This window comes from Manacus vitellinus, unplaced genomic scaffold, assembly GCF_001715985.3.
Source record: "Manacus vitellinus isolate BGI_N305 unplaced genomic scaffold, ASM171598v3 scaffold_1_pilon, whole genome shotgun sequence".
NCBI lineage: Eukaryota > Metazoa > Chordata > Aves > Passeriformes > Pipridae > Manacus > Manacus vitellinus.
In genome coordinates, this window is record NW_021939396.1 from 12,506,068 (window position 1) to 12,578,156 (window position 72,089).

The window sequence follows — 72,089 nt, forward strand, 5'->3', positions numbered from 1 at the left end:
CGTGAGGGGTCAGCGGGGACCGAGCCCACCGCGCTGTCACACCTGACACCGGGGCACTTTTGAGGGTGGCATCGGGATATTTTCAGTTCGCAGCCCCCAGTGAGTTTCCCCCTCTTCTTCTTCGAGCCAGATGGAAACGCATTTGGTTTTTCTTTTAACCATGTTACTTTTGTGAGGAGAATAAAACGAGCAGGAGGAGCTATTGGCCGCCGCGGCACAAGCAAGCCCAGCTCTGCCAGAGCAAACCACATAAAAGCGCGCGGGTGTGTGTTTGGGGGGAGGGCGCAGCCAGGGGATGATGCCTGGAGCTTCTTGCACTCGGAGCTGCGATTTGTGAGTGAAACATGATGAAATCACCCCCTGGACAAATCACACGAGCCTGTCAACCTCACCAGGTGGGATTACTCGTAGCTAATAGCCCGAACTCCCCGAGCAAACAGAGCTCTGCGCTCACTATAAAAAAAGGCGACGGTGCGGCGTAGGCTTTTCAAGAATTCCCTGGTATGGCTAAGCAGGGCTGCGTCCACTCGCACCAGGTAGGGGAGGAGAGGAGCGTGTTTGCTTTTAGAGGAGGAGTAGCAGCCCGTCTGTCCTGAATAAGTTCCTACAAAAAGGAGCGTTTCAGCTTCAGAAAGAGATGTTTTATTCATAAACGCCTTCTGGTTTGTGTTACTCTCCAACGGTGACGCTGTCAGCTGCTGCTCCAGTGATGGGAACTGCAGTGCTGGGGAGCTCGAATGTACAGAGGACCATCTCTACCCTTTATGCCTAATGCTCTTAGCACAAAAGTCCTGCTTCTTGCACAGTTCTCTTACTTTACTGTTTTACTTTTGCAGGTTATATCCTTGTTTGCTTTTGCCTTTGGAGTAAATGTCTGCATGGGATTTACAACAAATCGATTTAGGAGATCCGAAGAATGGGATGAGGGGCCGGTCTCAGGTACAGTAACGGACTTAAATTGTGCATCGGCATACCCTTATGTTATAGGCTGTGCTTAGAAACCATTCCTACTCCGTAACAGTAGTTTGCTTGTTCCTTTTCCCTCTAGGATATAGAGAAGAATAAATAACTCGCAGAGCCCGAGTCAGTTGACCTTTGGGACTCACCTATAGGTCTCCTATTTACTTAAACTTTTGCTCTGTGTGCATGTGACTATGGAAAATTTAGCTTATTTTAGGACTGAGCACTCTCAGTCTCACAGAGATCGGTCTCATCAGCTCCTCTGAAGCGTTTGGCATGTTTTGTGCTCTGCACAGTTTCCTTCTAGTGCTAAGAGAAACTCCCTGATGGATTTAAGGGTACTGGGTTTATTTTGGTAGCTATTGAAGCGGTTTCTAGAAACTTGATGAATGCTTTCAAGAGGCGCTGGTGAGAAAAGCTTTTGGGATTTCTGTGGCTCCTGAGGTCATGCTGGTTTGTGAACAGTAGACGGCAGACATCTGACGGCGGAGAGGGCCGGGAGAGGAGAGCAGGTGTTCGTGCAGATGCGCTGTCACTGAGTCTTCTGTTTTTCTTGTGTATTTTACTTTTTTCTTTGGAAGACAGTAAGAACTGTCACAAAAAGAACTGTTGTTTGTGTTCTGGGGCAATACAGGATTTTGTGAGCTCAGACATACTCCAAATGGAAAAATGTATAAACCAAAAAACTACTCCTTTTTTTTTTCCTAAAAAAAAAAAAAAGGGGGCAAAAAACCCCAGGCTTGACTTGTGCCTCTGTTCCTTTGGCAGGAGAAACAAAACCTGCGGTCATTGACTTAGAGATGGTTAACGTAATTGAAGTGGAAGGGTTTCATTTGCAGTGCCCGTCTGTAATGATAGCTTGTGAATTTTAATTATGAAATGGTTTACCATGGCCAGAGTTCGTTGCGTTCCTGGTAATGTATCTGTGTCCTTCTGTCCCCCGTCTTTGACAGGAATTGGTGTCTAATCACAGCAACAATCAGGGCAACAATCACTGAGCAGAGGCGTTTTAGGTAATCAAAAAGATAGTGTCTGTTACCTTTGATCTTTATATCAGTTTAAAAAATGTTTGAAAAACGGGTTTGGTTTGGCTTTGCTTTTAATCTTCTAGTATGTTAACTGCAGAGTAGTTGTGTAGTGTGTGTAATAGTAATGCGAAGGATTTGCGTTTCAAGCGTTCAACATCTGACTACCAGCTGCTTTGGTTCGCTAGTGATTGTCTCGGGCAGAGCTGCTCAGAGCTGGTTTTGCTGAAGTTCCAAAGGTCTGATACTGGGGACCCATTGCAGCCGATCGGGTGCCAGCTCGGCTGAGCCAACCAGCACCGTTCAACACCGTCAGGGCTGGGATCAGTAGCTGTGTGTTGTTTCCAGTAGCAGGAGGATTAGATCAGCATTACAGAAAAGTAGGAAGAAATACAGGATCTCTTGCAAAAGGGCAGGAGATGGGGTATTTTTGGAAGTGTATTGAGAATTTGCTTACAGGTGGGATTGGACCTGCACCTGGCATTGAAGTAGTCAAGTCCAGGTTGCAACAATGAGAGACAACAGTAATGGAAGGTTTTGTCCATTCTGTGTTTATGAAGCTTGGTTACTTTCATTGCAGGAAAAAAAAAGTGATAGTAAATAATAAAGTGTTGTAGTTATATCTGGCTAAAGGAGACAGTAAAAATTACTTCCAGTTATACTTCATTAGAAGTCCAGTGCAATGACTTATCCAGAACAAAAGATTGGTATAATTATTTTTCAATTTCACTCTTTCTTGGCTTATTTATTTCCAAGTTTCTTGGTGTTAAGAGTTAATTATTTTAGATTGATAAAACAGTCTTTACTAAACATTACTGTGGAAGACAATTTGTTATTTCTCCAGAGGTATGCCATGATTATAAACAAATTTTAGTTTTCATCTAGCATAGAACTCTGCTATGAACCAAAAACTTGTGTTTTTTTCCTAGTTGCTTATAAATGCATGTCAAAGTATCACATAATACCTACCGCACTTTGTTTTCTTTTTACAGTGTACAGATGTATGTCTTTATACATTTGAGATGTTTAATATTTGTACCCAACAAATTATTTAATTGAAATAATTTTTTTACCTAAAATTTCTAGAAGGCATAAGAGAACCAAGACTCACAACTTTACTTTTGTAAGTTATTTGCTTTTTGCGCTTGTAAGCGCTTTTGGGGAAAATGTCCTTAGTAATCTCTTGAAGCATGTTTCTTGGTCATGATAGGATAACTTACACTTTGGAAGGAGATACACTGAAGTTTTTCTATCCCTTCTCGATGGATTTTTAACATGTCATTAGAAATGGAGTCTTACCTTTCTTGTACTGGAGTTAGGATATATTTTTTTTCTTTCTCTGACTTTTCACTGAAATTTTACTCATTGCAAAAATGAAATGCAAGTTCATAAAATGAATATTATGTGGCAATATTGAAGCTCCAAATGTTTTGCATAATCATTTGGTTGTTCCGTATAGGTTCCATATGGGATCCATAGGATCCAAAATGGCAGATTGTTACCAGGTAGTCTCCTTCCTGTAATGACTGTGTAGGCATGTCTCTATTGTCTTATGTCTTAAATACTACTGAAAATAAATGGATATGATTTTTTTAAAAGATATTGTAATCAGAGTCAAAGGAAGTAATTTGATATGGTACCTTCTAAGATAACACCTTTACAATGAAAATGTAGTAACCCCCATGAACTAAATCACAAAGGCACTATTGCCCTATGTAACTTTGGTCTCTAACCTATGATGTAAAAGACAATTAGATGATTGTTTTGAACTTAGTTGGCCAAAAAAGCATGTATGGAAAAGGATGTGAAAGGCTTTATGTTTTAAATAAGGAGGGGAGAATCTTCATGCTGAGATCCCTCTACCTGCTGCACAGTCTGACTGCAGGAGCTGTGGAGGGATGCAGGAATTTTGAAAAGGACTTTTAAACTGTGTAAGTTTGTTCTGTACAAGGGTTTCTCCTAGTTTGAAAGTGCTCACCACGGATGGAGCTCCTGATATATTTTCAGACTATTTTGCATGCACCAGTACCCCTGCCATGGCATTGTGCACGACCTGAAAAGCATGGTCTGGCTGCAAAGGCAAGGTCAAGCATGATAAACAAAGGAGTGATCTTATATTGAGAGAAATTTAGCAAGTCCTCTTTTGTGCTGTGATATAGAAAGTGTCCTGCATTGACTCAGGAGGTGTGACTTGAATTTGCTAAGTGATTTGGGATTATTTGTCACATTAGTAATGAGATGGTTGTCAAGAGATATGAGAAAATAACAGACAAGGTAGTGGCCAAACCTTTCTTGCATGAAATGGAAACCCTACCTGCAGTTATAGAAGATGGAGCTAGAAGGGACCTTGAACAGCTATGTAGACCTTCATATCCCAAGACATGGTCAGTTATTACTGAAGTGATCCTGACAGATCTTGGCCTAACCTGTTCTTCAAAATCTCCAAGCTCAGAGATTGCACAGCCTCCGTGGGCAATTTGTTCCAGTGGTTTCCTGATAGATGAGCTGCTCTTTACAACAGGTAGACATTCCTTGAGCTGCAGTTAACTGTCTCTTATGTAATCTGCAGTCAGATTTATACCTTCTCTTTCCTAAACACATGTTGACATGTGGATTTTTTTTACCTTCTGATAAGATCTCCTTCTCTGTCCTTTGAAAGGAAGAGGGTAATGCCAGTGTAAGGGTTATATGCTAGTATGTAATACCTTCAAGTTCACAATACCTTTGATTTGAAGCTTATATTATCTGGCTTCCAAAAGAAAAAGTAGTGGAAGAGGTTAAATAACATGAAAATATTTTTTGGTAACAGTTTTTCACAAGCATTTGATAGGAAGCATCTGTCGTTAAAAATAAGGAAGAAGGCTTCATAGCTCTGAAAGTTTGAGTTATTAGCATGCTTTGAAGCAATTCTCATGTGATTAATTTCTAACATAGCTTTGGGACCTACTTACTTGAGCAAAGAAAACACTGGTCTTTGTATTGCCAGCACAGATACACAACATTTAAGTGCTTGGAATTTCAGATGGCCAAAATATTGATGTCTCATTAAGAACATGCTTGCAGGGTAGAGCAAAACTTAACTATGTGTATAATGTTACTCTCACTGAGCATTGCTGACCTGGTTGAGAAAAACAAACCACAAAAGCAGAGAGACACAGTTGTCTGCTACTGTCTTTTCCAGCAGTCCTATGAGTATGCCTTGCCATAATCCATGAGTGCAAACATGGTAGGTTTGGGGTTCTCACCTACGATCTTGGTGTAGGGTTGATTTGCTGACAGGTTTATTCCCTGAAGTGGTTCATGCTGGTGTCCAACCAGTGCCAGTGCCACTCCAAGGGAAGTGGGGGAGCAGTAGTGCTGGGGATGGGTGGTGATGAGACATCAGCTACTACAATGGCACCTCCGAACTCCTCTTTTATAATTTTTCCATCCATTCTCATAGTATTTGGTTAATGCCATCTTATCTGGGAAGAGATTTCGCTTCAGTTTATGTGGTGACTGAACTTTCGTCTATTTAAAAGTGTAAGGGGAAAAATATATAAGAAAATATCAGAGCAGCTGTTTCCCAAAAATGCCGTTGTGTCAGTCCTCTTAAAATCATACTGCTAATCATGGTGAGATTTACCAGACCCGAAACCAAACCATGACCTAAAAGAAAACAAAACCAAGATGATTTCAAATACTTAATTTTAATAGGTCTCTCAAGGAACAAAAGGTATTGTGAAATTTTCCTTGGGACACCTTTGTATTTAAAGGATAACATAACTTAGTTATTTTATTTCATAAAATGCAATTAACCCTAGAGAACAACACACAATTTTCCTGTTTTGTATAAGCTGCTATGTAGGATTCTCTTATAGGAAAAACTCTGAAAATATTTAAAGAGTACAAAACAGTAAGTTTTGAGAAAACAGCAGATATGTGCATATCAGCTTTGACTTTAAGGACCCTTACTAATAGAATATTGAAGTCTAATACATTATTCATGGCTTTCAGATTGGCAGTCCTCCATTTACTTACACATGTAATAATATATTAATTTCTTAAATACTTCTGCATTTCTGGATATTTTATAATTTGGTGCTCTGCAGAATCTCGTCAAAAAGCCTTGCTTTATTTCTCCATTAATTTATAGAGCATCTTAAAGTTTTCTTTCATGCTTCACATTGATTTGACGCCTTCCAGTATAGCAAACCAAGTCCTGCTGTTGCATGTAGATTAATTGGAGTCCTTTCCTATGCAAACTGACCAGCCAGCCATGAAAATGTCACTTGGTTTCTGAAAACAAAGGCCTGCTTCTGTGGAATAACTACAGCTCCTGGAATGGGGCCTTGGAGACTTCAATACGTTTCTGCTAATGATCTCTTGATTGTTACAGAGGTAAAGCCAGGGCTGTTTCTTTGCAGGATGTTATCACAGCATGCTGTTTCCTTTATTTTTTTTCCTCCCCCAAAAGAACAACTCTTTTGGAATTTGTTCTTTTTTTTCCCTTCATTTCTTCAAGCAGTCTTTTTCCTCTCCCTGCTTCCTTCCCTTTCCCAGAGCAAGAATCTGAGGTTTTGCTCCTTTGAGTGGCTTGGGGCTGAGCTGCCTGTCCCGTTGCTGCTGGCCTCACAGATGTTGCCCTGTTTCTTGTTCACACAGTCCTGTCAGATTCCCCCTGGATCAGTACCTCTGGCTCCTGCAAAAACAGGTGCTTTGAACTTCAAGAGGCAGAGCCTCCTGGCTGCCGCTGTGACAACCTGTGCAAGAGCTACAACAGCTGCTGCTTCGACTTTGATGAGCTGTGCTTGAAGACAGGTATGATGGGTCTCCTGTCCTGCACTGCCAGGTGCTGCTGACACCTGGTTCCTGCCAGTGGTCAGGACCTACCTGATAAACCCTCGCTCCCTGCCATAGCCTGCATCTCCTCCTCACCTCGCCTTGCTGGGCAGGCTCAGCTCAGCCCAGAATGCAGCCCGTGTTTCCTTGCAAGGAGCAGTAGGAATGAGCATCTATTGTTCCTTTCGGGAGGGGCAGAAAAAGCAGGGTACTGTTCATATTACAGGAAAAGTAGATCTTCTGGTACTAAATTAAAAGCAATAATCAGTGTTCAGGCACCAGTTTGACCTCTAGGCTACAATTAAAAGCTGTGGTAAAAACTGGAGGTTGGTCATTTTGTGTCAGCCATCCTTTTTTCCCCCAAGTGATAACTCAATATTGGTGCAATTCAGGCTCATTTGTGGCATGAAGGTGCCTTGGAGACTGGGAGCATTGAAGGAGTGTGGGTCTTCTTGGAGCAAGCCTCAAATGACAGCCTGGGCTTACTACCCGTGCCCCAGACTCTGATTTCTCGTTTTCAGGATGCTTATAACGCACTGGTAGAAACATTTGACTTCAGTTTATTGGACCTCTGGGGATGGAAATACAGCAATGGGTTCACTTTCTTCTTTTTTTTTGCCTTTTTTTCCCCCCCCTTGAGTCACAGTCAAGGAAAACGTCGAAGACGGCCGCAAGTTATATTTTACTTCTGAGCATAGTGCATCTAAATTATTAGTTATACCCTTCTTTTTGAGTTTTTGCACAGTGGTCAGAGTTGGCACAGATGCCTTTTACTTTTGCCATTAAACTTTTTCTTGCTTTATCGAAGTATTACACTAAGCAACCAGAAGAGAAGTCTGATGATTAAATATATCATTGCCCATGGTTGTGCCATGTTTAAAAGTCCTGATTTCCTCAACTCTGTTTATGAATATATAATTTTCATAACTCAGTACCAACAAATGGTGAGCTAATCTGGTATGAAAAACAACTTTAGTTCCAGGCCAAAAAACTTCTGATTTTAGACTGATGCTGTTTCACCCCCGGTGTAGATGACTGCAGAATGAGAGGCTCTTTTTGAAGACTTTCAACTTTCAGCAAGATGTCTGCTACCAAAGGGTGGATTTTCACTTTTTCAAGTCTCCTGTCTGCAGCAGACACATGTTCACATTTGTGTATGCGTACCTGCATAGCACTTGGAACTGTTGTGCTAATTCTCATATACTCCCATAGGCATTTATTCAGGCAATTATCACATGTATAATCTGTAAATATTACCTACTTACAGAAAAAAAAGCCCCAAATGAAGGAGAAAATAAGATAAAAGACATTTCTCTGATATGATGTGGTTTTTTTACTGGTGGATGTTGTCTAAACTGATTTTTAAAGTTTCTTTGTTGGGCCTGGATGTGCAAAATCATCCTTAAAACCATAGGCCCTGTTCCAAAATGTAGCAATGTACTACCCTTGAGAGAGCACTCGATTTAGACAGGCCCTTAGATCCTAACTTCATTTGCAAGATGAGAAGAGCTGGAGTGTTTTACTGGAAGAACAGCTCTTGTTTTCTCAAAACTTTTCAATTGGTGCTGAATCTTGCACTGTGAGTGAGCAACTCATGGGAGTAAGGCATCAATTTGCATCGACATAATCTCTTTCCTACTTTCTCTTATTTTCTGTGGGTTGAGCTGGGGACTGTAGTAGTTGTGAGGAAAAGAAACGATCATCCTAGAAATACCATGATTCTTAGTTTGTGCTTCAGGCCCCACCATTTATCCGTCAAGATTCCTTTTTGTCTTTTCTTTACACACTACTTCTGGCATCCAGATTGTACAAAGCCTGAAATACAACACCGGAGGGTAGCAGAAATACACGTGTATTGGGTGGAAGAACTCTCCTGCACTTGCAAATCAAGTGCAAGTCCTTTTTGGTTTTGGTTGACATACTTCAGAGGTCTTGAAATCGCTAAAATGGGGCCATAAGCTTTACACCCAATTTTAACGACTAGAGCGTTGTCATTGTGGCTTGAGTCGCTACTTTGTTTTGCTTACAATCTCTCGTTCTTTCTTACAATGTGAATATTGTAGCTCGGGGCTGGGAGTGTACCAAAGATCGCTGTGGAGAAACCAGGAATGATGACAATGCTTGTCACTGCTCTGAAGACTGCTTAAGTAGAGGAGATTGTTGTACTAATTACCAAGTCGTTTGCAAAGGTACGTCTTTAGTCTTTCTTCCTTTTATCTTTCCAAACCCAATAGAAGGCAGCCCTGTGGGTAAAGGGTTTTCTTCTAAAGGAAGAACGCTCCTTGTTCTGATTTTTTTTTTTTTGGGGTGGGGAGAGTGGGGTGGTGGAGAATGGGGAATTGAATTTGTAATTTTCTGGATACTAGCAGAGAAAAATATGTATAATTTGTTGATCGTAGAAGGACATTATCTCTGCCTGTAGAATTAAAATTATAGAAAGAGAATAGGTGTAGGAGGATGAAGAAGAGTTTAAAGCAAAACTCTAAAGTATTCAGATGCATTTGTCTGCATCACAGGGAGAGTAGGGATATCTGATGGTCTCAGAAGGAATGGAGCATTCCTAGATATGTTATCTCTGTCCCGAAGACATTTCTCCACCCCCACCACAAAAGCTCCTGCTCAAACTATTTGGCCTAACACCTGTAGGCTTTGTTTCTTGTGGGAGAGGAGTTGCCAAAATACAAGGGCTGTTACTCGTGGGTGGGTGACATGGGCTTCAGATGATCATGACACACCATGGCTGTAGAACACCCCACACTGGTTGGCAGGTGGATGGGCTGTGAAAGCTTAACTTTCATCCACTGCCCTGCTCTTTTAGAGCATCTACTGCCTGTGTAGTGTGTCTGCCATTCAGACCAGATCTTCTGATCCTTGGTAATGAGCTTTACAGGTTCTGCTTTTGTATCTCAGCTAGTTCTTAGGGTTTTTTTCGTTCATTAACTTTACTGGGGCAAGGGTTACAGTTTGAAATTGTTTCTTCCACACCATTTTGGACAACTGTGTATGTTCACAGAATGATAGTGTTCCAGATCCATACACTGAAAATGGGCTTTTTTGTTTACTTGGGTTTCACTGTTGGGAATCCAAGTGAAATATATATTTTCCAACAAATCCCTGTAGATTGTTCTTCCCCTTCTCAAAGAAACCCGAGGCTGAGACCACTTAAATACTATTTATGTTTTCAGTTCCTGCCTTTTTTGTGAGCTCCCTCTCACAAGGGTCAAGACAGAGGAATTTACATCTCCAGCTTTAATGTACACAATCTTTGTTTAATTGGCTAATAACAAATTATCTGAACGACCCTGGAACTCTGACAGGAGTAATCCTTATGTGAGAACAGTGTTTCCTCTTTATTCATGCCTTTGCCTTTCTGAGGATAGTGTGTTGGTTGTTTTTTTTTTTTTCTTGGAAATTGTCCCTCCACCTCCTGTCATGGTCAGTTGGAATTGCTTGCAGCACACATTTCCTGTAGTTTTTTTTCTATGATGTTTTTTGTTTTGTTCTTTTCATTGAACTGCAGTTCCTTTAATAGTGCCAGGTTTAGGAAGCAGGCTTGTTAGTTAATAATTTGTTTTTCAACTGACCTGTGAAAGTGCAAGCCATGAGCCACTCTATAGTCAGCATTCAGCAGTGAAAACCTTAAGAAAATAGTTGATTACATGAAGATTTTTAACTAATCTAGCTCTGAAGGAGTATTAATGCTTTTTTTAGCCTGAGTCTCACCTGATCCATGAGCTGATCAGCTCTCTAAACAAGGTGGAAACTATTTAGAGTTGTTTTTCTTCCCTAGAATGAATTTTGTTTTGTGCCTTTAGCCAGCTGAATCAGCTCATGGACACATCAGAGCTGGGGGAAGGAGGGTGAGAATTCACAGCCAGAAGCAGCACTACCTGTTTTTGACACATCAAAAGTAAAAAAAAAAAAAAAAATTAAAATAGATGACCACTGTGACTAAAGCGTTACCGCTGTCTCTTGCGGTCAGAACTGCTTTTAACTCCAGTTTTAAGAGCTACCTGTAGGAGTGCTAGTTTGAATATTTTTATTGAATAGAATATAACCAGATCACTTGTTCAGCCTTGTGAAAAGACATGCTCGTTATTCATGGAAAGTATGACAAGACAGTCTGTTAACTGGAGATAGACTTGATTTTTTTTTCTTTTTAATACATATTTTCTGTGAAACCTATAGCTTTGTCCACAGATTTTTTAATTTTTCATTTTTTGAAACTCCAATGTGACTTTTCTGGCAGGAGAAACCCACTGGGTGGATGATGACTGTGAAGAGATAAAGGCTCCTGAGTGTCCAGCAGGGTAAGTGTTTTGCATCCAACTACAAAGCCAAATGCAGCACAGCCAGTGGTCCCCAGCTCTGCCCACCACACTTCAGCAGTGGCCCTGTGATGCAGGCTGAATGGCTGTGGGTTGGATGCTTTCCTGAGCTTCACCATTTGTACAGTTAAGCTCATAATATCGTAAAACATTTGCCTTCAAGCTGCTGGGTGAGTAGTGTTGCATAAAATATGGGTTTGAACTCTTGGTCTTTGATCACCTACTGCTGAGCTTTCCTGCTTCACTTACATGGGGAAGGTAACCAGACTCATCTGAAGTCAGTAGGAAGGCTTATGTCATTCTGCTTGCAGTAAAATTCATGTTAAGCCACATGTGAACACAGTTCAGACCATTTTTTTTTTAAATTGAATTTATTACTCCTGGTGTTATGCTCCTAAATGAAAGGATTTCTAAATTGCAATGGGATATAGGCTTGACTTAGTGAGGAATTTGAGCACATGAGAAAGTAAGCACTTTTGAAACCAGTTGTCTCTATTATCCCAAAAGGTAAGCATCTGCTCAGATGCTGTATTGGGTTGCAGCTCAACCTGTGCTGTTAGGAGGATAGTTTGGAGGAGCTTCTCTTGGTGACAGTGGCAGCTGCTTACCCCTGCAGCAGTAAACACTAAAAGCCCAGGTGTGCCCGTCCATGACAAATCTTTGCCTGCTTGCAATCAACTCTTAATAGCAAATTAAAAAAAAAAACAAACTAACATGAGATACTATCATCTTTAGTATGTGAGGGTGAGCTATGCCTCACAGAGCTCACTCAAAATGCTACATGGACTTCTGTTTGCAAAGAGAGAAGACCAGCTGTCATGTGACGTGGTTTTTAACTACAGATAGTGTGCTAGGGTGGGTACTCATGAATATTATTTTTTTTCCTTTTACATCTCCTTCTATAAACACTTGCCTTTATGGGCTATATGTTTTTAACTGCTCAGGGAAGATGTTTTTTAGGTTGGATATCAGTCCTTTCACTGACTGTGAGTGAGCACTAAGTGTGAGGATTATCAGCTTCTGCTGGTCTGTTAAGTACGCAAAGGATTATAGACATGTAGTATATACAGTAACTGTACTTCAGATTCTCTGGAGTCCCAATGAGTAAGTGGAAATAAAAAAAAAATATTTTGAAATGCTGGTTTATACTCCTACTGCTTTTGCTTCTAGCTTTGTTCGTCCTCCTTTGATCATCTTCTCTGTTGATGGTTTCCGTGCATCATATATGAAGAAAGGGAACAAGGTCATGCCCAATATTGAAAAACTGAGTAAGTACATCTATTTTTTTACAATGAATGACAGACAGTCTCTTGCAGCCCAGTTGTTTTCTTTGTTCATTGAGCAACGGAATGTCAGCATGGAGCTGAAATGGCAGAAGTCCCCTTTGGTTTAGATGGTATCAACTGGCCACTTGAAAGCAACCTGGTTAATGTACACAGAAGAGTGGGAAGAGCTGCTGGTTTGGGAAATACTGCTCAGAATTGGTGACCTTCATGTGGTTTTGTCAGCAAAGAAGTGCATCTTCAGTACATGATATGTATCATACACTCTTACAAGCCAGTTGGGAGGTGCCCACAAAATTTTCCCCTTGATTCAGAAATGTCAGAGGTTTGGATAAGTGACTGTAGGAGCTGTGGTGGATGCCTGTTAACTGGCTGGGGACATGCCCTGCACTCACCTCTGGGGGAATGGACATCCACCTGGGTTTGTGGAATACTGGATGCACTGCGTATTTAAACCTCTCTCTATAGCATGGTGTTTGTGTGTGTGCCCATATCCTTGAAAGGTGTTGGGTTTTCTTCCCCCCTGTATTTGTGTAGTCATCTATGGTTGGACTCAATGATCTTAAAAGTCTTTTCCAGTCTAAATGATTCTAGTGGGGACTGAGGTCAAAGCACATTGTGAAACTGCAACATTAGTGTATTTATTACTTAAAATAAACCTGTGTTTTCTAACATTGTTTTACGTAACAAAATATTTCCAATGGGTCTGAATAGAGACTAGTTCAGAAAAGAAAACAGTCTATGGGAATGCAGCTGGTTCAATAGTCATCTGACTGCATTATTTCAGTTGTTTACTGTGGAGTACAAAGAGTGCATGAGTAGATTTACCACTGCCCCTACTGCTGACCACTGCTAAGCAGCAGAATGTTCATTTAAATTGGTTAAAATTTAACTAGTTTCTGCATCATTTTGAGTCACAGAAATTGCTTCCTCTGTTTTCTGTGTCTGAGAACTTCGTTTCCTCATATTTGCATTTGGTATTGATTTTTCAGGATCTTGTGGAACGCATTCTCCTTATATGCGACCTGTCTACCCTACAAAAACCTTTCCCAACTTGTACACCCTTGCTACTGTAAGTCCCTGGGAAGGATTTTTTTGATGACAAAATGTTGTACTGAAGTAGAAATGTGGGTTGTGGGAAGCAAGATTAACAAAAAAAAAGTAGAACTGCTTCACTGTCCACCCTTTTTGGTCTTTAGTTATGTGAAGTGTTTTCTTCAGTATTTTGAAGTGCTGAGATGGAGTGTATCTCAGCATTATACGTTGTCACAGTGCTCCTATGCTTTCTTATGCCTGCTTTTGCAGTTATTTGTACTGCTGCATAATTACAGGTCAAAGTTTTCCTAGGGGAAAAAAAAAACCCACCCCTGAAATCCTACCCTGAATACAACCGGCGGTTGTTCCTTCGTTGGAGGAGCTGAAGTCAGTAGGGCTGACTTAGCAGTCAGCGTACAATTTACAGCTGCTGAGTGTGTCTGGGTGCTGTGTTGGCCCTGCAGTAAAATGAGCCATCACATACCCCTGTGGCAGGGCTGGCAGCCAGGCTGTCCCCACACTGTCAGGCACACACCCCGTGTGACACTGACAGGGCTCCCAAAGCTGGTCTAAGGGAGTCTCTACCTGCAGCTGCAATTTTTACTCCTTTTTTTGTGCAGCCACTACACAAATATTAAATGGATGAGAAAGGAGGGGATGGACAAAGAAAAGGTAGGGATGAGAGAGGACCAAAAGAAAGGAAGAAGAGCAGTAACTTAAATTGCTTTTACTGCAGAGCAAATTGTGATATAAAGCCATGGCTTTGGGTGGCCCCCTTCAGTTATTTTCTGTGAAAATAACTTATCTCACAGAGACTCTCATGAAGATAAAACATTACAAAATGGAAATACTAAGTTTTACTCTTGCAACCAGAGAATGAATTACTATGTCCAGAAAGGGTATTCATGGAGAGGAACTGAAAGTACAAATCAATCTTCTCTTCATACATTTTTGCCTTTTCCTTGATGGCCTCGAACTAACTTTTAATCAGTGTGGAAAAACTTCAAAGTATTAAGTAACAGGAGTTTTTAATGTTTTTAGCACGATTCAATCATCTACTGCTTTCATTACTATAGCCAGTTTTAAATGTGCTTATCTGAGACTAAAAACCTTTTCTGATGTGTAGTTACAAAGATACTTATTTTAAAACAATTTAGTGGTATTTGCAGATAGCTATGAAGAACTGTATTTGTGTGTACTAGGGTTTTACTAATTAATCTACTTGTGCACAAAGGGACTCTATCCTGAATCACATGGGATTGTTGGCAATTCGATGTATGACCCAGTGTTTGATGCCAGCTTCAGTCTTCGAGGGCGAGAGAAATTCAATCACAGATGGTGGGGAGGTCAACCAGTAAGTTTCAGACGCCCTCTTCCTCCTTTCCTCCTCCCTCTCCTCCCCTCCCCCTGTGCTGTGGAACATAGCCAATAATAATAATTAGAAAAATACATATGTGAACAATTTGTACCTAATCCCCACTCCCCCCAACCCCAATTGGTCCTCTGTCTTTCAGTTTAATGTAATGTTTTGAGTTGGTTTTTGCTTTTCAGAATAATAAATCCATTGACTATGGAAAGGTACTTGCATTGATAAGTATAAATTAGATGTGGCTAGGAGAAAAAGCTCATTTGAGGCAGCAGTATAACACTATGTTTTTGTTACTATGGCATTATGTTTCCTTTTCATTATGGGTTTCTCAGGGTTTTGTCCTAGCAAAAGGTTTTGTTCTTGAGCAGTTTTAGTATAAATGTTCTGTCAGCATAGCATGGCAAAATTTTATAATTGTTAAGTCCACAAGCGATCACTGTTCCGTGACTTACTGCAGAGACTGTGGAAGCTTGGGAATTAGTTTCTGCCTTAAGCACAGCAGCAGAGGCTGAACTAGCTCCCCTCTCTTAATTTGGTGTTGGACTTGACTTCTCTAGCTCTGAATCCTTATTCTAGGCAAGGAAATGGACTCCTTCAAAGTATTCTGTGTTACTACAGCTAAGACAGTCGCCTTGTTTCTGCTGCACTTTCCCCTATTACTGTGTGCTGTGGTGTGCTCAACAAAAGTGTGTTTAACTGAAAATAGTAAGTTTTAAGTGCAAGCAGCCAAGGTGCACGCACATTTCATTGCACTGATTGCTTGACCAGTTAATCTCACAAAGAGTGGGATGATAGAAGTGAGGAAATTGGAAGACATTTGGGAACACCATAATCTGTCATTTCTGTTTGCTAAATTGATCGATATCATCCCCCAAATCTCTTAAGACAGGAATATCCCAAGAAACTAAAGGAAGTTACTCAGATGGTTTTAGACTTAGCAAGTGTGTGTGTTATTTGTCTGCACGTGGTTTTAGTCTGCAACAAATGTGAGACATGAAAATTTAGAGCTGCAGGCAGGCGTGTGACAGGCAGATGTCTGGCTGTAGCTGAGCCAGAATGAGGTATTTGTGCTTTTGTAAAATCTGTCGGTGAGCATAGTCACTCCCTTGCCTATCTAAGACCTGAGTTTGGCATGGGTTGTGTGGAGAGGAGAGGGTGAGTCAAGCTCATAGACAATCCTATGGCTCAGCTGCTGTGTGTCAACTTGTTAGGCAGCTGTAATTTAATTATGCACTTTTAATTTTGCATCTTACATTAATTATTATTATTAGGTAGGAGTTCGTGAAGAATTAACTGCTGGGGCTTGTACAAATCTCTCTTTTTAAAATATGATATTTTAAAAGTATAATATAAGTCCGTGAATACTTCATCACCTTCTGTGTTGTGTGGGGAACATTGTTAATTCCCATACCCAATTGTTAGCAACACTTATGCTATTTCAGAGAAAAAAAGATTTTTCTGGATTGTAAACAAGAATCATGAAAAATATCATCTGAGAAGAGTTCAAGAAAATTACACAACAATGGATGACTGTATGCTGAATGAGATCCTCAGAGAATGAGGGGAGTATTGCAGACCCAAGTAGGGATGATAAAATAAACCAGCAGATCTGAAGAGTTTTTGAAAAGGGGAAACACACAAATAATGTGATAAACTGGAAATGTTTTTGGAATACTGGAAGCAAATGCATAAAGATAGGGCTGGCTATAATTCAAACCCCATACACTTAATATGAGGGAAATCCATAAGTTTGGCAAACCTGACAGATAGGGCATAATAGCCAGGTAAGGAGGTGGTAGATCTCTTGCAGAAATATGATATAAATGATACTCTCTCTGCATGTTGAAGAATTGCACATTTGATTGCAGACTTTTATAAGAGAAGTTATCTCCATATATACATATAGATTAGATACAGTTAGTTTCTAACTCCTTTTTATAATTTTCTTTAAATATGACATTGTCATAGAGTGTCAAAAATAGCTGGGTATTGAAGGACAAGACATTACAATTAAGGGGGTAGGAAAGGAAATCAGGTCTTGTCTGTCATATCACATATTCAGCTGGTTCTTTTTATATCTTGAGTCTCAAACTGAAGTACAGTAAAAAACTGCAGAGTGGTGTGTGGTTTGCACAGGATTTGGAATTATTATTTTTTTGTCCAAGAAGGTAAGAAGAGTGTCAGAGACCCTCAGCCTTGTATTATGATCACAACTGCCTAGAACAGAATGTTATTTAACAGTGATAATTTCTGAAATACTTTCTTGCTCCTGAAGACCAGCTTATCATATATGGCTTTATTAAAATGTGGAGGGTGTGGTCATCTTTCTTTCATTGTTCTAATACTCAGCCTTTTGCTGGGGAACATCCAGATTACCATGGACATCAGTGTGATTTGGCAGATGAGTATCCGAATGGTTCTACTCCAGGAATTATGAGAAAATTAATAGCATTAGGAAAAGGAGAAGGGGGAGAAAGTAGTTTGGAAGTGTTTCAGGGTACTGTAGCTGGTTGTGGGACTTTCTGAAATCCAGTCTTCTCATTTAGTATACAACCTTGATTTATTATATAAGCTTAAAACCACCATGTTTTCAAAACAAAAGCGTTTCATAGGAAACTGCTCCAAAACCACTCCTCATATTGCCACAGCATCTCACAGAAATGGTGAGCATCAGGGCCCATGGGGGAAACTAAGTTTACTGCTCATTTTTCATGACACTGACATTCTGTTTTCATCCCAAGTAACTTTAAGCACTAAAATTAGGCCCCAGCTGCCTTTGGCTTCTGTTAAGCAGTAGTTTTCCGTGTCTTGTTTTGATGTAGTAAGTTTAAGCTTGCACTGCTGACAATACACTACTTTTTTTAGTGGTCTCTCATGATCCTTAGAAATAAGCCAAGGTCAGCAGATGAAAGGTATAAAACTGCTGGTCTGTGGTTAGTGGGGACCGAGAGGCTCCTTCAGAGGGTAGACCAGCTCGGATTCGAATTTGGGTCCAGAAGACGTCTTGCTCTTCAGAAATATCATAATTATAAAAGTATTGATGGTTGTTTAGGGTGCATTGTATGTAGCTTTATTTCCACTGTCAACCTTTTAAGGACCACAACCTTCAAAAAGGGCCCAGTTTGAGATGATGAGATAATCCTTAAACGGGGCCAGTAAGTGACAGCAGGTTGTGAAGGTGTCCTTAAAGTCTGCAAAGGTATGCCTGCAGACACTAGCCATCAACACCATGCATCTGAACTTGATATTCCTGATTTTATCCAAATTTATACATCAGTAGTTAGAATAAAACCATTATTGGAATTTTGTTGATTTTGCCTGTCTAACTATTACAGAAGGAGCTTCAAAAAGCTGTCATCCATGTGCCCTTCCATCCTGAACACATTTTGCAGCCACTTGGTTGATCCGTGGGGGAAGCAGAAAGAGAGATGTTTGTAGTTCTGTTTTATAAGTATTTCTTTTTATACAGCTTGAGCCATGAACAAGCAACAGGGCTCTTTGAGTCTGTCTATTTAATTAATAGGCTCCATGTACAAAAATCTTCTCCTGAGCAAGAAGGCAATGCTTAGTTGCCAAATCTGTGAGAAGCTTTATGTCCTGATAGAGAGTAAGAAGTGTGGAAGGGGCTACTCCACGTTTTACTTTGTTGACAGAAAAAATTGCAAATGGTGCAGGAGTGGTATTAATTTTGCGTTCTTGCACCAGTCTTGTGCATGTTTCTTTACTGGGAAATGCTGTGATTTCCCCTTTCCCACCTTTGCCTGGTTGTGGAAAGGATTTTCTGTTCTTGCATTACCAACTCTCCACTGCAGTGAGTGTATGCACTTCCTCTGCTCCTGACAGGAATCTCCTTCCCTACTTGGCAAATGGGAGCGTGTTTGCATGACCTGGCCCAAGGGCTGGACTTCAGAGCCGTCCCTCCCATCAGCCCTGACCCAAGATATGGTCCTTTCATAGTGTGACAAATACAGGGCAACCTCTGCAAAGTTATGGGCTTTGTTTACCCATGGGAGATTAAAACTAGGGAGGTGTCCCACTTTCTGTGCACCTTTTTAAAAGAAAATTCTGCAGCTGCCTTTAATAACTCCTTTTGAAATATCTGTGTGCAAATGTGTCTAGCAGTCAGAAGAAGGGAGAAATTTGGACTTTCATGTTCCATATGGCATTGACACCTAAATTATTGCTTAGCCTTGTATTCTTTCATCCATAAATAAAGGAGGACAATTGTAGTCATTCAACACAGAGGATATAAAAATAAAAGTAATTCCACTTATAGGATACGTTTAATTTATATTTATAAAAACATGTATATTATTTATTTGGACATTTGCCAGTGTACTAGGGTTGAATGTCATTGCATAATTTAGCAGGTCTTTCTGCACTGGAAAAGCTAGATGATTTCCTGTGGCGTGGCATGGCATGAAGACAAAGTGGTTAATCTCTGATTCTTATTTTTTTAAATATTTATTCCTCTCCTCTCTGCTTAAGCAAATTAATTTAGAAATACGGCCTTTATACTGCTTGCAATACAATAAGGCTTGTCACATATGCAAGCCAGGAGTGGACATCTACCACTGTTAAACATCTGACTGTAAAATTCTAATACGTTAACAGTTAAAGTCAATGTATTTACATATGGCAAATAACATAAGCTCACAAAGGGTACAGACCTGGTGTCACCTAACACAGTAAACGTTATAAGTCACCTAAACTGATGTGACCAACCACAGAGTGTATATAACACATTGCATTTACATGCTGAGTACTGGAACATCTAGAATGAATTAAATTCAGGTCTGTGACTCTAAGCAACAGGGAGGAAATGGAACAATAACCCTTATTTGCGTCTTAATTTCAATTGTTCTGAATGGATAAAGTTGAGAGGGCATCTGCTAACTTTTTTCTTCTATCCTACCCTCTCCTATGACTTGTAGTCTGCCTTGAAAGACGATGGGTTTAATTTAAAGACAGTGAGAGACGTTCACTGGTGATTAGGCAGCAGTAAGCGTTTGCTGCTAACTCTTCTCTGGAGTTACTACCCTGTGGCTGAGGGTGCTTGTGTGCTCCTAAGAGCTGATACAGTCTGTTGTCTAATTTTACCTATCCATTAATACATCTGGGCAACCAAGGGCACTTCTGGTAGAGATAGCTACCACTAGGTTAATCAACACTAACTGTCACAACTCTAAAACCCTGGATATTTGATTTAAACCTTGTTCAATGCAAATAGAAATTCTCCCACCTGGGTGACTGCTGCTTCTCTGTGTGCTTAAAGATGCCTCTACAAATGTATTGTTACGAGTAGCAGCTTTTAGGTATGATGGTAAATAGTGTTGAATTTTCTTAGTTTGAGTTTAAATAAACCAAAGGCTTCCACCCACCCCCACCTTAAAAAACAAAGGAGGACAGAGATCCAGTAGTGTTTTGTTGTAACTTTGAGTTGAATCAGGCTCTGCCTGGCAAAGTCAGAATGGAGTCATTCAGATGTTGTGGACAGATATGGGCCTTTTGATTTGCTGATTTTTGACTTAACAGATCCTTGTCTTAGCTACTGAGCTTATTTCAAGTGCAGCAGACAGGTGTACTCATCCAAACAGTTAATGCCAATGTAAATGGCTGCATTCCTGAGGTGAAATACCTGGGAGCAGGACAGGTGCAGCTTTTCCCTCTCTGAAGCCAGTCTGAGTGCCCTTAGTGCTCTTAGAAGTGTATTGCTCCTAGTTCAGAAAGCGTGAATGCTGTTTTCGTGTGACATTCATGGAGCACACTCTATGCTCAACATGAATAAAAAGTAGCTACCACTTTCTCGCAGGTGTGCTGGTTACTTTGGCGATGTACGAAGGATCCAATTATTCATTTGCCAGAGGGACGATGTCTTTTGGCACAACTTGAAAATCATTGGCTAAAATTCACAGTGTCGTGGGTAAATTCAGAGTGCTAACAGCCAGGAGCAGTGCAGGACGTCTTCAGCTGCTGAGGGTGGAACTTGGCTGGTCTCATTTAGCCAGACAGGCAGACTGGACTGTTTGGACCTGTGTAGGCCAAAGGACTAAAAAGTCAAAGCAGAGTTAGCAGATGGTGAAATCCAAGCACTGAATTCCCTGGACTTAGTTTGTTGGTACCTTACCAAAGATATCTGCAAAATTATTTAAACTTGCAGGAACACATGCTTTCAAAGAAAAATAAATCTCTTCCAGCTCTGTAGGGTCAATGGTTTTCCAAGCAGAGCAAGACCAAAGAGCATAACAGCAGTTGAGCTGACATACCTTGTGCCGAATTTGTATTTGACATCCTTTCTCTGCCATAACTGGGTTCTCCTCCAGGAATAAATCTGCAATGCAAAGAAAAATGTAATTACTTTAAGTGTGGGTCCTTTTTCACCTAGGAATACCAGGAAACAGAAAGAATATGTAACAAATAACTGCCTTAGTTAGACACAGGGGCCAGGCTGAAGTTATAGACCCTGTGCTGATTTATATGGCACAAACATCCTTGTATTGCAATTGCACCTCTGACTGCAGTGTGTGGACATGGTTACTGGATTGTAGGCACATGTCCTCATCTCTCCTGTTCACTTGCATCCTTCTGTCTCATACTTTTGGGGTGAGTATCCTGTGAGATTTTGAAAACAATATCCCTGTTATTCAACCACAAACCCCAAATTCCTATACAAATTCAAAGCCATTTTTCCCCTTTTTTGGCAGCTACTTTGGAGACACATTGTCTTGTTATCCTTGTCACCGTGCAAACCATAGTGCTGGTGGAAGGCTTGTGCTGGAGGGGCTGGGGGAGATGTTTGGGGGACTCATTGTTTGGTGACAGCTTGAATGAATGTTAATATGAACAAAGCCTGAAATCAGATTTTTGAGGAGAAGCACCTGAAAACAGAGAAGAGTGGGCTGCAAATCTGTGACCATTCTGCCCCTGCTGCATTATTTAGGAAAATATCTTTTCTATAGAGCTACTCTAGATGTATTATTCTTCCCCGGAAAAGAGGATTCATTACTAAAAATTTAGAATAAAATGAAAACAAATGACCCTTTATAGCTGTGATTTTAATTTAACTGGACTGAGTCCGGTACGATTTGGTGGAGGAGATGAGAGGTAAGGGGTCTGTCCAGGGCACTGGAAAGGCAAACAAGACCAATTTTCTCATAAATAACATTACAATATCCAAATTTAATAGCTGTTAACTATAGCCTCATTGTGCAGATGATCTTTCATCAGACCGTGCTGAATTTATTTCAGTTAAGACTGATGTGTGAATAATTCAGGCATGACATGAATAATGCATGTCCAGATAACAGTTTACAAGTGCCTGTTTAAACAAGGTAGAGTGACTTAGAATGCACTTTCAAAGAATGGATTTAAAGTCAACTAAAGATTTTGCAATTATTAAGTAAGGGAAGTCCACTTTGTCTTAACCCCTCATGAAGCAGATACATTGCAGTATGCATAAATAACAGAAAGAAATAATCTAGCTTTATAGACAGTGCTGGCCTTTAAGCCATTGTCACTTTAGAAATGAGTTTTGAGATAACTTGGATAGTTCCTTGCAAGAGGGAGATTTAGTTCTGTAGGGCTACAAACTCATATTATTTGCTTTCCCTTGTGGACTTTTCTGATGTATGGACATTCTCATTCCCCTGCTTTGTGCAGAGTCATAGGATAGAAAAGAGAAAGAGGGTGAAGTGAGGCAGTAAGAGAAGGATGATGAGGATAACCAGGGGTATGATATGGCTTTCGTAACAGAAAGATCAAACAAACCAGGACTAGTCATGTTTGAAAAGGAATAAATAGAGGGGAATATCATGAATGTTGCACAGAAATGGGAAGAGAAAGATTAGTAACCTGTTTTCAAAGTATGAGAACAGTACCCTAACCCCAGAGAAACTGGCAGGCTTTAAACCAAACAAAATTAGAAATTCGCTCTTACAGTTTGTGACTACATTGTGGAACTTTCTGGTACAAACTGATTTATAGCCAGAAAAATTTATGAGCATTGAAAAATTGAAAAAAGGGTTAAAAAATTCATGGAGATTTTTTCTGTCATTTCCATCAATCACCATGTGGGGTGAGCTCAAAAAATTCTTAAACATCTGTGGAGGAAGGTGTGTCTCTCTGCTTTCTTAACACCTGCTGACTTGTCTTCTCCCTTTTTTGTGTGCTCTTTTCTAACACATTTTCTGTTGATGGCTACTGATGGTAGAATATGGGAGAAGAGGGACATTTGTGCAGACACTGATTAGTGTTTAAGGTATGTTCCTTTCTAACTGAGTATCCTCCAAAACCTGAACAGCTGAACATTAAAAGGGTCAGATTAGTAATGACTGGGTTTTGAAAATTAAGTTATATACTGGAGGAATTCCTGGTCGTGAATCTTAGTACTTTCAATTAAAAGCAACATAAAGATATAGGGGTGAAAGTCTGCAGCACAGCAGCTGACCCACTGCAGCAGAGTTTGCACAGTCTAGTCAATCCACATTTTCAAATTAGGACCGCAGACTGAAAACTGCAATTTCCACTTCTAGGCTCAGGGTAGAAGAATGTGTCTTGAAAACATTTTCTTTTGATTTCAGAGATTCATTAAAGATCTGAGTGCACTCTAATCCTCTTATATTTTCCTCATTAGATTTGGATTACTGCAGCCAAACAAGGGGTGAAAGCTGGCACGTTCTTCTGGTCTATGTAAGTTCCTCTGTTTTCTGGAGATTTTTAACTAATAACTCGGAATTAATTTGATGTAAGTGTTTATTAAGTTGTTTTCCTTTCTCTAAGCATTTGGTAGCTTAGAGACTGTACCTGTAACCCTCTGTAGTTTCATTTGTTCGATGTTTCTGATGACTAAAGCTGATGCTGCAGTTTGCTGCTTTAGATTCATGCACTGATCTTTAGCAGTTGTCTGAAGAAAAAATGTGTAATTTTGTGAAAAATTATTTTCATTTCACAGTGTGGTTTTTTGCCTCCTTAGTATTGCTAGCAATGTTTCCAAGTCCTCTGAGAGTGGAAGACTCTTACTGTCCTCTTTGTTAGCTGACATCACCGGCCTATTTGACTCAAAGGCCTGACTCATTCATTTTACAACACAGTCTGACCTTTGAGTAAGATATCCAATTTCTCTTTCTTAAAAGACAACCCTGAGGATCTTTGTTGTTTGTTCTTTTGTTTAATGATTCCAACCTATTTTTCCTCATCCCAACTAAAGCTACAACCAAAAATGAATGCATTTTGATAATTTTTGAGTTCTGAGGAATTCATATGGATCAGTCTCTCCACTACGTTTTAGTGGCAGGTTCGCAGGAGCAAAGGTTTAAAGTGCATGATTGAAACAATAAGGGGATTTGCCTTATATAATTTGCCTTTGCATAATACTCTTTACTACTCTAAATATCATATCATATGGACAGAATATAAAACTAGGTTTGCAAGATGATTTTCTGACAGAGCTTCACTCTGGTGCTCTACAAACCAAAGAGATCAATGTGATTCCTAAGCTCTATAGCTACATAATCTCCATAAACACCCTGGCCAATGCATGCTTGGGGATATAGAATGTTACAGAAGGTAACCAAGGATATGCCATATGAATGGCAATAGTAAAGGAGTGAGACAGCCACTTCATGTATGAAAGAAATATATATGCCTTAAATATATATGCGTAGGTATTATTTAGTTTGGAACATAGAATGTTTTTGGGGAGAATTTTCAAGCGAATTCTTTTAGAAAAACAGAATTGTTAAAAAAGATTTTAGTCAGAAATTAGTTAATTGCAATGATGGATTTTTTTTTCATATTGCAAAATTAATAAAAACATAAAAATTGAGCAGTACCCAAGATTATGATTGCACTTTAAAATATTGCCTTGTTTGCAAATTTTAGCATAAATTCTCATTTTTATAGTTGTTTTTACAACTCAAAGTTCTCCATGTTGTTGGAGACTGAGGCCACTGTTTTTTTAAAAGGCATTAAAAATTAATGTATTTCCAAATGGCTGTTGACATCTCTGTTTCTCTGTCATATGTTTCCAAAGAATGCTGAATTCAATTCAGCGTGGTTGCTCTGATGGTTGTCTTTGATTCCTGTCTTGGGATTCTGTTATTGATCTAATGGAATCTGGACTGACTATGCTATTGTATTAAAATAACTGTGCTCACTGACCTGCATAGTTTTTCTAAGATGACCAAGATATTTGGAGTTTTAACAGCTGTTTATATGGTTAGTCATATTCATAGCATGAGCTTGGCCTCAGCAGCCAAGTGAGAATGGCTATCACTATACAAACAGTAAACAGGATGTGTTTGTTCTGCAGAGTGAGAAGTTGTCATAGTTATGCAAATCATCGTGCTGATGGCCTGATGTTTCAGATTACTGATTCTGATTTACACCAGCCTAGCCCTCAGTTTGGTTACTGTTAAGTCTGTGAGAACTTGTCCAGTGTCTGCAAGACTACCAGAGCAGGATGGTCATTTAAACCTATACCGATGTGAGTAATGTAATGGTTTTTACTCATGTTGGCTATCCAATGGCTGCACGATTGTGCGCAAGAAAAGGTTCATCTGGGTTAAAGCTACCAGAATGGATCTTTGTTCACTTTTATGTTAGATTTACTGCCTTGAGTTCTGAGTGCAGTTACAAAATTCTATTCATCTTTCTTTTGGAGTATGTGGACATTCAGGAGATCTGATCTGATTCTGTCTGCAAATTAAGAATCGGTATTAAGCAACAAAGAAGATACATCATGCTAAAATCAAATTACACTATTATGTTTTATTTTATTTGTTAGAATCAGTTCATAACAAAGTTTTGTTGATGCTTTCTGTATCCTATGATAACAAGGTATATTTCTGTATTTTGTGGTCTAGTGTCATCCCCCATGAGCGCAGAATATTAACAATACTGCAGTGGCTAACCCTTCCAGACAATGAAAGGTAATTCACTTATTGTCATCCGCTGTTGGATAACTGCTAGTTTGTCTTCTCCTTAGAGGTAGTTGGAAGAACAAGGAGAAATTTAATTCCAAAAATAATTTTTGTCTGCTACAGGCTATCACTGATTTAAGGATTTGTTTGAGTTTTGTGTTTAGTGGAAGATTTTGGGTATTTAGGGGTTTTTTTGTTTGTTTTGGTGTTTTTTTTGTTGTTTTGTTTTCCAATATTAGCTCTTCCCCATCGTCAGTTTTATTCTTCCAAATAAATGTATGGTATGAATTTATTTCTTATCAAAAAACATGTAGTTGCATGGATTAGCTTGGATTGTTCTTATCCTACTGAGCCTAATATAGTTTAACAACCTTACAGACAATGGCATTTGCAGAACTGGACACTGAGCACTAGGAAAATGTTAAGATTTTAATTATGAGTGGGGTTTAGTGCACAACTTCCCACACGCTGCTGGCTGCAAAGCTCAGGCGAGCTGCTGTTGTGATTTCTCCTACAAGACTTAGAATGAGTGTGTGTCCTCAGATGGTACCCCATGTGCCTCCCTCTGTGTGTTCTTGGATTTAATAAAGCTGCAAAACAAGTAGGTGCTTAATTATACCATGGAAACAAAGGACTGCTAAATGATTCTGTGATTGTATGACTGAAAAACAGTTCTTTTTCCATAAAGATAAGTCTCTTTGGAAAGTTGGCTTGACTTGACTTGACCTAGGAGGCCCATGTTTTTGTGTTGTTGAAGGAAAGCTAACCTGACCAAGACCTTTCTTCCTTTCAGGCCTTATGTTTATGCTTTCTACTCTGAGCAACCAGATGCTGCTGGCCACAGATATGGTCCTTTCAATTCAGAGGTTAGTACAGATTTTTTTCTGCAGAAAAAGCAGGTCTCTCAAATTCTTGGTTTTTGAATAATTAATGCTGCTCAGGAGTAGCATTTTTAGCAACTTTTTTCCCACCTGTTTCTGCAGCATGAATCCCCTCTGCAAGAGAAAACAAAGTTATTGTTTAAAGGATTTATCATGTGAGATTCACTTCTGGGAGAAGGAACTGCCCATGTGTGATATGATTATGCAAAAGAAAAGATTTGGCAAAGACAGGAGTATGTTTGTGTGCAACAGCATAATTTGACTTTTCTCTAACAATTTGTCCTTCTTAAAAGCAATTAAAATATAATGCAGAAAATATTGAGGAAAATTGCAGAGCAGAAAAAAAACTTTCTTTAAGCTGATAGCCTGCAGTAGACAAAGTAATAATTCCAGTCTGTCAGGAACTGTAAAAAGCTGCTAGTTCCAGTTTCATATAGGCCCTACAGGGTTTCAGAAAGCTTTGCCAATACTGTTCCCTCAGGACCATACTGTTGAGTTTGAAGAAAGTTTTGAATCACCATAAAGCGTTTTGATGAAAAATTATCTGCAACATGCTGCAATAGTTTAACTCCTTGTTTGACTTCAGAGAGCTGACTGTGACTGATGGGTACTGTTTCCCTGCCAGCACTGTCCAGCTGACAAGAACTTAAAAATGATGCATTTGCCTGGGATTTGTGAGGAGGGGAAAGTAAATTCTGTACTCAGATATCCCACTTCGTGTGACTGGGATCTGGCATTTCCAATAATCTCTGACATCTGGCAAAGGTCCCCTAGTTTCAGTGCAAATGTATGTCTGCAGATTCCCATCACAAGACTTTAGGAGTGTTTATATAAGCTTTTCAAAGGGCAAACAAATGTTTGCAAATCTTTGAAAAGTGAGAAGTGTATCAGGAGTGTACATCTTGGGAGGCAATACAAATTTCCTTGAGCAGCCAGGGACCCAGCAGTAGTTTCGTATTTGTTTGTATACATCTGGTAGCTGTTTCTTGACTGGAGAAGAGAGCGAAGGGAAGCAACATTAGTATTTTTTAATATGCTTGAGTTATTTGGGCTGTTGAAATAGTTTGCAGCAGTTATGAAGTTGCAGTTGGTAACATCCCTGTTGGAGCAGTTTGAGCCGAGAACAGCGGGTGTGAGGAATTATTGCAAACCAGTGCTGAAACACCATAGTGGATGGAGGGAAGCGGTCCTTTTTCTGGATAAGGGGTGGTTAAGACCTACCAACACTCCTGTTAAATTGACAGGCAGGATATGTGTCCATGTTGTCATTTGGCTCAAAACAAGAGCTATGTCTGATTCAATTAGGCAAGGTATCAGTAATGAGAGCTCTCTGATTCAGTGATATATTTCTCAATAATGCTTTATAATTCCTCTTATTGAAGTGTTACAATTACTATATGCAGCTTATGACTGAAAACTCTAATTTTATTTATCTGGAGACAACCACCTCCTTCTGAACAGGGTTGCAGAGCTTTTTCCATGGACCTCAAGGAGAATATTAAGATGATGACATTAAAATTGTTCTTTAAATTGTAGTGTTTAACAAACCAGTTTAACATCCAATATGGCAATCTAGTTTCAGGTTAATTGTAAAAGTCTAAAAAGTGAAGTTAGGAAAGTGTTCATTGTAGGAAAAGTCACTATAAAAAGAAAAAGCCTCCAAAGATTCTTACTGTTTGGGGGCTCTTCTCTACAGTTATCTGAAGGTTGATCTCTAATTGCAAGGCAAAGCTTAGCCTCTTAATAAGTGTGAATTAATAGCTTATGAAACTTTTGCAAAAAAACTAGTTTTATGTCATTTGCATTAAACACAAGAAGACTGTGAAATTGATTTTTAGCAAATTGAGAACAGATGAGTTGGCAGAACTTAGATGGGTTTGCAGTTCAAACAGTGGAGCTAACTTTGTGAATGGAAATTTAAGTAAGTGAATACAGCTGTGTAAGTATACAGATGCTGAGGTTTGGGAGGGGCCTGGTTTCAGGATTGAAAAGCTAGGAAGTATTTTATATTGTTTCTCTTGACACTGCTTTCAGTGTAACTTTTAGGAGCTATGAAATTTACATACACCAGCTGGAAGAAAGTCCTCCAAGGGATCCCTTTTGGCTACTTCCTTGATATACTGAAAGTGTGACCTCCCTGTGAAATCATTCTTTTCTTCTATGATACTGGCAGCACTTAGACAGCTGGACTAGTACTGATCATTTTAATTCGTGCAAACGCAGATCAGCCAAACAATAACATTTGAAAACAAGCTCATAAGGACTCTGTTATATGTTAAATGGGCTTCTTATTTCTTCTTTTGAAGAGTGAATATTTTATGCTGAATTTTTCTGGCTGTAGTAGTTTGAGAAATAGTTTTATATCTTGAAAACCTCCAAATCTTACAAGTTTCCTTTAGAATAAAGTGAATTAGAGTTTATTATACCAAACAACGTTCTAAATATATTTTAAATATATAATCTTAAAGGTCTAATGGCATCCATTACTGATAGTTTTCAGCTTCCAGGCTTCAGCAGATGGCACTCAGAGCTTCCCAGGACATACACAACATCATATTTGCAGAGTGTCTTAAAAACTAGAAGTAAAGGGACTTAGAGACACATAAACCTTTGGTGAATTGCCAAGGTTTTTTAGGTAAATGGAATTGATATTATGGCTAGTGTACACAAGTGTAACTATGCATGTACTGTAACATGAAGTTCAGTGTAAATGACTTGGTTGTCTAGGTTTGGTTGGGGTTTTTTTGTCTTGTGGTGGGTTTGTTTGGTTTTGGTTTTTTGTTTGTTTGTTCGTTTGGTGTTTTGTTTTTTGTTTTATTTTTAGTATTTCAGTGGATTCCATTATGTTTCCAGGAGCAGTTATGGGACATATAAAATATATGCTTGCTTTTGATTTACTTCTGCTTTTTTTTCTTTCCCTCTGTGCTTCTGCAGTTGAACTCTGGTAGGTTGGTCCATCCGGGTCAAGAAGCAGAGCTTTGGCTGGCTAGTTACCCTTGTGATGTTACAGTTTCCTTCTGTAAGCAGGGAAGGATTTGTTTCCCTCCTCCATAACTCTGTTATGACTCTTCTCAAGCAAGACTAAGATTTGGCTGGTTAATAAGAACTTGGCTTTTTTTTTTTTTCCTCCTAGCTAACTTTTTTTTTTTACATAAAATATTCCAGAAATATACTACCATAAGAGCTCTAAAATACATCGAAATCTGGCACTGCTAAGCCATTTCTGCTGCTCCTCTAACATGCTGTCTTGAGACAGTCATTTCAGTGTTCAGACCTCGCGTTTTCTGGCATTGTGGAGCTCTGTCTGGGCCGATTCAGAGACAGTAAAATGAGAATCCTTCCTTTCCCTGCCGCTCCTCTCATCAGGACTGCACAAAGCTTGAAGCATTTTAAAAACAGAAAACTCTGGTGCTGCTTTATTAAAATGCCTTTCTGGAGAAAGACGAATGAGACTGGACTAGAATCTCCTTTCCAGCTGCTTGCGTTGGAAGCAATGAAACAGCATGGCAGATGGTAACATCCCCTTCCTCCCCTTCCCTGTTTATGTAGCTCTGTAACTGAACAACTGTGAGAAGCTACCTAAGTACATAGAAGTTAAATAACATCGTAAATCTCCAACTCCTCTCAAGCCCATTCAGCATACTCTGTCACACACAGCATATTGCAGTTTATCTCCTGGTAGGCATCACCTGTCAGCACTTCACACACCATCTGAGCAGTGCCAGGAGCCTGTGACTTGTGTTAAAGTCAGAGCAGGAGAGTTTAAAATTACAAGCAAGCTGATTAATGGGACAATAGTTTATTCTAGCTATATCTCCTTTTTTTTAACTTTTATAATTTTTTTTTCCTTCCTTAAGTCTGTCCCAGGTAGTTGTGCGTTATGAACAATAACAATACCCAATGAGATGCCACACTGAAAGTGCTAAGAAATTAAATTCTCGAAATTGCCATGGAGCTGGTAATGAGGCAGGTAGCAGGGCAGACTTCTCATGCGCTGCCACTAATGTGCCCTGCCTGGCTGATTTGAAGGATACGAGCTGCATTCTAACTGTCTCACCTTTGTAGCTCTGATCTGCAGACCCCAAAGAGTAGGTTCTGGTGATTTCGGTGGGTTACAAGGTCTGGCACACGATAGTGGCACCTGCTAATGGCACGGATGAAGGTACTTGGTGTCACTGATTCAGCCAAAAAGTGGGTGTGGGAAACCTTGCAGAAGTCATTTAGACTGAACAGGCTCTAATACTCATACCTAAGCCATCATTCAAGTGAAATGTTGCATTTCCATCAGCACTCTATCCCCAGACACTTATTAAATGGTGTGCAATGAATTTTGCTTTAATTGAAATTGTTTACCTAATTTTTTATAATATTAATGGATTAATATCTTATAACTAACACCCCCCATATAACTATATATTTTCAAAGCCAGAAGCCCCACATATCTTCTGAAACACCAATTTAATTTGCTTTTATGCTGTCTGCTCTTGTAACTGCTCTGCTTTCAGTACAATTTGGTGGATTCCTCCTTAAAGAGGGACAGATCCTAAATTGTCCACAAGCCTAAATTTTTGAAAAGGCTAGAGCATTTATGCTTCAGAATTATCTGGCACACATAGCTTTACTATCTGATGTGAGTTGAGACAGGCTTTTTTTCTGAGTCCAGACATCTCTCCCTGCCAGTACAGGAGAGTAGTTATGGCTCCCCTCTTACTCCGCCTAAGAGACCTAAGAGAAAGCTTCCTCCTAAGAGGAGACAGGAAAGACCAGTTGCAGCTCCAAAGAAAAGAAGAAAAGTACATAGAGTGGATCAATATTCTACGGAAACTCGTCGGAAGAAAGTAAGTTCCAAAAATTTATGATGGAGGTGCCACTTTTTAGGCACTGCGTTGTCTTTATTTTTTTCAACATGGGAGTTCATTCCATGCTTCAGGTTGGGATTTTGCAGCCAAAACTTTTCTAAATGTACTGAAGGACCCAAAGGAAAGCAGCCAAACCAGACCAAGCCTTCTGGGAGCTATGTTTTTCTTATTTCAGACTGTTTGCATTAGGGAGAGTTGTCTTTATAATCCCTTAATATTTTTAAATCCAGCCATCAGCTGGAGGCAATGTCAGATAAATCCCCAGGAAGACAATTCCACTGTTGCTAACCCTTCTGAACTATTACAAGTTCTGCGATAGGCTGTAGACTCCTTAACTCCCACCTCATAGGAGCATAGTGATTATTCAAGATTTTATGTCTAATCATGATGGTTGTGGAAAATGTGACTCGTAAAATCTAAAAGGAAAAGAACATTTGTTTTAAAAATGTACATTTTAAAGACATTTTGTGACTTTGGAGGGTAAGGGATTCTTGATTACATGATTTCTGAATGCTGTATTTGCAATAGAGATGGTGCACTACTCTGTTTTCACAAGGAAAACATCAAATAGAAATTGCTTTATTAAGAAATGCAAGTGGATGAAAAGGGTATTCCTTAGTGTACGATCTTTCTTCACCTCGCACTAACTAACACACTAGGAGGGGTTATAGACTACTTCAGTATTATTTTCATTTCAGAAATTTAACTAAATAATTAAAAAACTCTTAAATAAACAACCTACATATTTCTCCTTTAAGCTTGAAACAAAAACCTTGACACTCCACAGTATTCTACAAGAAGCTTTAAGCGTTCTTCTCAGTATCTTTTTTTGTGGCAATGTTTTCACAATGCTACCAACTCTTTATTGTAGCATCATCTTAGAGATCCATACATCTTGAAAGCTAAAATATTTCTGTACAGTCTTCCAAAGCCTTGATATTAACATATCAACTGAAGAAGGATCCAAGAGTTCTATTTGTTTGCCAGTAACTTTTTGAAAGCTACATCTGCAAAAGAATGTGAGCTGTAAGAGGAGATCAAGTTGTTGAAGAGAGTAGCTAAAAAAAATTACCTTCACTTGAAATCTCTGTAATTATTGTTGCTCTGGTTTTTTTATCATTATTATTTCTAAAAGAAGCCTCAAGCCTGCTGACAAAAGTAAACATTAATGGAAAATCCATCTGGTACCGATCTCTTCACTCTTGTGACAGGACTCGAGGAAATGGCATGGGGCTGAGTCAGGGGAGGTTTAGGTTGGATGTTAGGGAAAGGGTCTTCACCCAGAGAGTGGTTGAGCACAGGAAGAGACTCCCCAGGGAAGTGGTCACTGCACCAAGCCTGACAGAGTTCAGGGAGCATTTGGACAATGCTTTTGGGCACATAGTGGGATTCTTGGGGTGTCCTGTGCAGGGCCAGGAGGTGGACTCAGTGATCCTGATAGGTGCCTTCCAGCTCAGTATATTTGATGATTCTATGGATTTCCAGCTTTCTTGAATAAGCTTTGAATTCTGAGTAAACGTTTTATTTTCTTACATGATTGACATTGTATAAATAGTTTCATAAAAATGAAATTCCCATTTGTTGAAGAAGTTTTTTTATTTGAGAGTGGAAGAATGTTGAAATAGACAATTTTCTTTTTTTCTGAACTTGAATGTTCCAAAGTTTTTACTAAAGTGACTACTTAGGCCTTCCTCAATTAAAATATTTCAAAATGTCACCCTTTGACTGAACTGCTTCCATATGTTGCAGAAACTGTTCCTTCTGTTCCCCACTGTGACTCCTTCTCTCATAAGTCACTTCTCTGTGTATTTATAGTGCCACATTGGAGTTGATATTTCCTATCTCATCTTATAACCTATCAGACTCGTCTAAAATGTATCTCTTAATGACTCAGGCAGAGGGAGAATTTCTGAACCATATCTTTCTGGGTCACACTAACATGGTGTTTATTTTGGAAAATTCTGCCAAAATCTATGTTTTTTCTCATCCACAATTTGTTATAATTCTTTTTGTCACTAGGAGGACTTTTTATTGTGGATACTTGGATCAGCCAAATCAAACAGACAAATGAGGAAGAAGTTGCCATATTGTGACAACAAATGTTTTCTTCTCAAAATCAAAACAAAATCTGAGTCTTCTGCCTAAAAATCTGACTTTTCCCTCCTCTGTGCCATCTGGTAAAAAATATTTGATTTTCTTAAAGCTGAAAACACAGTCCCGTATCCTGCTGTTTTCTGGGTTTTTTCTTAATGAAAAAGAAACTTAAATGAAGAAATCACAGTATTGTATCTGTGTCCTCTGGGGCCTGCTGCTGATTTGGCCAGAACTGTCATTTGAGCTGTTGGAAACTCTTGGCTTTGAAGCTGAAGAACGTTCCCTCTGAGCCCCATGTGCTGCTCAAGTGACGTGCATGTTGTCGTCTAAGTATCAGATGTCCTTTGAAGTGAATTTCATTAAGTGACTTGGCATGTGAATCCCAAGTCCAAAGTTTCATTTCATGTTTGTGCTTTGACTAAACCATTCACATAAAATAACCTTTTAAAAATACTGTTCTTTATTTATAAGAAGCGAACTGAACCCCAAAGTCATGTGTGCTTTCCTACTCTCTATACGTGGTTTTACCAACTGTACACATGTTCACTGGACGCCCAGGATCAGCCATAAAGATCTTTTGCTGTCTTGTGTCATCACCTCAACAGGGCTTTCTCATGATGAAATCGTGCTGCAGATATACAAAAGGAAATGGTATGATAGTTGTGGGTGTAACAGCTCAGCCAAGGCTTTCCCTCTTGACCTGGATGGTTACTCCTACCAGAGTTTTACCAAAGGACCACCATTGTAGTAGTAGGAACATGGCAATGACAGAATTAACTCTTTTTTTCTTTCTGCATATTTATACAGATGATGGTGAATCCTCTGAGAGAGATTGACAAGACAGTAGGACAACTAATGGATGGTCTGAAACAGCTGAAACTACATCGATGTGTCAATGTCATATTTGTTGGAGATCATGGTAAATTTTAAACTATAATATTTATCAGTTAATAAATGCTTAAGCAATGTAACTGTAGATATAATAAGTGAAATGAAAGTTTTGTTTAAAATATTTTTGTGCTGGGTTTTTTTCTGGTAGTTTAACACACCCAAATGAGGCAGTTGGTGTGGACTGGCCACTCAGCTCACCTGTTAATTGTCATTGGAGGACTTTTATAACAGTGATCTGGGTATTTACATCTTCACTTAAAGCTTTTTAAATCTTGGCATTTCTGATATCACTTCCAAGCACAGCTCTTCTTGCATGTTTTGGAAGGCTATAATGTGCCTAGAGTAATCTTTCTGTCAGTTTTTATGGAAGGAAAATATTTAAAAGCCCTGTTCTCCTGTACATGAGGAGAGAAGTAGGACTTTAGATTAAGGAATTTCCATGGCAATTAGGGGGTCAAATTATCCAACCAGGAGAAAGACTGGAATATCTTTAGGAGACCGTGTTCAACTTGGATGGAAAAGTTATCAAAATAATGGAGAAAGGAAGTAAAAAGATATTTCATGGTCAGATGGAGAGCCACCTAAAAGAGGAGATATTATTTGGTAGGTCTCATTCTTTCAGACATCAGAAGAAACTTTACAATATAAGAAGTAGTAAGTATAAACAAAGGCAAAAAGAAAAAGAATTTTATTATAGAAAAACACAACCATATTTGAGAGAAACCTGATTTTATACAACTTTTTTAGCGATGCCACCAAAGGTCCTGTTCTGTTCGTGAGAATCTCACAAGAACCACTAATATCAGCAATAAAATGGCATATGCCTCCTTTCTGGCTGTGGGGAGAGAAGGGTAAGGGGTGGGAAGGATTTCCAGAGATGGCAGTTTTGTGCTGAGAACCTTCTGTGTCTGGCAACACATTCCTCCCCGCCACAAATGGCGGCAGGAAAAAATTGTTTATCTGCAGCTGCCTTAGAACAGACCACCAACAGACAATACCTTTTGTGTATTTCTCTTAAAATCGTTTGTTTAAAAAGAAATAATCCCCAAACTAGTACACTAAACTAGAAACAGACTTTGATTTTTCCATGAGCTTAATTTGGAGTTGTGTTAGTGCACACATGGTATATGTGGTGACTGTTTCTACGACTCTGAGACTGGTATTTCTCTTTTTTAAGCAAGTGCTAAGATCACTCCCAGTTTGACTCCTACCAGTGTATTATGTTGGAATTAGATGGCTGTAAAGAACAAGATTAGTCATCCAAAATAATATATAGGGTGTTTGGGGTCTTTTTTTTTTTTTTTTCTGTTCTGGAAAATATGGTTTTTTTCAGGCTGGATAAATTTTGCATTTTCCTTCTGCAGGAATGGAAGACACTACTTGTGAAAGAACTGAATTTTTAAGCAACTATCTGACTAATGTGGATGACATCATTTTGTTGCCTGGATCTTTAGGGCGAATTCGCCCTAGGCCTAGCAATAACGTAAAGTGTAAGTTAATTTAATAATTTCTCTTATATCCTGAAAACTAGACTTCATTCCTTCCTTGGATTGATATTATCCAAAGGGTGTAAATTTGTAGTGTGTTGGCAGGAATTTTAGAGGGAATCCCACTGCTCACCAGCTGCTTCCTCCCTTCCCAGTCTGTAGTTCACAGACACCACAGTGGTACAGCTACCAAGTGGATGGCTGAAATGTTCTGGGTTAAACCCCACTCTTTTATATCAAGGAGGAGTGGGAACTCCAAGCCAGCTTCACGTGCCAGCTTATGTGTCCCTGTGAGTTTATTCATGCACTTTTCCCCTCTGTCAACAGAAAATGGACTTAGAAGATCTGAGCACTGCACAGATTGGATATAAAAAAAAGCATCTCATACATTTTGAGCTAATAGAAAAAAAAGTCAATTGTTAATTTTGAATTCAGTAGTTTTATCAAACTTTTGGCATAGATGAGAAGCAGTGTGGGTTGCTGAACAGCAACAGACTGGAGATGTTGAGGGATATAAGGAAGATTTAGAGTATGCATTCAGGGCCAATGTTGACAGTAAAACTTGTGTTCTAGAAACATGCTTTTAGAAATTCACCCTGACTTAGTCTTTGAGATTAATTGATCTTTGATTAGTTCACTCAAGGCTCAGGCAGGAATCCTCTGGTTAAGCTAACTCATTACAGACCCAGCTTCCCTCTGCTGCTCCTGAGGAATGCCACCTCCAGGGCAACAGTACTAGGACAGGGCTTGTGCCAGCACCATGGCTCTGTGGCTCAATGTACCAGGGCAAAACTGGCTTTGCCAGCAGTTTAAGCTACCGTGCAAACTCATAAACTAACCATAAGTACCTGTCTTTTGCAGCATAGCTACAAGAGTGGCAACTTTTGATAGAGGGGAAGATCAGATAGTTGGGACAGCCACCTGTCCCTTCAAAACACTTCAGATATGCTTTGGTTGAGGACAAATTTCACAGAAAAGTTGATCTTTGAAGATTAAATACCTTTAGAATAGTAGCAGAAATCATAAGAATGTGGTAAAACTTTCTTAGATAGTGATTTCTGTATGCATTTATTTTACTGTAAACTTATTTACCTGAGTATTTATGCTCGAGGAATACATGATGAATGTGGAAAGACCTGTTGAAAATAGTGCACATGTTGTTCAAACTTACCATAAAGACTGAATTCCTACACTTCATAGTCTACTGAAAACAAATTACAGTTCTGATAAGTCTTATAAAAATCTTTCAATCTTGAATTCCTAAACTGCTGAGAAAAATAAGTTATCCTTGGAGGGTGAATGACAATATCTTTCAGAAAGATCAGCTTGTCTCACTGACCTCTGAGTCACACCACTGGTTTTCCCGCAATAGCATTTTCCTCTTTTGGCCTCTGTCCACAGCTTCCTAGTTTGAATATTCGCAATTGCTTATAAATCAGCTGTTTGAACATAGAACAAAGAAGCTTGTTTCTTAGCTTTAGAACTGGGGTTTATCCCCTTAAATAGCAAACTGCTGACTTTTTTATTCCTCCTACATTTTCCTGATCCATAATACTGTCTCAGTACTGCAAACACACCTTTGTTCTTAAAAAACCTGTAGCTTGTGTTTTGAGGTTCAGTAGAGCCCATTCCAAGCTCGGCAAGATCATGCCTTAAGCAATCACAACATTAGTAGTTAGACAAGAGTTTTGCACTTCCTAAGATTTTCTTTTAGTCTTTTTTTTTTTTTTTCTCTAAGGACCGAAAAATACTTTCTCCCACTCCCCAGAAGAAAACAGTATGTACTGTTGCCAGTTTTGGGCTTTCTGTGTCTTTCATGTCCCTTTAATTAGTCCGAAGACTTATCCAGAATATTTTACTTTGACTTTTCACTTACTTAGCAGTAGCCTATGAAATTGGTCAAATGTTAAAAGTGACCAAAAAATGCAACACATTTATCTTACTGCTTCTAACAGAGTGCATTGTTGCATTCAAATGTACTTTGAAAATTTTTCAAGGAAAGTAATTGTGTTTGAGGATAATTTTTTATTTTAAAGAATAACAGAAGTCTTGAAAGTATGTGTTTTCAGAAAATAGAATAAGTATTAAGCTAAGGTCCAGTCTTAAAGCAGTGAGAACACTACTAAGCAACTACATATCACTGAACCATCAGCCTGCTTAGTGGATGAGGGAAAGGCTGTGGATGTTTTCTAACTGGACTTTAGTAAACCTTTGATACTGCCTCCCACATCATTCTCTTGAGAAACTGGAAGCCCATGGCTTGGACAGATGCACCTTCAGTGGGTTAAAAACTGGCTAGATGGCTGGGCCCAGAGTGTTCCCCAGGGCTCAGTATTTGGGCCAGTTCTGTTTAATACCTTTATTGATGATCTGGATGAGGGGGATCAAGGGAACTCTCAATCAGTTTGCAGACGACATCAGTCTGGGTGGGAGTGTTGATCTGCCAGAGGATAGGAGGGCCCTACAGAGAGATCAGGACAGGCTGGATCAATGGGCTGAGGCCAACGGTGTGAGGTTCAACAAGGACAAGTGCCAGGTCCTGCAGTCTGGTCACAACAACCTGAGGCAGTGCTATAGGCTTGGGGAACAGTAGCTGGAAAGTGGTCCAGTGGGAAAGGACCTGTGGGCGTTGGTCAACAGCAGCTGAACATGAACCAGGTGCCCAGGTGGCCAAGCAGTCCAATGGCATTCTGGCCTGTATCAGAAACAGTGTGACCAACAGGACCTGGGCAGTGATTGTGCCCCTGTACTCGGCACCGGTGAGGCTGCACCTCAAATCCTGTGTTCAGGTTTGGACTCCTCACTACAAGAAAGACATTGAGGAGTTGGAGCACGTCCAGAGAAGGGCAACGAAGCTCATGAAGGGTCTGGAGCAAAAGCCTTAAGAGGAGTAGCTGAGGGAGCTGGGGGTGTTCAGCCTGGACAAGAGGAGATCAGGAGAAATCATATCGCTCTCTATAACTATCTGAAAGGAGGTTGTAGCCAGGTGGAGATCGGTCTCTTCTCCCAGGTAACAAGTGACAGGACAAGAGGAAATAGCCTCAAGTTGCACCAGGGAAGGTTTAGATTGTATATTAGGAAAACTTTCTTTACAGAAAGGGTTATCAAGCATTGGAACTGGCTGCCCAGAGATGTGGTGGAGTCACCATCCCTGGAGGTATTTAAAAGACATGTAGATGTTGCACTTAAGAACACAGGTTAGTGGTGGACTTGGCAGTGCAGAGTTAATGGTTGGACTTGATCTTAAAGGTCTTTTCCAACCTAAACAATTCGATGATATATACAGAATAGTTTTAGTAAAGATCAGTGAACTATTAGGAAGTATGCTTATGTAAATCTTGTGTTTTCTTCTGTGAGTTTTTAATCTTTTATATTTTTTTTCCTTTCCTTAACAGATGACCCTAAAGTGATTGTTGCCAATCTTACAGTAAGTACTTAGGACTGGGAGGTATCTGTCTGTATTGCCCTGTTCACATCTTGATTTGTGGCATTATTCAGCTTTCTCTGTTCATTCTTTAGGCAGGAAAACAAATGATTCTCATGAATAAGAATGTTAAATGGTTCCCTTCATGAGTACACATTAATGTTTGTCATACATTCCACTGTTTGCTGCTACAATAGCTTCTTTAGCCTTTTTGGGCAGCACAGACACAGAATCTCCTGGAGCATCTTTACTCCCTGAATTGGGTCTGTTTACCTATTGCTTCAGAAATGGAAAGTAACCTTTTAGAGTAAATATTTTACTAGCACTTTGAAGATGCTGAAAAAGTGCATTTGATAGTCTTCAACTTCACTAGCTTTTAATTAAAGTGTTTAAAATAAAAATAAAAATAAAACAAACCCAAATTTTGTAACCAGATGGCTTTAAATATATCTCATGCAGATAAGGTATATTTTTGAGCATTCAGATTTCCTCTGAAACTTAAGCTTTGATCCAGTTAGAATAAAATTCTTCATCTGTGAGCTTCATCTGTGATGTTTTGGATGATGCTTCCAATAAGAGTGTCACAGGAATGAAGATTTTCAAATATATCTTTGAATGACTCCCAGGTCCTTGGATGTAAGTAAATCCTGCACAGAAATGACTGGCCTACATACTCTAGATGTACACTTTGTTTTCAAGACACCACCAGTGATGACCTTAACAACTTGATTTCTGTAGCTGAAGGTTTTATGTATGCCTTAAGCTACTGATGGTGTGTCATTTGTAACCATTTATATTTCAGTGTAGAAAGCCAGACCAGCACTTCAAGCCTTACTTGAAACAGCACTTGCCCAAACGCTTGCACTACGCTTACAACCGAAGAATTGAGGATGTTCATTTACTGGTGGATCGCAAATGGCATGTGGCAAGGTAAACCCTTGCTTTTGCTTCCTTCCTGATTTTCAGTCTTTTTCTCTGAGGAAAAGGGATTGCCCTGTCTCTTGGCATCCTGCTCCTGTACCTGCACCCTGTGCAGAAGAGGAGTTTCTAACTCCTGGTGAGGCTCAATAAATTTGAGGCGGGAAGATGTTGTTCAGAACACAAAACAATTTAAAGTTTCAGAAAATCAGTCACTGGATAGAGGGTAAAAACCCATACTGATTTCCTTTAGCAACTTTGTGGGTTTTTGACTGAAGAGTTCAACTGGGAAGCGGGGAATGTGGGAGGAAGAGGCAGGCTTATGTGGTGAGGGAATGTTAAGGAACAAGAGTCTGAGTGGATGCAATAGGTGAATGGAAAGAAAATTGGAGATATTGACAGAATAGATGAATGCCTGAGAACATGTGGAAGGCTATGACAGGGTGGCCATCAAAGTGCTGTGCTGGCAATGTATTGTGTTTCGAATCCACGAAAGCCAGGATGCTTTAGCTCAGAGAAAACCCTGATTTGGGTTGCTCTTCCCCGTATGAATTTTCACTTATAAAATATGGGCAATTTTTAACACTTTTAACATGAATTTTAAATATTCATTTTAATTTTTAATATTGTAATAATTTATAATTTTTAAGCTAAAAATTGAGTGAGGAAAACCAAGTTGGCGCATATCTAGAGTGAAGAGGAGAGGAGTAGCCTTTGTCTGTGAACTGTGCACAGCTTTCTGTTTTAATGTTCTTTTGACACATGTTGTGTATTACAGTATGAAAATGGTTGAGTCTTTATGCATGAAGCTGACTCAGTGGTTCGTGGAGGATGACACAACTTTTGACTCATGTTAGTCTGTTATGAGCTTTAAATTATGGTAGGGTTTTTTGCCCATATAGGTGCCAGGCAAACATGTAGTGTGTTGTAAGTGCCTTTTGACATCTGTGCTTATCTTTCCACGAATTATGCAAGGATCACTCTGCTGAAATAGTGAATGAGAAACCTCAGTTACTTTCTGGAGTAGCTCCACTGACGGGCTGGCTGCCCTGTGCAGTTGCTGTGGCAGGGGTTCATGTACATTTCAAGGAATCACACTCTGAATTTTAGGCCTATAAAAGTTTCAGGTTTAAGAATTTTGCTGGAACTGATGGGATTGGCCAGGGTCATTTACATTCAGCAGTTTCCTATTAATTGCATTAGACTTTCTTTGGTTTATTTATTACTTTTCAGAAATCTCATCCACCAATAATTCATTTGTTAATGTAACTGTAATTCATTATATGTTCACAGTCAGGAAAATGGTAGTCACAGATCTGATTGCTGTAACTCTAGTAATTTGCAAGACCAAAATCAAACTTTGGTTGAGCATTATTTTATTGCAGATAAAGAAATTAATTTGTAGGATTAGCTGGTCCACTGCATGTATTGCCTGCACATGTCCCTATAAAACTATAAAAAAGTACTCTGAAACAAGCTGGTAAGTATAATTCCTATGACACAATACTAATTTTTCCACTTATTTTTTTAAAAAACCCACCTTAGTAACAAGCTGATAATTAGCATTCCTATAGTACAGCACTTATTTCAGCTATTTGTCTTCATGAAAATCTTTCTCTTGTCCTTTCAGTTTTGTTTCTGCTCCTCATTTTTTTTATTGAAGGCAAATAGGAGAAAGCATTTTATAGCATTATATGACATTTGCAGCATTGTAACATCACAAATGTGCTTTAGAGAAGCCTCTGTTGGACTTTTGAGGACTGGAATAGTATGGTCCGACACCTCCAGTCTGCAGGAGATTTTGTGACATGAGAAAGTCAGAGAAAATAATAGACACTAAGGTTTTTATCAATGATAAGAGCTGTCTCTTAGTTTTGCACCCTCTTAGAGTGGGAGCAGAGGGAGAAACTCTGGACATGCTGGATAAGCCTGCAGCCCCCACTACTGCTATTCAAGACAACTAAACAATGCACTACCCTGTAGCATTATGCTTCCTGCCTCCAAAATATATCGTCAGGTCAGCAACCTTTTGAGGAAATTTTCTAATGCTTTTTCAATTTAGGAAAGCTGTGGATGTTTACAAGAAACCAACAGGAAAATGTTTCTTCCATGGAGACCATGGCTATGACAACAAGATAAACAGCATGCAGGTATGAGCAACACAGCAACCTTTGTGGGAGGGTCTTTGAAGGCAGAAGAAATTGAAGTTCTCTGCAACGAAAATACTCAGTGGAAAAACCCCTACATTTTAATGCTCTTCTTCTCTCTTTTTGTTTTTTTTTTTTTTAAGACTGTCTTTATAGGTTATGGCCCCACCTTCAAGTACAAGACTAAAGTACCTCCTTTTGAAAACATCGAACTTTACAACGTCATGTGTGGTAAGCTGCCTGCCTGAGAACTTGCAAAAACAGCAAGCTGTTTTGGCCAGCAGGGCTTCATTTAGGCACCTGTGAGCTCATGCCCTGAGTCCTTCCTAGTGTTCTTTTCCTAGTTCCCCTTTCCCAAGTACTTACCAGGTGGGCTGAAGGCACTTCTCAGGGGCCTCAGTTTGCTCTACTTTAGCAACTGGCCAGAGGATTTTGATGTGTGCAGCTTGACAGAGATCAAATGGACACCACTAAAATGTGTGGTGTCCACATCTCAGCAGTCTAGGAAGGAGGTTTCTGTTCAGAGACTGCTTCTGCACCTGCATGTGTCATGCAGTAGCTCAGGTTCATCACTTAGTTTTCTATGACATCTTCTGTACGATTCTGTTTCCTGAATTTGTACTGAAGCCATGAAGAAGAATCTGATGATGTATGCAGATATTCATTAGGATCTTTAATACTGATTTTTCAGCACAATTAAACTTTCAAAGTGTAATTCACAATAAAACTTTCAAGGTGTTTCAAAGGTGTAATTTTTCCCCCCAAACTACCTAAGAGGTAGTTATCCCTTATTTATAAATCACTGTGTTGCAGATGTTTGGTGTAAGGTCAGCACACTGACTGCAGGGTTTGCACTGTAAGCTGAAGGAGTAGTTACAATAAAACTGTTTTCCAGTGTCTTGATGCAAATTAACCTTCTTGTCATAAAGGCAACAATACTATTCGTGTGGCATCTGAAATTTTAAGATTTGGACAAAAGATCAGTATTTTTATTACAGTAAAAGTTTTCATTAACGTGCTCTGGGTGTAAACAGTATTACTAATAAATGTCTCGGCTCGGTAGAGTTGTTGCGAATACATATTTGAAATCTAACCATCATTCATATTTCTTTGGTGATTTCATAGATCTGCTTGGATTAAAGCCTGCTCCCAATAATGGCACTCATGGAAGTTTAAATCACCTTCTGAGAGCTAATGTTTATAAACCAACTGTGCCAGATGAAGTTGCTAAACCACTGTATCCTGTAGCCCTACCTTCTGCATCAGATTTTGATATAGGGTGTACATGTGATGACAAGGTAAGTGTTTAGGATCTGTGGAAGCTTCCACTATTAGCATTAATTTCTAATAAATTTGTAGCCATTTTATTTGTTTTGAGAGGGTTTGATCTGTAAGAATTCCCCATATCCTTCCTGTGAAGTGTTTCTGCCCTTTTGGAACAATTATGGCTTTTTGTAAAAGAGGAGACAAGAAAATCATCAGTGTCTAGCTTTGTTTTGCTAGATGCCTAGTAAAACAAGATGTCAGAATGCTCCAGTGATCCTAATCTTGTTCTTTTTTTCTGTTCTTGAGAAGAACAAATTGGATGAACTCAACAAGCGCTTTCACGTCAAGGGAACAGAAGGTAAGAGCCTGGTGCCTCAGTCAATAAAATCTACTTCTGGGTTTTGTTTTTTTTGCAAATCACTTTATGTCATTAAAAACAGAGCAACTCCTGGTTTGGTTTAGTTAACGTGTAGTAAACTGTCTTTTCAAGTAACTGTCAAAACAGCACACAGACATTCATGAGATACGTGGGCAAGATGAAGTACTGCTCACATGAGGAAGTTCACACTATCTTTTGTTGTTACCAGGACTAAAGTATCATTCACAGTGATAAAAATTTTAGTTCTTCCATTTCACTACTTTTAGAAGTTTAAAGCTCAGATGTGGAAGCAGAGACAGGAGGAAAGGAGAGGGTGCATGAGGCAGTACTCCATTCAACCACAAGCTATAAATGGGGAAAAAACCATATACCACATCTGCATGCTGTTTTATCAGTGTTCTTCAGGCTTAGGTTTCACCTAGAAAGGATGCTACAGCTGCTTTGACAATATCTGGCTAGGTCTCTAGTGCTTGTTTCTTAGGGTGCAGTTTACCCAGTGAAACAAGCGTTTAGAGATAGCTCAATTCCATCCCTCTTCAGTGTTCAAGTCATGTTACTCCCAGGAGAAAGCATCCCCTGCTCTCCCTGCTCCTCATTCCTGCACGCTCCCTGCTGTAGTCCAGCGCTGATTTCCATGTGGCTGCACCCTCAGATGCACCAGGACTGTGGTCCAGATTAAAGGGCAGCAACAGGACCAGAGAGAAAAGGATGAGAACTGCTGACAGAAAGGCAAATCAAGGCAGAGCTTCTCACAGCTGTGATCCAGTTCAGCATAACAATTCACAGCATTTTCCTTACCATAACAATTGTCCAAATTAGCAAACTCTGAAGCTTTGAGTTTAGACGTGAATTTTTGAGGTACCTCAAATTGCATTGCTCAGATGATTAAGATTTGCTTTGATTCCCTTATGAAGGTATTTTTTCAGTTTTTCTGTTGTGAACAGTCAATGCAGCCTATCCTTTAGTTTCTGAAGGTGAAGTTATTCATCTTATGTGAGTTAAATTACCTTTCTGCAGCTTTCATCTTGTTAAACTGATTTTTCCAATTAATGAAGGGCTCCTCCTTGCCGTGGCAATTTCTGGCATCAGGAAAAAACACTCTTGTCATTGTAGTCTGGGGTATCTCAACATCTCTGTTTTGGATTATGGTTTCGATGCTTCCTCACTGTAGTAATATAAAAATAGTATTTTAGTGTATTTTAAGATGTAAGCATTTAAACCAATTACACTTGTTGGTTTGTCAGTTTGCTGCTAAGTGTGGAATGATGAGCCCCTTATTTAACAACAAGGAATTGTACTAGGTATAAGATATTTTGTTTTACTTCATTATAGGCTGTAACACCTGTTCACAGACCTTCCTGCATTTATTTGTTAATTCCCGTCTCCCACACAGTGCACTGTGTTGTTATTCACATGCAGAAGAAAAAGATGACTTCAGCTTCTTTTGAATAAAGCAAGTTTATCATCTCTATCCTTAGACTAGGCTTTCCTACTTTTTTTCTTGTGCCCTGTGAAAACATCCTCTGTTTGGACTCAAACACTAATAAAACATGCCCTTTTCTTTCAGGTTAAATGCCTTTCTGTAAACTGTGTTAGGTTGCTTTCCTTGTTTCTAGGTTTTAATTTCTAAAAGAAAACCAAGTGTTTTTGCCAAAAGGTTATCAAAATCAATGAACTGTACAGGGCAGTGCAAGATTAGCCAGGAAATTTATTTTTCTTCTATCTCATTCAGTGTTTTTATCTGTTTATAAGCAAGCTTGTCAGAGTTATCTAAGGACATTTAACTGTAACTTATCACTGAGACAGAAGAAAAGCAAGTTTTACAGAGCTGGAGATGTCTTTGTAGCCAAAGTTAGGAAAAAGGCTTTTTTTCTTTCTTTGTTTTTTTTTTTTTTTTTTTGATATTACTAACAAAAAATAGCACACCAGTCTTCAGAACAAAATCTGTATCAGCCAAGGGGAAAAAACCTATTCTTTTAGTGAGTGATGACTTCTGCTACCCTTTTGAGAAGGACTTTACAAAAAACATAGGAAAGAGAGAAAGTCCAGAGAGGAATGGCAGGACTGCTAGAATAGGGACTGATGTAAAGCTGCAAAAAAAGTGCTTATCACCTCATGTGTGACTGAGATATGGACACAGGGATCCTTGAGGAGTCTCCTGTGTTTGGATGCCTCTCTCCATGCTATGACCCCATCAAGCTTTCAAGGTTAGAATGGAATTTTAATCCCAAAGGGGGTTGTGAGCCTGGAATGAGGATCCCAACTAGAACTGTTGAAGAGCTGCTGCTCTATCTGTTGCAAGATTTTCTTAGCAGTTATTCAGGATCAGTATATCCCATTAATGATGACTGAAAAGTCAGCATGTGATACAAAGCTGAACCCCGTTCTTTTTTTTTTCATCTTTAAGTTTTTCAGTAATAAATGTAAATGTAATTTCTTCTGATCTGCAGATAAGCATCTTTTATATGGGCGCCCTGCAGTACTGTACCGCACAAAATACAATATCTTGCATCACCACGACTTTGAAAGTGGCTACAGTGAAACATTCCTGATGCCTCTCTGGACATCCTACACTATTTCCAAACAGGTTAGTGCTCTCATTCCTCTTGAAAAAGTGCTTAAAAATTCTGGGAAAATTTCTTTGGTACCTGTGTTCTTGAAGTCATAAAATTCCCTTTCCCCAGGAAGATTTTCCCACCAGAAATTATGTCAAGTACCATTGCAAACAATGCCCAAATTCTTTTTTCCTTCATGAGGGAGGAATTTTAAGGCAGAAGGGTTGTATATTTCTGTTCCTATTTTAATGTTTTTTTTCAGTGGGGGTTTGTTTTATTATGAGTGACTTCATTTGAATTATTTCCCATGGTGACTTCTGCTATCTGAAGAAGGGGCTCTGCAGCAAATGCAGGAGCATGATTTGGTTGTACAGTTAGGTGGTTTATTTTACTGCACACAAGGCCTTCCATATAGGCTGTTGAATGTATGAAATAGTTTTCTTTTATCTATGAAAGCTGAAATTACTCTTTTTGTTGTTTCTGTCTGTGTTCCTCAATGCAGGCAGAGGTATCAGGTGTCCCAGAGCACCTGTCCAGCTGTGTGAGGCCTGACCTGCGCATTTCTCCAGGAAACAGCCAGAGCTGTGCAGCCTACAGGGGCGACAAACAGCTCTCCTATGGCTTCCTTTTCCCTCCTCGTAAGTTTTGATAGCTTTTAATACCTAAAGATTTTGTAATTTTCCTTTTTTGTTAGGGAATGTGAACATATTCCAGGCACACCCCCCAGATATAAACAGACTAGTTTTGAATTCAAACAGTAGTAAGGTAAACATGTTTTTAATTTATAAATCAAAATTAGACTGCTGCATACTCTAAAAATTTCTGCCATCCTCTAGAAATAGTGCTAGTAGAGACCCTGTGTAAATGAGTGTCCTGGATTCTCCTGGAGCAGTTGTCTTGGAGCAGGGATCTTCTGGGACTAGTAAATATTCAAGGGACACAACTGTCTCACAGCTGTGAACTTCATTGCTCTGCCTTTCTCACTCAGTGGCTGAAATATTTCATGGTGGATTTCTGAAATTGAATTACTGGTGAGAGACTTGCTCAGAACTAGAAGATAATCTCACACTCCTCACTTGCCCTGAAATTGTTGGCCTCTTTTTAAAAGCTTACAAAGCAGATCTCTGACTTTTGAGACAGCAGTATAAAGCTATATAAAAATATTGTGAACTGGTTGACAGTTGAAGCAAAGATAGAATCCTTCCTTTCCATGTTCAGCTGCCACATTAAAGACAAATTTTGTGTATTTAGTGTGTGCTTCAGATTTGCTGTTTAGATTACAGTATTCCTGGTAGTTAATCTCTGAAGCCATTTTCAAAACATTTTTATATTCTTTGAAATTCTTATATTTAATCTTATTAATATTTTGCTGTTTCACCGTTTTCAGAATTAAGTTCCTCTGCAGAAGCAAAATATGATGCTTTTCTAATAACAAATATCATTCCAATGTATCCTGCCTTCAAAAGTAAGTGCCCTTTCCATGACTATATTTCTCTTTCCCAACAAGCATTTTTTTACTGTTTGTTGGATTATGGAACGAATGTGGTTTTTTTACTGTGTGTTGGATTACGGGAGAAGTTTAGAACATAAAGTTCAGTTACCTGTAGCCAGCAGATAATATATGTGGGCACCTGTATAGTTTTAGGTATGGGCAGGCAAAATACTGCAAGAAAGGCTGAAGTCTTAAGAAAGATTTATTTTCCTTGGTACTGGGCTAAGGTAAGAGCATAGACAGGTCAGCAACTTTGCTTTATGACACAGTAATTCACTTTCTGTAAGACCATTGAGATTCTCTTGTCTGCAGCCCAAGCTAGTGGAGAACATACTTAGGCAATGTTTTTACTTCTCAACTGGAGCCTGAGAGTGTGCACAAGCCTGGGAGCCCTTAGCATGTTGTTGTAGGTCAGGAACAAGTGATTACATTTCATTTTTCTCTCCATGCCCTTAAAGGGAGACAGAACATATTGATTACCTATAAAGAAAAAAAAGAAAAGAAAACAAATTTATGGAAAATGAGGAATGATTTAAACCTGGCTGAAACTTTCAGTGCTTCAGGGATATAGTATTAACATTTCTTTTGTCTGCACATCCGTTTTCTCTCTAGTTTTGCCAAGAGGTAGGAAAGCCATCAGGCTATTCTGGTGGCATTTTTGGCTTGGCAGGGGTTGAGAAGCCTTGGAAGAATCTCAAGAGCCTGTTCTTGTGAGATTTCCAATTCAGATTTTAGGCCAGAGAGGTTTGGATAAACATCAAAGCCTATGGGAGTCTTCTTCTTTTTAACCAGGAAAGAGTGTTTTTAACAGAAACCTCTGAGTAGGAACAAGTGGTGATGTTTGCTGGAAGTTTGAGCAAAGGCACAACTGATTAGAGAGTTCAAAATTGTTGGGGATTTCCCACACTTAAATCACTTCATAAAAATGTTCTTTATGCTAATGTTAATCTGAGAAATTCAGCTGAAATTCTAATCACAGGAGAACAACCCACCTCTAGCAGCTCTAGCCTTCCTCTTCATCACAAGTGGGTGAAGGATTCCTTGAGAAAATATGCTGGCATTAATGTGATTCCTGAGGAATTAAAAACCACTACATGTGTGCAGGTTGCAACGCTGAGGGCCAAGTATAAGCTCATTATATGGACCTTTTTCCACAGGAGGGAAAATAGGAGGTGGCAGTTTTATGCTGTGCTGGCTTTGGTGGCAGTGCTGGCTGCAGAGGCCCCCTCCTCTTCTTTGTTTTTTTTAATTCACTGTCCCATCCCACCCCCATGAGCAATAATTCTGTGTCTATCTTTTCCATAGTGAGACTGGCTTGAGCAGCTCCTGCTTTGCTGGAGCTACAAGAATGATGCCCCTGGGCTGCCCCCCCCATTGCCCTGACGTTGCTCTCTGTGTGGTTGCACTGGGAACTGGAGCAGGGAACTGATTTAGCTACAAAATTTGAGGCAGTGGGAGGGAGGGCAGGTCTTTCCTTTTTGAACTGTTTTCATTGTTAAGGCATATGCATTAGAGGAATGAGCAGCTGGAGGAGTGGTACTGCCAAGTGGTTACTGCAGCTGAGGTTCTTGTTAGACCATTGCTGGGGGTGGCCCTGTGCATCAGCCTCAGCAGGGATTGCATGTGGCACTGGGCAGGCTTAGGCCAAGGTGTGCTGGTGAGCTTTCTGAGGCTGGCATTGCCATCAGCACCAGGGAACCATGGACTTGACCGTCTGTGCTGGCAAGACAAGAGTTAAACTTTTGCAAGTCCGAGGAAGTTTTGTTTGCACACACTTCTGTTAGTTAAAATAAAAAGGGAAAAAAGAACAAAAAGAATGATGTAACTGGAGATTCCAGTGTGTTTCCCATCCTAACTTGTCAAGGTTGAGGAGGGCATGGTGGGAGAAAGTGTTTCATGCTCTTCCCAAAGGTTGCTATAAGGAGATGCTATGCTTTTTGCATTCTTGATAGCACCTTAGACATTTTGCATTCAATGAGAATTTAACTGGATGACTATGACCTTTGTGCTTCCCTTTTTTTTAAAATGTTTGGGGGTTGCATTTAATCACAGTGCTGTATTATTTTTAAAATTAAAAAAAAACAAACCAAAACAAAAAAGCACCACAGCACTGTTCCCCAGAATTAGATAAGAAAGACAAAGGCAATGTTCAGGGACATCAAAAGCGTGTGAATAGCTGTTTCTACAGCTTGGTGAAGGAACAGCAGAATCTCTATTGCAAGGCCTGTGGCAATGCCAGCCTGGAAGTGGTACCGTGCCTTTCGTTTATCACTGGTTGAGCGAAAAAAAATCAGCAGAGAACAAAAGTCTGAATAGGCTTTATTGACAAAACAGAATGAAGTTGCAGTAACTCTGTAATGTTTGGTCTTTGATTTCCCCTACAGTTGTGTGAATGATGTCCACTGGATTTTTATCTTCAGGAAAGAAAAACTGTTTATAATCTTGAGATGTTTTGACTTATCCAAATTTGAGTTGTTGAGGGTTCTTTTTACTTGTTTGTTTGATTGATTTTGTTTGGGTTTTTTTACCCACAGAGGTATGGAACTATTTCCAAAGGGTTTTGGTGAAGAGATATGCCACTGAACGAAACGGAGTCAATGTTATAAGCGGACCAATCTTTGACTATGACTATGATGGTTTACATGACACACCTGACAAAATAAAACAGTAAGAGTTTGTCTTTAAATTGATTTGCTGTTGCTTCTCTTAATGGTGACTTTATCTTAAACAATTCATTAACTGCACATAATTTGATTTTTGGGAGGAAATTTGATTTTCTAGCTCTTTCTAAAATTATTGCTCGTTAAAACTCAATGCCCAAGTAGGTAGGACAGTGGTAAAAATAAGGAAATGACCATTCAACAGTTAACTCTTTACCTTGACTTTGAAATTAAGTGTTCATCCTTGAGAGGAAGCTGAATTATGTTCCAAATTGTTTGTTTTCTCTAAAATTCTCCAGAACTTAAGAGCAGCACTACTGAATTACATACTCAGGTCTTTTGTTAATTTGGTAATGCGTTGTCTCCATGTCCCTGAACTGAAGAAGCCTTTCAGTGCTGCATTGTTTTTTTTCTATAGCACAGTATGAGCTAATTGGATGCTCATTTTCAGATAGTGTTCAGGAATCAAGCATATCTCAACAACGTATGTGTGTCCTCACATGTAGGAGAGGAAAGACAACGTTCTTTGTGTAACCTCCCTCCAGACAAGTTCATCCTTTGTGAATAGATGTTTGCTTTATTCCCATAGGTTTGTGGAAGGCAGCACAATCCCTGTTCCAACTCATTACTATGCCATCATAACCAGCTGCTTAGATTTCACTCAGCCAGCTGACAAGTGTGATGGACCACTCTCTGTTCTCTCATACATCCTTCCCCACCGGCCTGACAATGATGAGAGCTGCAATGTAAGTCCTGCTGCACTACTCTAGCCCTGTGGTAAACATATTCCTGGGACACGTGAAAAACCATTATTATTAGAAGCTAATGCTCAATGATGTGTTGAATGGCAGCACAAAGTAGTGACTCTGCTGAGTGTCATGTTTAGCTCATTAGACAAAAGCACTCCTCTGTGATATCAGGGGAAATATGGAACCATTACTGCACCTAAAATTGTCTGGAAGAACTGACATACAGTAGGTTGGCAGTAAACAATCTGTAGGATTCTACATTTTGACAGACACTGTCAGTGTAACTTGAGAGCAGACTGGGGGGAGGTTGTATGTGTAGACATATTGTCCTGGCAGCCAGCCTGATGTTTTTATTGAGGTCAGTTTCCATATGCAGGTACAATACAGTCTGTCTGCTGTGGCAGTCTGGGTGCATCAGACAGCATGATTACATCCAGCCCACACAGTATTAAACGTATAGGCTAAAACCTGCCAAGGGTAGAGTGCCAGCTCTTACTGTTTCCAGAATCCCTTGATTCAAGGGAGAAGTTTGGGTTCCTATTACAGAGACAGCCAGACACCCTCCTGGTTTCTTTCCTATCTTCCTTTAGGATGCAAGGTCTTACACTGTCAGAATGCTGATGAAGGCTTTGGTCTGGTCAGCACTGCAGAAAGTAGCACACACACTTGGCAGCTGATGGTGTGGCAGGAGTGTGGTTGAGTCCCCGTGGGCTCCAGCACTGTGCGAGGACAGCAGTCCCCCCAGGCAGCTGTATTTAGACTTGTCCTTCCGCCGAACTTGTTCTCCCATTACACAGCTGTGTGAATTCCTGCACACAGACACTTCACTATAGGCTGCCAGGAGACCGTTTCCTGAATGAACACATTAATGTTATGAATTTTGTATTGGCAAGAAAGTTAAGACTCCTGTTCCAGCTACAGGCAGAAATAGTCATTCCAGTTCTGTACACAATTCACCTGGAACACTGTTTCTTTCTCATTCATCAAACATCGCCTGCTTTCAGGTCCCTCTTTTTAAAACCATGTTTTTGGAGAAGTATCCCTCTCTCTTGAGCAGGTCTGGCTTTCCCCTGTTTGGACTCTCAACTGCTCTGGGCAGAGAAGTCTTCCACCAGAAGTCTCATAAAGTCCTACATATACTTCATCGTGGTTTTTCTCTGGACTGCTTTCTTCTGAGACAAGATCCAGTTGGTGATCTGAAGGTTACTAGTCTGGCAGTTCTTAGTGCCTCTGCCCTTATAACTCTACCCATATGTCATTTTATGACAAAGTAATTTATTTTTTCCTCCCTCTGTTGCAAGTCATATTTCTCTTAAACTGTTGAAATCTTTTTTATGAGCTCTTTACAGTAATGGCCTCTTTTAGTCTTTGATTTCTTACATCTCAAAACAGGCTTCTTTTCTCTATAGGTCACACTACTTATGGTGCATGTATTTACAGTTCTGAGAGGAACTTCAGTGCTACTATGAGGTCATTAGCAGATATTGGTCTATGAATTCTATATAGCAAAGCACCACTCCAAAAATATTTAAATGTTGCTCTTGAATGAAAGTACAGTTAGGCAAATTTTTGCCATTGAAATACAGCATCAGTCTTACTTTTGCACATGGTGTTCCATCTTATTTGTTCAAAGAAGTGATTGTGTAAAACCTCACCATATTTCATGGATGAAATGCATGGAATAATATAACAATTTTACCTTAACCTCTCCATGGTTTTCTTTTAAGATTTGGAGAAATATTAGCTTTCCCTCCTACCCTGCTCTAGCTGCACACACTTTCTTCACAGAGCCATTGGAGAACACCACTACACTTCTCATTTGAATTTGTTCCATTTCTAAACTGTGTTTATTCATGGTGAGGTTATACCCATTTATTCTTGTGTCAACATTTTTCTATGTCTTAAATAGTTCTTCACTGGGCTTCTTTGGGATTTACCCTAGTGATGATTTATGGTGACTCTCAAGGCATATACTTCTCTCTATCCGTGGAAGACCCAGGATCTTTTTTGCTCTTGTAAGAAAGGATGAGTATGGTAGTAGTCTTCCTATGCATCTCTTCCAGTCTGATCTTTTTTTAGTTTTTCTTTTTTTTTTTTTTTCCTGGATCATGAATGAGATAAAATACTGTAGCTCAGATCTCAAAGTGAAAATATTTTTTTTTCCTCTGATACTACCTAGAATTTGCTTTTTCCATAGCTGTTTTATAATGGTGGCTCACATTCATGTACAACCAGTACATCCAGGTCTTTCTCTTCTGTATGTCAGATAACCTAACTTCATATTATACCAGGGATTCCTGCATCTGCATCCTCCACTGTGCAATGCCGTTATTCCTCTGCACTGACAGGTGTTCCCAATTGTTGTGATTTTTTACTAGTACACTAATGACCTTGGCTCAAGAAACATGTGTGAAAATATTACACAAAATCCTGAGACCAAAGCTGAAGGAACCCTGCTAGAAACTTCCTCCAGGCCACTATTTTCCCTTTCAGCAAAACCTTTAAATTTTTTTTTTGATAAGCAAGTTCCTCACCCACCTGTCTACATGCATCATGTTCAGCTTTCCAGCTAATAATTTGATATTCAAAGAGATTCTTGTCCAGAATATCTGGTACATTTTCCACTGGATTTTAGGTTATCCTCCTAGTTGATTGCCTATTTCAATTTACCCTCATATTTTCAGTTGTTACTTTTTCCTTCTAAGACTCACTGTACTATTGACTAACCAACATAGGTGGGAAAAACTATAATTTAAAATGTATACACTTCATTCATTGTTATCTAGTAATGTAATAATGTAATACTGTGTTAGCTGATCACTGTGTTTAAAATCCTTGCCACTTGACCTGAGCCTTCATGGACCAGTTGTGGAATGGAAAACTAAAACCTAGATCAGTTGATTGATTTTTCTGGAGTCATGCAAAAGCTGTCTATTTGGACTTGGTTTAAACCAACCTCACAGTCCTGTGATTTATTCATGTTGCAGATCTTTTGCAAACTGACTGTATTCAAAAAAGTGAGCTTTGTAGCTCACTTTGAACTTCTCTCTGAGCTCTGCAAAATGCAGATTTTCTGCTCAGAAGGAAAACTTGGAGCAAACAAAAATGTCAGAGTAACTGTTTGCAATAACAGCCTTGTTGAGGCCAGTATGCAGACCAGCAACCTGACTGTCAGGCCCAAGGCTGAGCAGGGGGCTTTCCTGGAGCATGGCACTGCAGGCAAAGCAGAGTGAGTAGGGTGCACTCACTTCCCTTCCCTCTTAATTTGCATCTTTCTTTTCTTGTTCCAGACCTGGTTTTGGGCCTCAGGTTGCTAGTGACATGGAGAGGAAAGATGGTTTGGAGCTGAGAAGCTTCAAACCTGACAAGTGCTGACTAGGTCATAGATGTTTGCTTAAGAGAAGCCACCTGTGATCTGTCTGGTACTTTGTGTCCTCTCTGTGCAAACAGTCAAGCTCACCCTCCTGGCTTTTGTTGGGTGACCCACTTATTGGGGTGTGGCATATTTACTGTGTTGGATAGGCTCTGGCATTGCTGAAGCTTAGCCTTGATCCATGAGAGGATCACTTTGCAGGAGGATCTTGCTGAGACAATTAGAAGAGAGTTCATTACCAGGAGTAAGCCCAGAAATAGACACACACATCGAGTCCAAAAGCCCAGAGACACAACCCTCCATTCCTAACTTGCTTCCCCAGCAGCAGGGTAGACGTACCAGCCAGAGAGGCCAAAAGGGGAAAAGTCCTGTTTGCTTTGTCCTTTTCCCACGTCTGCTCCCCGCTGTGCAGTCCCCAGGGCTGGCTGTAATGCTTGTGGGACATGTTTTGAACTGGTTAACACACTCAAACAGCCAGTCACTGCAGTGTTTTGCAGACCTGATCTTCTGATATGCTTGAGAGTTACCTTTGGTGTGGATCACTCCAACATGTGCTGGTGCTGGCACAAGGCAGGCAGCAGGAGCTGTCCCCTAAGAGAAATTACACCCACACAACCTAACCCTGATCACGCTGGCATCAACATCTTCCTGATTTTTTTTTTTTAAATGGCAAGTTCTTGGTGAAAGTCTTTTTTCTGTCAGTGAATAGTATATATGTTCCAAAAACAGAGGTTTTTAGGTGCCAACAATAAGCCATTGTCCCAAACGTGTAATGAATTGCAATGGTCTCCTAAAACTAAAGTGGAAAGATTAAAATAATGCTGTGTTAGATGATGTGATGGTCAATTGAGAATAATGTGTAGGGGTAGGGTTCAAAGCTAAACAGCCTGGAGCTTGGGCTTTGGTAATACAAAAGTGATGAATATGTGAGATGTTTCTGTGAGATAAAAAAACGTGTAGTGATCAGTGGATCTTCTAAAAGCATACAGTTCTTCTGAAACACCTTTCAACTTGGGGCCAGCTTTTCCATTGTCTCAACCAAACCGCAAAATGAGTACTGATATAAAATTGTAGGATTCATCTTGCCTGTTAAGTTTCAAATCTATTTTCTTGCAACTCATTTACCTTAGTCATTCTTGAATAAGGCAGAGATTTTTCAAATGTAACAAATGTTTAGGAAAGTTGCATTTGCTTTTGGAGCTGATTTTTGACAAAGCATGTTATAAACCTGGGTTTGTTTTGTTGATTTTTTTTTTCCAGAGCTTGGAGGATGAATCTAAGTGGGTTGAAGATCTTCTTAAGATGCACACTGCACGTGTGCGTGACATCGAACAGCTCACTAGCTTGGACTTCTTCCGAAAGACCAGTCGCAGCTACACAGAAATCCTCTCCCTAAAGACATACCTGCATACGTTTGAAAGTGAAATTTAGCTTTCTAACCTTACTCAGTGCATCCTTTTATCAACTGGTGTATATTTTTATATTGTTTTTATATTTATTAATTTGAAACCAGGACATTAAAAATATTAGTATTTTAATCCTGTATCAAATCTTAAATATTAAACCTTTGTGTCATTTGTTTTGTTTCTCTAATGTTTAATATAGGTATGTCTCTTGGTTGATTTAGTAGTGCTTGTAATACTGCAGTTTGAGTCCTTACTCTGAGCTTTTAAGTGGTGCTGCAAGGTTTGATGCGTGCATCAAGGAAATATTAATTTTCCATGCTCCTTTACAACACTTGTAGTCCTGTACTGTATATCAAAATACTGAACATGTAAGATTACACTCATTTACTGTTAACTGTGTGACAGACATATTTAAACACTATAGACAAATAGCATCTTAAATATAATAAACCACACATTCAGTTTTTTTTAATGTGTTTTGACTTCCTTTCACAGGGATGTTCAGAGGTGCTTGTGGGCAGATGAGTACTGACAGATTTCTTACTGGGCAGAGCCCTTCTCAAGAGCTTAGGTTTGCTGGTAAGAAGACTGTCAGGAGCCCAGGTGCCCCACCCTGGTACTCAACAGTGAGACCATAAAATAGACACCCTCAGGAGTCATTGCTGGTAAGGCTTTGCTACAGTGGCAGAGCTGGGAGAGGAGGATGCTTGTCTTCACAAGCTACGAGGGGTACCCCATGCTTGGGGCCACTTGGTCCTGCTCTGGAGCTGTGGAGAGGATTCATGATAACATCTGCTGTCACTGATGCGACTGTGTCACATCCCTTCTCTACCACAGCCGCTCTGGGCTGATTCCTGGAAATACCTGCTCCATCATCCTTTGCTTTGACTTTGATGGAAATTGAAATAAGGCAGATGTTGAAGGAGATGATATTGCTAAACACACAGCAGTGGGCTTTTAGCTGGGAGGAGAAAATCTGATTTTTGTCATCTTGTTCTAACAGCCAGAATCTTCCACGTATTCCCTAGTCTGAGTCTAAGGCTTAATGACAGCCCTCGTTCTCAAAGGAAGCCCCCTGGCCTCATTGCACATATGTAACTTCTGGTACAGTAAAGTCCATGCAGTGCATGTGATTTACAGCCATCACCTACCTGGTCAAGGGAGTCAAGTCTCTGTTTGCTGGTTCTGTGCAGTAACAGTCTCATAATCCTGACAAGCCCCTACAAGTGACACTGATGGCACAGTCCTAAGCCAATGGAAGAGACTGTGTTGCCTGCTGGTATCTAGGTAATGGCCTGATTTGGCTTCGACAGCTTTTATAGAAGGTGTATGTTATGGAGCATTAGTGTTAGTGTAGTTAGATGATGAAAAAGATAAATTATTGTTTAGAATGCCTCTTGAAGCTGAACCCACTAGTGGCACTATTGTAAAGCCTTCGTTTGGGGTTACAGCTTTCCCTCTCTCTAGAAAAGTGGTTTTCTGTTTTCTCTTTGGGGTTTACAGGTAGTGGAGGAAAGCAGGAAGTGCTGGAAAGCATCTCAACCATGTACACAGATGAGTAGCCAGGCCTCCTAAATAAAATTAACCTGGCACAATTTCAGCAACTTGCATCCCTGTAGAACTCATCTAAGAGAAAGTAATAAACTGGAATTAATTGTGTTAACACAGATGATAAAGTTCTTGTGAACAGTAGACAAAAATTCAGTATTCTAGGTGCCAAATTCTGTTTAATTTAGAAGAGTACAGAACTTGAATGCTTTAAAATATCCCCAAAATGTTAGGGTGGAAATTCTAATAACTGCACAAAGCTCTTGGAAACATCCTATTCTTGCAACTTAAAAATTGTCTCTTGTGGTTGTCTGGTAGCACAGAAATATTTTCCTGGAAGCTTTTGGCAGGGCTTCTTGCCATGACAAACTTTATGTTCTTACATATACTACAAAGGGTATTTCCTATGGATTTAAAAGAGTTTTCAGTTAAGACCTAATTCCTTCAACGCCAACATCAGTGATGATTTAATGTAGTGGTTCATAAACCAAACTGAAGACCACCACTACTGTTCTGCTTTAACATTAATCTGTTTCCCTGTTTGTTTGGGTTTTTGATTAAATCAAATTATGTAATTCTTTTATTTTTTCTCAAAAATAAGATGACATTTATACTAAAGGAACGTTAAAGCTCTAAAAAATGTTCTTCCTGTGTTCAGAGAAGTTTGCTTTTGAAATACAGTTTCTGATAATTGCTGGGAGAGACAGTTTAGCTCTCAGTCGCACTATTAGTATGTAGGGAAATGTCATTTTTTTAAACTCAGTTGTTTATTGTGACAATAAATACTAGTAATTTACTTCTGTTCTGCCTACTTCTCTTCAGCCCCTGGTCCCATGCTCTTGCAGGGTATTGCTGTTTTATTTTACTGTGCTAGCAGAAATAGCTGTGCTGGGAAATGTTTGTGGTGACTTCTGCACATTGCATGGGGTACTTTTCCTGTTGAAAGATGCCTTATCAACACAAAAGCTCCAGTGCACAAAAGCTCCAGCTAAAGCCTTTTAAATCCCTCTAAGCAACATGAGCTCTGCAGGAACAACAGACATTTTAAAGGAAACTTGTAATTTGCCTTTGGCATTCCTCGGGGTGAACGTTTGCTTAGGGCAGAGGGAAGGAACCCCTCTGCTTTCCATTCCTGTTAGAACATTTTGAAAATATGAAATACTACTTGTTTCTGTTACATGTTGCCTTTTCTTGATATTACTCTGGCTTCAGCAAGAGGTCCATTGAGAAGAACAAGCACTGAATTTTTTTGTTGAACAAACACTGGTTTTGAGGGTTTGGGTAATTACTGTTTGCAATTGGTGATATAAATTTGAGGCGTGTTTAATGGGTCAGATTGATTGAGCAATTGCCACAACAACAGAAGCTGTATGTGTCCTGCACACCTAGCAAAGTCCTTTTGCTCTGGGAAAAATCCTCTAGAGGTAGTTATGCAACTAAAATAACCCTGCTACAGGAAACTGTTACTTTTTTAACCCCTTTTCCACAGTCATATATCCTGAATAGATAAGCACTGAAAGCAGGTCAAGTAACCTGACCAACTGCATGGCCATGATAGCAAAATTACAGCAAAAGTCACTATCTTATCCTGACTGGTCTGTGCCATCTTATGAAGGTTTGCCAGAATTCATAGGGATACAGTCGGAGTGAATTTAAATAACCATATTTAATTAGGCCAGTATTGCTCTGTCCCTGGAGGCTGCTCCAAAGAAATCCTGCCATAGTCCCTATCTTCTCAGTACTTTAAATGCAAACGGTCAACTAATTGTGTGAAGATTTTAAGACTAACAAATGAAAACACACATGCACTTCTTGTAGGAGAGGCTAGAAAACAAAACCAGTGATAAAGAGAGAAGAGAGGAAGTTTCTTGCTTCAGGAGACAGAAGAAGTTGAACGGTTGAAAGTCCAGGAGATGCTGCTAGAAGGGAACTGGGGCTAGAGAATATTTATTTGGCAGGTTTACGAAGTCCCTGTTCCCCCTACATCCAGGTTCTTCTGATAGCTCGGTCTCTCACGCACAGCAGATGAAATAGCTCTCTAATCCCTGCACACAACTGGGAAGCAGAAAACTTCTCAGGAAAGCTGGAGGAGTTCCCCTCTGAAGGTGTTGCTAGCTGCAGGAGCAGAACTGGAACTTTGGAGATGTCCAGACTGGACAGTGAGTATAGAGTGCAGAACCCAACCTGAAAAAAATAAAATTTGTAGCAACAGGAACTGATGTACCAGCAGTCCTTCCCTTCAGTCTCACATCCATATCAAATATCTTTAATTACCCTTACATTTGCATTACGTTTCTGTGCAGCTCACCTCTGCTTGTCTCGGCAGGAGACAAGAAATATTGCTTGCATAGCAATTGATAAAATTCCCCTTTTAATTTTTTTTTTTAATTGGCAAGCCCCTACCTACAAAGGAGCAACTAGAGTTGCTCTGCCCTGTGAGGGAGGGAGAAAACCAAACTTTCCTAGAGCATGGGAGTGTGTGGGTGCTGCAGAGCTGCTATCTCCTCTCTGCTCCAGTATGGTGCTCTTCCAGTGAATTTGGCACTTACATTAGTGGGGTTTATTCTGCTGGTTTGGCACAGAAAGACAAATGAAACTTCACTACCTCTGTGGGAGGCTGCTGTTACCACAAGCATGGATGAAACTGTGGCATGGAGAGGTTGAATAGTAGGTTTAAGGGCATGCATACAGTATAGCCAGTAAAGCTGCTCACAGCACTCCTGTATGGGTTTAATATGTGACACTTTGAAATAATTTCTGATAGTGCTACCACTGGTGGGAGGGCACAGGGTAAGTTTTGTAATGCAAAAGCCTTGGAATCATGTGGCTGAAATAAAATATGAATACAGGGCAATAGAAGCAAAACTCAACCTTCTTTGGGGACAATCAATCATGCTGAATTGGTTTTCTATTAATCCTGTGCATCAAAATGCTTTTGGTAGGCCTAGTTCTTTAGCAGAGTCCTGTATCTCCAGAGGGATGCTACAGCACCTGTCTGTCCATCCTGTCTGTGGTCCTAGTCCAACTCGGTTTTGTGACTAGTTTCAATTTCCATTGCTGCTGTCTCAGGCAGCTGTTGCACTTGACCTGAGATACATGGTATAGTCATGAAAATACAAGTTTACTCTGACCAGGATAGACCTGCCAGCAAATGATTAGTACAGCACTAGCCCGTACGTCTTCCAAGTCGTGGAATGTGTTTGAAATGTTTAAAGTTCAGCCCTTGTTCAAGACGGGAGAAAAAATGGCATTTTTAAACATTATGGAAAAATACCTAATCTCGTTTCTTTGCACTTGTTGTGTAAATACAAGATAAGAGCAGTATTCCCAAGGTTACTGCAAACAGCCTGTCACTACAGAGGACAAACTAACATTTACTAAAATGTATGTTGACATAAAAAACAGCATTGCTGCCATCAGCCATGGTACAAAACCCCACAGATTTCTTTGCCCTTACAAGTCAAAAGTTTGGGATATAACTTATTCAGATCTGCCCTCATAGAGGAAAATCCCTATCCTGCTTATAGCATGCACAGTGTGTGCACAGTTGTTCTGGAACCTTACCTTACCCTCTTACCTTATCTGTTGTTTTCTAAATATGGCAGGGAAAGGCAGATGGAGGTCACCCAGGTTTCATCTGCAGATTTCACCATGGAGAGATCAGCAGGCAAAGAAGTTTGTAATTGTGGCTTAGTACAGCTGTAACTGATTGACCCTACAACTGGAATTTACTAGAAAAGAGGTGGGATTATTTGACATCATAAACCCTCAACAGAAAAGGATTTAATCCTTTTCAGGGGATATTTTCCTGAGTTTTCTTTTTCTTGGCAGTGTGCAGCAAGTAGAAAATTATTTCGTCTGTTCTACATGAAGGATTGATCTATCAGAAGAGGCTGGATGCAGGGGGAACAGGGACTTCATAAACCTGCCAAACAAATCTTCTCCAGCCCCAGTCCCCTTCTGGCAGCATCTCTTGGACCTTCAACCTGTTCATCCTCTTCTGTCTCCCGAAGTGGGAAATTTCCTCTTATCTCCTTACATGTTTTGCTTTTTGTTTTGGTTTTGTTTGTTTGTTTGTTTTTTTCTGGCCTCCCTGTTTTATTTCAGCTTTGATCTGTTGTCATCTGCAAATTGTTTTAGTGTAAGCCTAACCAGTGCCATTTCTGTGTAAATGCATATCTGTACAGCATGCACTGCTACCTCTTAGCTCTGTTAGGTCTTACACATTCCTGCAGGAAGGAGGATGTGGAAGATCCTGGAAGATCCCAGTTTCTTCTCCAGTGTAGTTAAAACCCCAAGGCCAGCTTTTGTAGGTAAAGGCCTCTTCAGAGTATTTAAGCTGGTGGCCTTTACCCATCTGCATGGTTTTGTTTGAGGTATTTAATATTACTGAGGATAGGATGTCAGATATCTGATGAACCAACCAGAAATTCTCCATGCAGGCCATGACCAACTAGACCATTGCTAACATCTGAGAAAATTAGATACTAATAATGTCAGTATTTTCTCCTCTTGGACTAGAAAGTTCAGACCCAATCCAGATGCATCAGAGTTCAGGACCTATTCCATCACTGATTGTGGGAATTGTGACAAATCTCCTCCTCTGCTCATCGACGTATTTTCATCTAATAAGGTCTCTAGGACACTGCTGATGGCTGTAGTTTCACCTGCTCTCTTTGAAATGCATGTTGCCATTTGTACTTGTAGTCTGTTCCATGTTTCTAGCTGTCTTTTGGGATGTGTTTTGGGGTGCACACACTTGGTGTTCTGGGTCAACAGCAACTACATCCTCCTCTTCCTCCTCCATTGTATAACCACATGAACAGTTGTTCCTGCTTCCCCACGCCCACGGGCTCCTGGCTGGATTCAGGTTCTGTTGTACAATTACTGGACACCTCTGTGGGGTGTAGTGAAAAAGACAGTAGGAAGGAGGTGACAGATGATGTGTTATCTTCTGGTGGGCTGCATCTACCTTGGGTGGGCTGCAGCCTTGTCAGATGTGAACAGTCTTTTCTCATATGATAAAAAATGAATCCTCAAGTGCTATTTGTTAGCAAAAAAAATTAATTTCAGGGATTCTCCTGATTAGTAATACCAGAAGAAACACAGTTGTTTTAGGGATCTAACAACTGACATTTTTATAACAATCCCTTTAAGGCAGTAGAGAAAAAGAAGTTTGCAGAAAAATATTTCTTTTTGTTTCTCCATTTTGCTGAATACAAAAACCATTATATGTAGTGTGCTCAGCTGGACATCCAGATTGAACTAAGCATGCACCTCTATGGCTTTCACCTTCCATGCCTCATGATCTAATTTTAGCCTTTCTCTAAGGTTTCCATATGCATTCATGAAACCTGGGAGCCCTCCTGTGGTCAAAACCATGAGCTATACTTCCGGTTGTTACCCCAAACCTAACGTAGTCAATTCCATTTTAAACTTTATCCTTGGAGTGTTCATTGAGAAAAGTTCAATCAATTGAAGAAAAAGAAAAAATTTGGATAGTTTCCTGGGGTTTTGCCGGGGGATGGTCTCATTACCCCTCACGCCCCTTGGCCATTATCTGATGCTGTTCGCATCTCTTTTCCAAGGCTGGGGTATTGCCTGACAATCTACCTATTGCTTCATCTTTCTTCTCTCCAAACTTCTCCTCCCTGTTTTCCATCCTTTGTAGGCTTCTCCTTTTCTGCTCTGATCTAGTCAGGTTCTCACCACCAGTCTGTCTCAGTACCTTTCAGTCGTGCATTAAATAATGTAACACAAACTCCACTTTTATTGTCTTATTGTCTTCCAAGTTGCAGAAGCACATGATTCAGAGAGCTTTGTTGTGCCTAGTTTTAATGTTGTGCTGAAGTTGTAGAAAAGGTGTTACATTTCCTCAGAGACTTATTTTTGTATTCTTTGTACAGTCCCTCAGGAAAATTCTGCTTCCACATGGGCAATTGCTTCCTTTTTAACAGTGTTTCGTTGTGCATGAGAAGTAAACTGTCAGTAATTTGGGCAGCTTTATGAAGAAGCAGGAAAGGGTGAGGTGAAAATGAGGAAGAGCAAGAGGAGAAATGGCCCCTTTGCTTTTGCCTGTACTGGGGCTGACGCTTTGTGTTTCTTTCCTGCTATATAACTGAAGAGGAGAACAACCACACAGCTGTGCTATCTCACACCCATTCACCAAGGCTGTTTGTGGGCTACATCGCAGATCCCAGGATGGTCCATTGGATGGTGGATTCACTACCCAGACAAGGTCTGAGATCCTCAGCTCTTCCCTCTTTGCCCTGGAATTTGTAAAGGCAGATGGGTATTCACGAGGGTAAATAGGTCATGGTTTGTAATTTGTAAGATAATACAGCACATACCACAAATACTTGAAAAGGATTTGAAACTTCTAGCTTGTTCTACTGTTACATAATTTGAAGATACAGAGGATCAGGGAAAATCTCACCCAAAATTTCAACTCAGGTATGAACTGAGTAGGTTGCACAAGGTTAGTCTAGGATGGGGTACAGTTTGGAGCATTGCTTCTATCATAAGCATTACCTAACAGAGAAAAAAGTACCCCAAACTCCACGATCTTAGAGGCTGCACTTCTGAATTGCACTTGAAAGAGTGCACAAATGCTTTTGTGAATTGTTTGGATCTCTGTATCCTAACTTGTGCTGAGGGCAGCTGATCTAGAAAGAACTGCAACAAGCTGTAGCTCTGGTGGAGATAAGCTGTTGGCCTCACTGCTCTGAGTGAAAGCTGGATCCAGAACTGTAATGATAAAAACTGGCAAGTCTTAATGTGTTCGTAGTCAGATTATAAATTCTTATCCCTTTTGTGTCAACATCATTCTTATCTTAACAAGCTCCAAACTGACCTTCCTCACTGGTATTTAAATAATCCACCCAGTCCTTCCCAAAGTATTTTTTAGTTGATTTGTTGATTTTTTAATTTTTTTTTTTTTTAACCTGCAAGCACATCTCTTCTGAATAAAAAAAGAAGCTGTTGCAACTGATTTCTGGAAAAGAGGTTTGTTTAACATTTGTATTTATTTTATGGATTTAGATTTATGGAAGCACATACCGATATTTTATGCCCTAGGTGCCTTTGCTTAGTTCTAGTTTTATAATGTGGATGTCATTGAGAGGACTGTATTTTCCATTCTCATAATTAAATGTACACTAGCAAATAAAGCTTGCACGAAGAGAATAATTCTTCAGCAGCCACTCCATCCATCTCCACATAATTTAGTGTTGGTTTTTGCCTAAGGATATATTCTTGTGGAACTTCTTAGAATGGTTTAACAAGTCACCACCTTCAGCACAAGTTTCTTGGCATTGCAGAAGCACATCATGTGATGTTCCCAGGCTTTGGACACAGACTCTCAGCTGCACTGAACTGGCTGAAGAAATTACCGCCTCCTCTCTCTACAAATGTTGTTTCCTCAGTGCCTGCAGAATTGCTGTCCTCTAACCCACTGCAGGAGGAGTTTATTTTATTGAAGTGTTTAAAAGATAGAGATTTGCTCATGTTGCTCATTTTACCTGAAAATGGATTAGGAAGCAACACAGGATATGCCTACTTAGAAAACCAAAAAGAGTGGTAATTAGTGATTCAGGGCCTGAGTTGATCTAGTGGGGACTATGGATATTTTCATTTGAGACAGCTTGAATTAGGTGAGATAGTCCTTCACAGCCCTTGTCTGCTTCAGACACAAAGAAGCCTGATTACTTTAAATCACCTTTACTAATGCTTCAAACTAATCCAGTCACCCATGTTCGTGCAGGCTTGTCCTTTAGTACTCTGAGGCTGAGCCTGTTAAACAATGCGTTGCCACCCAAAATGGCTTTACCACTTAAGCTCCTGTGTGTTTTCATCTCAGCCCATCTCCTGGCACCTCATGTTGGGGCTGCTCCCAAAAGCAGTAACTGGGGGCTCAGCTGAGGGGCTGTCGAGTGTTAACAAAGTAAACCTCTACTGCTCTTCATGAAAAGTAGAAATGAGTATGTCTGTAGAGTATTTCACATCATCAGTGGCAGTGGGCCACAGTTAAGCAACTTTTTTTGCTGTGCATTCTTCTAACTAGGTCTGTCCCTGCTCATTGCAGGGGAGATGACCTTTAAAGTTCTCTTCCAACCCAAATCGTTCTATGATTCTAGCTACCTCTTGCTTAAGAGAGCTTCAGTCCAAGCCATGAGGATTTTGTATATGCTGAGGTAATAATTTTACAACATTTTAAGGCAGTTGCCTGACTACCTATTTTCTCCATTAGCCACGTGACTTGATTTTTAAGGGTGCACTATGTGCACTTCAATAGGATTCATCACTTGCTCATAGACTTGAAAATAAGGTCCTGACACTGCACAGCTCTGTTCAGCAAAGCATTTCAGGAGCTGCCTAAGGCCGGATATTTGTTTATTGCAACTGCTCGAGTGCTCTGTGTATGAAAAATACACTCTTCTCCAGAGTGCCAAATATTTCTGGCCTGGTAATGTGATTGCTTCATTTTTGTCATCTTCTACCTTCAACAACCTTTTTGTCTGTGTACATATTTCAATTCACATAATCATTGGGTCTGAAAAATCTGGGTCCCACAAGTGCCATAAATATAAATGATGGTCCACCTGGTGATGATGTTTTCTTTGGGTGAGGACCTTCACAGATGCATCAACTGCTGGATCACAGACCTCCTAGTCAGGAGGAAGCAGAAGATGCTGGGTATATGTTTTGGTATCTGTGCACTTTCGTATGTCCTGTATATGACATTTTTCTGAAAGAAAACAACCTGCCTTGAAGGGTGGTGGGCCTGATAGGAATGCAATTTCAGCATCTTCCACTGCACCACACGCTATTAATGGAAAATCCTTGTTAGATGATCTTATTCTTACCTGTGCAAATGTTCCCTGCAGTGTGTTCTCACTTCACTTTAACTGACCCAAGAGGTTTAACACTTCACTGGCAGTCTATTTCCCTTTCCCAAAGACTTCCTTCTTGGGATATTTTTCTGCACCAAACATTTTCCTTGCTGTTACACCTTGCTTCTAGCTGAAGATCCTTTCACTGAGCTCTCACAAGCCCATTTTAGCCAATGCCATTTTTTCCTGTTAACTGTTTTTACCTTTTCAATGGGTATATTTTCAAGACCAGAAGAACAGAAGAAGGCATTTTTGCAGCACTTCACTGCAAGTATCAGTGAACGCAGGATCTCTTCTTCAAAATGTGCTTAACATTTCAATGAAAAAGCTCCTACTATTATCTAATTCATCTGTGTTTTTTTTGATACCCTCCATTTGTAATGTAAAAAACATTTTTTCCCTCTGAAATGTGCTTAATCTCTTTCTGCCTTTCATCCTGGTCTTATGCTGAATTATCTTTAGATCATGACTCTCCACTGTAAATTATTTTTTGTGCTCTCTATCTAGGTAGAACTTTGTCAAGCCATTTACAAACACGCTCTGAACATGCCAAAGCTATCAGTGCAGCACCCCAGTACATCCCAGGTCACAGACCAGATGCACAGGATGAGCATGGCTCTTCTACCCTTTGCTGGAACCAGAGCTGCATCCAGAGCCTCTGAAAGCCAGAACTGAGGGGCAGCAGTGACCAAGTAGTACAGAAGTTGCCTAGACAAACTTCCCAGCTGAAAATAGAGGATGAAACATGGCCTTAAGGTAGCTCTAACTAAAATGAAATTAAAAAATATTTTTCTGGATAAAGCCAGTAGCTAGCTAAGGAGAAAACTCTTCTTATCATCTCTGTCTTTCCTAACTCTTTTGTATAGACATCTAACCCTTCACAGAACAAATCTTCACCAAAATACTGGGGTTTTGTACTATGGATATATTTCTACCATGTGGCAGCCTTGGCTTTAAACATATGCCTGTAATTGGAATGTGGATTCAATCAGTCGTATCAAATCTGTGTCTGCGTGTGATCCAGCAGGATACTTAAGTGTGTGCTTAGTTCACATCTGTATTCTTAAATCCCTTTGATTTTTGAGGGGCCTTGATCATGTGTGAAAACTGTAAAGTGTTTTTCAACATTGGGTTTTACTTTGGAGAAGAAGTACATTGAGGTGTAGTAAAAAATATTTATAAGCTGTGAATCCTTTCATATCTTTTGGCTTGTCTGCTCTATCCTACTGCAATCCCAGTGTAGGTCCCAGAACTGACTGAAGTCTGCTCTAAGATAATTCCTGTTACCATAGTAATAGGAGGCTTTGTATTCAAATCTGTTTGATCTCTTACACCATGAGTTATAAAACTGAACTCTTCTACATAGCGATTCCAGCTGTGACTTATACATATTCCCTTTGGAAAGAAATCACTGTTTCCAGTTTTCCAAGTCTGTCTAACCATGTCCTTGGCAAATCACTCAATCATTACTCCAGTTCCTAACCTGTGCTAAAAATAATGTTGATTGATTTTCCAGGAAAGTATAGTTGAAAACAACCTTGATCTTTATAAGTAAGTATTATGTCTGTCATCTACAAATTATATGAATAAATGTACTTGTCCATTACATTTCTGTATAGCTTCTGCATGCTGGAATATAATGTTTTTCTCCTTTAGCTTAAGTTTAATCCAAAATGCATGGGTTTAAAGGGCCTCTTTTTTGTTTATTTTGTTGTTTTTAGTATGCTCACCTGCAGTAAATTCTCGTATTCGTTGATCATGCAAAATAGCAAAAAAAGGAAATGAGAAAATAGTGATATATCTTTAAGAGTGCCTGCAAAACCGCAGTGATTAGTGTGTAGTGAGTTTAGTAGTTCATGGCCTACCAGGTAATGAGCTTTCAGTAAAAAACAAACAAAACAAGAAATCTTTGCTGATGGGATGTTTGGTATTATAAATTATAAATTATTGGAAAATATAAAAATTGTCTTTTATTTTGATTAGGAAAAGTGCCTTGGCCCGAGGTTCAGGGAGTTGAGAAAAATGTTTCTGCAAAGTAAGTTCTATCTTGATATTTCCTGCTGATTGCGCTGTGGTGTTTGTGCTGGTGCTGGTTTAGCTCACAAGTTTCAAAGCTTGTTAAAGAACCTCTTTAACTACTCTAAACCCACACAATTCACTTGCAAATGGTTTTCAAAATATGATTTCTTCCCGTATTTTAAGTGGTACATTCATCTCAACTGATTTCTTCTTAGTATAAATGAAACTTTAAATGTTGAGTCATGGAAGATTTTTAAGCACTTAACACTCAAAATAGTTCTTAAATAATCTTTAAATGTTGAATTAAAATCTCTGTTTCCCATGAGATAAAAGATAAAATACACGTGTAAGAGGTATTAAAGTTGTAAAATGTTAAGTAGCATCTAGGCAAAAGATATAAATATCAAGCTGGCATTTTTTCATATACCTGTTAACCTGTTTTACATATGCAGCTCCAGCCATTTGTGTTAAATCTGTTCAAATATATCAGTAAAGCTGATGTGTTAAGAAAATAAGATGACTTCAGAGCATGAAAAATCAAGTAGCAGCTCATGGTTTTTGTTTTTCACTTTCTTTTTTGTTTTTTCTTTTTAGGAGGATAAAATCACATCCTTTTTTCCCCTCATCTTAAAAAATTAATTCAGGACATTAAAATCCTTAGTTTTTTCTGAATTTTTTAGTAGAGAAAGTCTCCCAGCTAAAATTTTCTTAAGCTGTGCAAGGCATATTTTAAAGTAATAAATTTTCATTAGTAATGTTCCTTGAAATAACTGTTAGTGTGAGAAATAACTGTATGCCTGCATAGGATTTAAACCTGGAATCATGTCAGAATAGTTTCCAAAGAGAGTCCAACTACTTTGCTCTCCCATCTCTTTGTCTTTCTCTGAGAAATGCTGTTGTGGTCACCTTGGCAGGGTAAGAGGTTGAGATGAGGGAGCTCATAGAAGAGACGAGTCATAAGAAGACAAGAGGGCATGGTCTCAAGTTGTGCCAGGGGAGGTTTAGGTTAGATATTAGAAAGAATTTCTTTACAGAGAGAGTGGTCAGACATTGGAATGGGCTGGCCAGGGAAGTAGTGGATTCTCCATCCCTGGAGATTTTTAAAAAGAGACTGGATGTGGCACTTAGTGCCATGGTCTAGTAACTGCAGTGGTAGTGGATCAAGGGTTGGACTTGATGATCTCGGAGGTCCCTTCCAACCCAGCTGATTCTATGATTCTGTGATTAAGTGAAGAAAATCCCAAGAGGCGAGGGAAGCCCATGCAGTGGACCCCACCAGAAGCATAACTCCTTGAGCAACACAGTGGTTGCAAATAAAAGCTCGGTGAGCTTTTGTCCAGTCTCTACTTCTGTGTAGAAATATATAGAAATAGGGCTATATTTCCAGACCCTCTTGTTTCCAGACCTTGCATGCCCCTCTGAGCAGTTTGCTCCACTACTTTCTGAGGGTTCCCATTGGAGCTGGCTCATGTGCCTCAGCTGGGGTGGCAGTGGCAGGAGCAGCCCCAGATCCCAGACCAGCTGGGCACTAAGGTAGGGAGGATCAAACCATGCTCGGGTACATGTTTGCAAATTATCTCTACAAATACTTGTACCACAATTTGGAAATGCCATCTTCTATACAAAATGAAAAACGGACCTTGCATCCAGTCTGTATGAAATCCACAGTTTGGGGCCATTATTGACTGAGGGCATTTCTGCAGTGAAAAGTCAGGGCAGGGGCTCCAGCCAGATGCAGCCTCAACCACAGCCTCAGATTCTCATTGCAGGGGTCACACAATCACAGAATTGGAAAAGACCTTTAAGATCATAGTGTCCAACATCCTGCTCATTTCCCAGTATTTCCTCTCTGGGCTGTCCCTTAAATGTGGCAGAAACAGGCAGTAAAGCCCTGTTTTGTAGAAACGTGTCTGTGGTTGCATTTCTTCCTTTTCTAGCCAGCAACTATCTTAATACTCCTTCAGTTGTTCTTTTTTTTTTTTTCTTAGTGTTTTGTTTTGGTTTTGTTCTTGTTCCTGAGGAGGATATGCCATGAAAATATTATTTTAAGGCTTCCCATAGAACTGGGTGGTACTTTTTTTTTCTCCTCTATGAATAATATTCAATGCAAAAAACTAGTCTGGAGAGGGTGGAAATGCAACAATGGATGAAAAGCCCTTGGTCTGGGTTTGAGCCTTGGTTCTTAGTGATGTTGGCTGCCAGAAGAGCAGATGATACCCAGTGCTCTTGAGAGGGTCTGTGCTTTTTCCTGAAAGTGAGCACACCCAGATGCCAGAGGAGCTTGTGAACTCCATGGCTAGGCTTTACTGGAAGAGAAATTATGACAAGAAAACTTCAAGGAAATTCAGGATTAAATTAAAGAAGTCTGTGAACGAATCTCACTCTTGCTCATTGTGTCCTTATGGACACAATGGTCCTTCCCTTCAAGCCTGGGCTCAGTCCTGCCACATGTACCAGCTTCTTCAACTGCATCCAGCCATCCCAATCACCTCACAGCATCTGGGAAAAGCATCTTGCTGCATGTCCCACTTTTGGTTCTGTTGAAGGGCTCCTGCTTTGCCAAAAGAAGGACATTCCCTCTGTTCACCACATACTCCTGCCTACAGTTTTCTCCCCTTCCTAGGATTTTTGGAGATGCCATCTGCTTTCCCCAAAGTGACTCTGCCTGACCCACAGTGCAGCAGCCAGGATGAGTGTTTCTTTCTGTTGTTCAGCCAAACCCTTTCAAAAGAATGTAATATATTCACATTCAACCAGCTGTGATCCAAATATATACCATCTGTCACAGCAATTTAAAACCACTATTCTCATGGCCTGACTTCTTGGAAGTCATTGTAAATGCCATGGATCAAGTTAGCGTAGAAGTCTGGACTTTGCAGTCACTTTAAAGATGCAATAGGGCAGTATTTCCAGCAAGCACCAGCACTGATGTCAATAGTCTTTCAAGGGTGGGGTGTAAGGCTGCATTAGAGGCTAAATGAACTGGCAAAAAGCCTACAAAACCCAAGAGCTTGGGTGCCTGTGTAAGGTCCTAGGCCCTGCCAAGTTGGGGACTGTGGGAGATGGACATGAAGGGTGAAGGACATTTTGTGCTAGCCCCACTTACACTGTCCATTTCTGCCTGATCCACTGCTACCAGCTGTGGAGATCAGGCATTGACATACAATTCAGAGACCTGGGTTCAGAGTTTAACACATATGGCCTTGGGTAGGTCATACTTGTGTTGCTTTTTGGCGCTCTCGAGATGTTCAGAGAACAGCTTTGTAACTCAGCACACAGTCTATGCTGCTGTAGGTATGGTGCATAGAGG

General features: G+C 39.8%; 1 protein-coding gene across 6 annotated transcripts; it reads left to right on the top strand.

Annotated features, from left to right (window-relative positions):
- The first annotated feature begins 263 nt into the window (after window positions 1-263).
- On the top strand, window positions 264-56,787 carry ENPP2 (ectonucleotide pyrophosphatase/phosphodiesterase 2). 6 transcript variants are annotated; one of them, XM_018077305.2, is made up of 26 exons: window positions 264-395; window positions 837-939; window positions 6,630-6,785; window positions 8,870-8,995; window positions 11,056-11,116; window positions 12,305-12,402; window positions 13,410-13,489; window positions 14,687-14,806; window positions 23,454-23,509; window positions 25,684-25,749; window positions 26,534-26,606; window positions 31,307-31,459; window positions 34,382-34,493; window positions 35,830-35,955; window positions 39,348-39,379; window positions 40,179-40,306; window positions 42,357-42,444; window positions 42,585-42,672; window positions 43,567-43,739; window positions 44,014-44,065; window positions 46,537-46,673; window positions 47,144-47,279; window positions 48,029-48,106; window positions 50,668-50,800; window positions 51,383-51,539; window positions 56,176-56,787. In XM_018077305.2, the coding sequence occupies exons 1-26, from the start codon at window positions 345-347 to the stop codon at window positions 56,344-56,346; spliced, it is 2,754 nt and encodes a 917-aa protein (XP_017932794.1). In that variant the 5' UTR covers window positions 264-344; the 3' UTR covers window positions 56,347-56,787. The 6 variants fall into 6 exon arrangements, with proteins under 6 accessions (XP_017932794.1, XP_017932754.1, XP_017932763.1 ...); XM_018077265.2 differs by lacking the exon at window positions 31,307-31,459; XM_018077274.2 differs by lacking the exon at window positions 31,307-31,459 and having other exon boundaries at window positions 44,017-44,065.
- Window positions 56,788-72,089: the final 15,302 nt, after the last annotated feature.

What these genes read in the sequence shown, in the direction of transcription:
- ENPP2 (XM_018077305.2), top strand. Translation starts at nt 345, where the DNA reads ATGATGAAATCACCCCCTGGACAAATCACACGAGCCTGTCAACCTCAC. An exon ending in CGGAAACTCGTCGGAAGAAA is followed by an intron (nt 31,460 to 34,381) that starts GTAAGTTCCAAA and finishes ATATTTATACAG; the next exon opens with ATGATGGTGAATCCTCTGAG. An exon ending in ACAATGATGAGAGCTGCAAT is followed by an intron (nt 51,540 to 56,175) that starts GTAAGTCCTGCT and finishes TTTTTTTTCCAG; the next exon opens with AGCTTGGAGGATGAATCTAA.